The 72,089-nt window shown below is 44.1% G+C and overlaps 1 protein-coding gene across 1 annotated transcript; it reads right to left on the bottom strand.

Moving 5' to 3' along the window:
- Positions 1 to 42,271: 42,271 nt before the first annotated feature.
- Positions 42,272 to 43,179, bottom strand: LOC138366570 (uncharacterized). The gene is made up of 2 exons (XM_069327604.1): positions 43,028 to 43,179; positions 42,272 to 42,770 (listed from the first exon to the last, which is right to left on the bottom strand). The coding sequence occupies exons 1-2, from the start codon at positions 43,177 to 43,179 to the stop codon at positions 42,272 to 42,274; spliced, it is 651 nt and encodes a 216-aa protein (XP_069183705.1).
- Between the last annotated feature and the right edge of the window lie 28,910 nt (positions 43,180 to 72,089).

Here is a 72,089-nt window from a genome sequence, read left to right as displayed (position 1 = left end):
GCATATTTTTGGATTGCCAGAAAGCCTTTGACACAGTACCACACATGAGGTTAGTGCGAAAGCTGGAGATGCAGGCAAGAGTGAAGGGGAAGGTACTCCATTGGATAAGGGAGTACCTAAGTAACATAAGACAGCAAGTCACTGTGAGGGGTGATGTCTCAGATTGGCGAGACGTCACCAGTGGGGTCCCGCAGGGTTCAGTCCTTGGACCCATACTGTTTATTTCATATGTAACTGATCTTCCAGAGGGTGTAGAATTATTCCTCTCACTGTTTGCTGGTGATGCAAAAATTGGAGGATTAAGATGGAGGAAGACAGTATGAGGCTACAGAGGTATGAGACCTAGACAGACTGAATGAATAGTCCAACAAATGGCTACTAAAGTTCAACCCGAGTAAATGTAAGGTTAATGAAACTAGGCAGTGGAAACAGGAAGCCAGACACAAGATACAAAATGGGAGATGAAGTCCTTCATGAAATAGACAGAAAGAAGAATCTAGGAGTTGATATCTCACCAAACCCATCTCCTGAATCCCACATCAAAAGAATAACATCTGCGGCGTATGCGAGGCTGGCTAACATCAGAACTGCCTTCAGGAACCTGTGTAAGGCATCATTCAGAACCTTGTATACCTCATATGTAATAACAATCCTGGAGTATGCAAGCACAAGGATTCTATGACCAAGCAACACAAATTAGGCAGGAAAGAGAAGGGTGGACAGAATGCATTTTCTTGGCCTGTCAGAAAGCCTTTGACACAGTACCTCACAAAAGGCTGTTACAAAAGTTGGAGCAGCAGGCAGGAGTAAAAGGTAAGGTGCTCCAGTGGATAAGGGAGTATCTAAGCAATAGGAAACAGCGAGTAACGGTGATGAGGGGGGGGGGGACGTCAGAGTGTCGAAATGTCACCAGCGGGGTTCCACAGGGTTCTGTACTCGGACCCATCCTGTTTCTAGTATATGTAAATGACCTTCCAGAGAGTATAGACTCATTCCTCTCAATGTTTGCAGATGATGCAAAAATTATGAGACGAATTAAAACAGATGAAGATAGACAGAGACTACAGGACGATCTGGACAAACTGGAGGAATGATCTAGAAAATGGCTGCTAAAGTTCAACTCAGGAAAGTGTAAAGTAATGAAATTAGGCGAAGAGAGCGGAAGGCTGAACACAAGGTACCATCTGGGAGGTGAAATCCTGCAAGAGTCAAATATAGAGAAAGATCTGGGGGTCGATATCACACCGAACCTGTCCCCAGAGGCCCACATCAAAAGCATATCATCAGCGGCATATGCTAGACTGGCCAAGATAAGAACTGCCTTTAGAAATTTGTGTAAGGAATCGTTCAGGACCCTGTATACCACTATTGTAATACCAATCCTGGAGTATGCAACTCCAGCCTGGAGTCCATACCTAGTTAAACACAAAACGAAGTTAGAGAAGATTCAGAGGTATGCCACCAGACTGATCCCGAAACTGAGAGGAATGAGTTACGAGGAAAGGCTAAGGGAGCTGAACCTCACAACCCTGGAAAACAGAAGAGTAAGGGGAGACATGATAACCACCTTCAAAATTCTCAGGGGAATTGACAGGGTGGACAAAGACAAATTCTTTAGCACGGGTGGGACACGAACAAAGGGACACAGGTGGAACACGAACAAGGGGACACAGGTGGAAACTTAGTACCCAGATGAGCCACAGAGACGTTAGAAAGATTTTTTTCAGCGTCAGGGTAGTTAAAAAATGGAATGCATTAAGTAGTGTTGTGGTGGAGGCAGACTCCATACACAGTTTCAAATATAGATATGATAGAGCCCAATAGGCTCAGGAATCTGTACACCAGTTGATTGACAGTTGAGAGGCGGGGAGAAAGAGCCAGAGCTCAACCCCCGCAAACACAACTAGGTGAGTACAAAGCGAAGCTTGAAAAAGTTCAGAGATATGCCACTAGGCTAGTCCCAGAACTAAGAGGCATGAGTTACGAAGAAAGGCTGCTGGAAATGCACCTCACGACACTGGAAGACAGAAGAATAAGGGAAGCCATAATCACTACCTACAAAATTCTCAGAGGAATTTGACATTGTAGATAAAGATAAACTGTTTAACACGGGTGGTACGCAAACACAGGTGATAACTGAGTGCCCAAATGAGTCACAGGGAAGTTATAAAGAACTTTTTCAGTGTTAGAGCAGTTAACAGATGAAATGCATTAGGCAGTGATGTGGTAGAGACTGACTCTATACACAGTTTCAAATGTAGATATGATAGAGCCCAGTAGGCTCAGGAATCTGTACGTCAGTTGATTGACAGTTGAGAGGTGGGACCAATGAGTCAGAGCTCAACCCCCACAAGCACAATTAGGTGTGTATACACACACACACACACACATTGGACAGATTCACTACAAACTTCAAAGAAGTTTGCAAAGAACTCAATTACAAATTCCAGGAGGTCTACACAGTAGAGCAAGGAGAAGTCAAAGACATGAGAGAGGGAATATCTAACCAGACACCACTAGAGGAGTGTGTGATTACCAGTGGGGAGGTGAGGAAGTATATGGTAGATTTGGATGTGACACAGACCCGGGCCTTAGTGACAAGCATCATATGAACTCCCTGGGGTTGTGATACTAGACCCGGGCCTTAGTGACAAGCAACATATTAACTCTCTGACTTGTGATACTAGACCCGTGCCTTAGGTGATCATTAGTTTATTAGGCCTCTGACCCTCAGGTGACAAACAGCAAAGTTCTGCTTATGTACCAGCGTTACTTCACTACACAGTTATTATGAAAACTATGTTTTTTGGTGACCATGCAACCCTTTAACAAGACACTTCTTAATGTTTTTCCGTTTGTTTTGACTGACAGACGTGACCGCAACGGGGGATGAACGAGGACACATAATCAGGAAACTTGCCGCCATGCCGTCGTCAACTAACTCCTCCAGCAGCCTAGCCTCCAACTACTCCACTAACTTCTCCATGGTGTTTTACTGTATGGGTGTACGGGACTGTGACCTCTTCTTCCTTCAGGATGAAAACTTACAAAACTACTACCGTGTTTGTAAGTCTTATTTTGTTCATTATTTATTTTAAAATTGTATTTTTTTTAATAGCTGGTTTTGCAATCATATTTGGAGTTATTACTGAAGAAAAGAAATTTATGTTTTCACATGTTTTGGATATTGCATTGTCTTCAGATGTTAAATACTTTTTGTAGCAATGCTCTTCATAATTTACCAAGTGAATTTAATCACTCAAATGGATTTGACGTAAAGTACATTTAAAATGTTACTTAAAACTGTATTACTTTGTGAAACCTTTAGTCTTTTAAAGACAAATTTTGTTTTCACTTGTATATAAACTGACTGAAACACATACAAAGTTTCTGAATAAAGAGCTCATCAGACGAAAGAACTTATAACAAAATATGATCATTATCCATCAAGCTCTTTTTGAATTGATGGAGCAAGGTGTCAAGATGCACCTCATAATAGCTGCAAAATACAAAAATTAGTGAAATCGAAGCTCTTTACTCTAAGATTAACAATAGAAACAAGAGTGTATTGCCAGAGGATGTTTATTTCTAAGGCTTACGTGGAGAGAAACACAGATGAACGACCGAGCCTCGGAACGTATGGACGTGAAGAGGAACTACACACCTCTCCTATTCCTTGCGAAGGGGCACAACCAACCCTTGATACACACAGAGAGGAGCAACAAAACTCTTGGATATCCATTGTGAGAAGTAGTGCAGCTCTTGGAAATACACAGAGAGGAGAAAAAAAGCACTTGGACGTAAATGAGCAACATGTCCCGTTTGCATACTTAATGAAGAGCATGGCAGCTCTTCATATCCATGGACAGTAACAGCAACAGCTCATGGGACATTCATTGATAGGGGCTAAAAAGTTCATTTGCATTTATGGAAAGGAGATACATGCCTGGAGAGGAGAAACCAATAACAATCATATGTAATGAATGCAATGAAAGAGAATAAAAAAGCTGATAGACATACAAAATGTCTAATTCGTAACGCTTGTAGATATAATTTTCAGTATCCAATTTTCTTTATTTTGTATATTTATGCAATTATGCATATCTACCAGCTTTTTGCTCCTCTTTAAGCATATGAAAAATACAAACATACAAAATATAGGAAATAGGATACTGGAAATTATATCTAGAAGCGTTAGGAATTAGACATTATGTAAAAGTCTTCAGCTCTGTCTTCCCCTTTGTTATGCCTCATATAGATTATAATGTTCAGCTTTGCTCTCCATACTTTTGAACGGACATAAAGTATCTTCAACCCACATGAACACTAAACACAAAATTAAGACCTTTAATTTGAAACCTTCCTAATAAAATGTAATTTAAAGCATTATTTTATATTTTACAGTGAGATGAACAGTAAGAAGAGAGAGATGATTGAAGTATAAAAATGGATGAAATGTTTCAGCAATGAGATATAAATTAGGTTCAAAATATATAAACACTAAACAGAACACAGAAAAATACTGGTTAGGAAACTGGGAAATTGATTTATGGAACAAATTGATGGGTAACGTAAATAGACATTGAATCGTTTAATATTTTGAAAATATGGTTAGATATATCTATTTGATTTGATTGGATATGTTCTAATACGTGACGAGGAACGACACAAATTGAAGGATCAACAAAAGCTTCTTGACAAACATGTAGGTGCGAGACACAGCTCATGGACATATGTAGAGAGAAGCAACACTAGGCTTCAACATACATGAAGTTAAAACCATTGTAAAAAATTTCTTACGAAATTGACTAAATTAAGTTCCCATATATTTAAGAGTACAAATAGTTATTACGAATTACAGAGTTGCTTGTTTATGACTTAGAGCTAAACACTGTCTAAGGTCTAAGTCTGAGGTCTAAGTCTAAGGTTTAAGTCTAAGGTCAAGGTCTAAGGTCAAGGTCTAAGTCTAAGGTCTAAGTCTAAGGTCAAAGTCTAAGGTCAAGGTTTAAGTTCTAAGTCTAAGGTCAAGGTCTAAGGTGTAAGTTGATATGTAGGTTGAAGTAACCTTCGAGAAGATTCTAGTGCGCCACTTCCATGAAATATAGAAATGACTCGTAGGGATAAATGTGAATGATGAAAAATCAAGACTCCTGATGATGATTACGATGAACCTGTAATAGACAATTTTCCACTAAGAACATTAGTAAATTTTTCTTGGTGATACATAAAGAATTTAATCTACAGTTAAAGAAATATTATTTTTTCTTCAGTGATCTATCAGAGGAATTACAAAAGGGAAGGTACGTAAAAGGAACGAATGTCACACAAAGTGAATGTAACATAAGAGTACTTATAATTCTCTTGACGAAGAGCATAACTTTTTCAGTTAAGAAATAAGTAACAAACCACAGGAATATAAGTCAGGCAGCGGACAAACAAACTCTCCCTGGCCTGGTCAATAATATATAGTCATTTTTTTCCATTAACATCCAAGTCGTGGATCACCACAACCTCAGCCCCTCAGAGCTGGCAGCTGTGGCAGATACCATAGACTTCATCCATAAATTAAGCGTTTAAGGGCAACATCCCATTAAAATTGACAGATGTGAACAGTGTATGAATTTCTATAAGAAGCAATGACAAGGAAAAATGAAGGTACCAAGCAGAGCTGTGAGAGTATTTACAGAGTCTGCAGTAATGCTAGAAAGATGCCGGAATTGGTACAATATAGGATGATTATCTCAACTGTCAGCTGCCATAATTATTGAATCATAAGCTATATATAACTTTAAAAATAACATTCAAATTCAAATAATATAAAAGATTAATAATTATGTTATTCCACTTATTGTCTACCTCATAATATAATAAAACAATTTGTTCACAGGCATTGGTTGTTGGAACAATGTACAGAGTATGATATGTCACAGTCGTAATGGAGGTGGAGAAGTGGTAAGTATTATATCACTAATCATAACTGGTAATGGCAATGTCTTCTCACATGTATAACATAGGATTAAAACCCAAGCTTGTTTTTTTGCGAAATTTATGTAAGCAATTCATACACACACACACACACACACACACACACACACACACACACACACACACACACACACACACACCAGGAGGCAGCCCGTGACAGCTGACTAACACCCAGGTACCTCTTTACTGCTAGGTAACAGGAGCATCAGGGCGAAAGAAACTCAGCCCATTGTTTCTCGCCGGCGCCGGGAATCGAACCCGGGACAACAGGATCACGTGTTCAGCGTGCTGTCCAGTCACCCACCGGCCCCGTGTGTGTACTCACCTAATGTGTGTGTGTGTGTGTACTCACCTATTTGTACTCACCTATTTGTGCTTGCGGGGATTGAGCTTTTGCTCTTTGGTCCCGCCTCTCAACTGTCAATCAACTGGTGTACAAATTCCTGAGCCTACTGGGCTCTATCATATATACATTTAAAACTGTGTATGGAGTCAGCCTCCACCACATCACTGCCTAATGCATTCCATCCATTAACTACTCTGACACTGAAAAAGTTCCTTCTAACGTCCCTGTGGCTCATGTGGGTACTCAGTTTCCACCTGTGTCCCCTTGTTCGCGTACCACCAGTGTTGAATAGTTTATCCTTGTTTACCCTGTCGATCCCCCTGAGGATTTTGTAGGTTGTGATCATGTCGGCCGAGGAGCTGGTCGGCCGAGCGGACAGCACACTGGGCTTGTGATCCTGTGGTCCCGGGTTCGATCCCGGGCGCCAGCGAGAAACGATGGGCAGAGTTTCTTTCACCCTATGCCCCTCTTACCTAGCAGTAAATAGGTACTTGGGAGTTAGTCAGCTGACACGGACTGCTTCCTGGGGGTGGAGACCTGGTCAAGGACTGGGCCGCGGGGACACTAAAAAAGCCCCGAAATCAACTCAAGATAACCTCAAGATGTGTCCCCTTACTCTTTTGTTCTCCAGGGTCGTAAGGTGCATTTCCAGCAGCTTTTCCTCGTAACTCATGCCTCTTAGTTCTAGGACTAGTCTAGTGGCATACCTTTGGACTTTTTCCAGCTTCGTCTTGTGCTTGACAAGGTACGGGCTCCATGCTGGGGCCGTATACTCAAGGGTTGGTCTTACATATGTGGTGTACAAGATTCTGAATGATTCCTTACACAGGTTCCTGAACGCTGTTCTAATGTTAGCCAGCCTCGCCGCAGACATTATTCTTTTTATGTGGGCTTCAGGAGACAGGTTGTGTGATATCAACTCCTAGATCTTTCTCTCTCTTCGTTTCATTAAGTACTTCATCTCCTATTCTGTATCCTGTGTCTGGCCTCCTGTTTCCACTGCCTTGTTTCATTACTTTGCATTTTCTCGGGTTGAACTTCGACAGCCATTTGTTGGACCATTCACTCAGTCTGTCTAGGTCATCTTGTAGCCTCCTACTATCATCCTCTGTTTCAATCCTCCTCATAATTTTTGCATCATCAGCAAACATTGAGAGAAACGATTCTATACCCTCTGGGAGATCATTTACATATATCAGAAACAGTATAGGTCCAAGGACTGACCACTGCGGGACTCCACATGTAACGTCTCGCCAATCTGAGACCTCACCCCTCACACTGACTCGTTGTCTCCTGTTGCTTAGGTATTTCTTTATCCAATGGAGTACCTTCCCTTTCACACCGGCCTGCATCTCCAGCTTTTTCACTAGCCTCTTGTGTGGCACTGTATCAAAGGCTTTCTGACAATCCAAAAATATGCAGTCTGGCCACCCTTTCCTTTCTAGCCTGATTTTTGTTGCCTGGTCGTAGAATTCAAGTAACCCTGTGAGGCAGGACCTGCCATACCTGAACCCATGTTGATGCTGTGTTACAAAGTTCTTTCGCTCCAGATGTTCCGCTAGCTTTCTTCGCAAAATCTTCTCCATCAGCTTGCATGATATGCAGGTTAGGGACACTGGCCTGTAGTTTAGTGCCTCCTGTCTATCCCCTGTCTTGTTTATCGGGACTATGTTAGCTGCTTTCCAAATTTCTGGCAATTCCCCTGTTGCCAGTGATTTGTTGTACACTATGGAGAGTGGCAGACACAGTTCTTCTGTTCCTTCCTTTAGTATCCGAGGGTAGATTCCATCTGGGCCTGTAGCCTTTGTCACATCCAACTCTAGTAAACACTTCCTTACTTCCCCGCTGGTAATCTCAAACTCTTCCAGTGGTTCCTGGTTAGATATTCCCTCTCTTATCTCTGGGGTTTCTCCTTGCTCTAAGGTGAAGACCTCGTGGAATTATTCAGTTCCTCACACACTTCCTTGTGTGTGTGTGTGTGTGTGTGTGTGTGTGTGTGTGTGTGTGTGTGTGTGTGTGTGTGTGTGTGTGTGTGTGTGTGTGTGTGTGTGTACTCACCTAATTGTGCTTGCGGGGGTTGAGCTCTGGCTCTTTGGTCCTGCCTCTCAACCGTGAATCAAGAGGTGTACAGGTTCCTGAGCCTATTGGGCTCTATCATATCTACACTTGAAACTGTGTATGGAGTCAGCCTCCACCACATCACTTCCTAATGCATTCCATTTGTCAACCACTCTGACACTAAAAAAGTTCTTTCTAATATCTCTGTGGCTCATTTGGGCACTCAGTTTCCACCTGTGTCCCCTAGTGTGTGTGCCCCTTCTGTTAAATAACTTGTCTTTATCTACTCTGTCGATTCCCTTGAGAATCTTGAATGTGGTGATCATGTCCCCCCTAACTCTTCTCTCTTCCAACGAAGTGAGGTATAATTCCCGTAGTCTCTCCTCGTAGCTCATACATCTCAGCTCGGGTACTAATCTGGTGGCAAACCTTTGAACCTTTTCCAGTTTAGTCTTATGCTTGACTAGATATGGACTCCATGCTGGAGCCGCATACTCCAAGATTGGTCTGATATATGTGGTATATAATGTTCTGAAAGATTCCTAACACAAGTTTCTAAAGGCCGTTCTTCTGTTAGTAAGCAAGTAATTATCAAAAGAAGGCACCAAACCGGGAAGGCTATGTAGCACCATCAAATGCGCAAAATAATCAGAGGGCGCTAAACATCACCAAGGATGCCAATACGAGAACAAAACCGCATAAGGCGAACAATATCAAAAGTATCCGAGTCACCAAGAATTCTATCGAGGGACAGGTGACCGCGAGGGGCGGTCGGAAAGCAGGACACACGCTCGTCCTGGAAGTCAGGACATTCAAGAAGGACATGCACGACCGTAAGAGGGACAATGCAACTAGGACAATAAGGAGCAGGGCGGTGCTCCATCAAGTGACCATGGATTAAGCGAGTATGGCCAATACGCAACCTCGCCAGAGCTGTTTCCCACCGCCGGTTACGGTGGAAGGAGGACGGCCACGAGGAAACACAACATTTAAGAGTACGTAGTTTGTTACCAGTAACAGACAACCAAGAAGCCTGCCAACGGGTAAGGACGGAGGAATGGATAACCGGGTAAAAGTCGGAATATGGAATACCTTTACGAGAGATGGGACAAGAGCGGACAGCTTCCTTGGCGGCAGCATCCGCATGCTCATTTAAAGACACACCAATATGGCTGGGAACCCAACAAAACTCAACCGACTTAAATTTACTGAGAACAAGAAACAGCCAATGCTGGATCTCGACAACTACTGGATGAACCGGATTAAAGGACCCGAGAGCCATGAGGGCACTACGAGAGTCAACAACAACTACAAAGGAAGACTGACAACGAGAAAGCAGGAGACGAAGAGCATAGAGAATAGCATAAAGCTCCGCTGTAAAGATGCTAGTCTCCGGAGGTAAGCGACACATATAAGTGCGATCAGGAAAAACAACAGAGTAGCCAACACCGTCCGCAGACTTAGACCCATTGGTGAAGACAGAAACTGAGCGGGAGTGAGAAGAAAAGTGCTCAAGGAAAAGGCGTTTTAGAAAGGGAAGGGGTAAAAGCTTTAGTGATACGGGTCAAGGATGTACAAAACCGCGGAAGAGGGACTCTCCACGGGGGCAAAGAAGGAACAACACGAGGAGAAATATTACAAATACGAACGGAAAGAGTCCTGTAGGCGAGATAACCGGACAGAAAAAGGGAGGTGGTGAAGAGGAACAGGAACCGCAGGAGGGGTAAAAGTTAAAGCACGACAGAGGCGAGAGGAAAGATGTTGACCGCGCAAGATAGCAAAGACAATAGCGATCACGGCGGTCTTGGAGAGACAGGAAGCTAGTGTCAACAAACAAGCTAAGGACGGGAGTCGAACGAAAGGCACCAGAACTGAGGCGCAACCCAGTATGGTGCAAAGCATCAAGATGGCGAAGAGTAGAAGGAGAAGCAGACGAGTAAGCAGGACAACCATAATCGAGCTTAGACAGGACGAGAGAGGAATGTAAAGCAAGGAGAGTGCGCCTATCTGCCCCCCAAGAAGTATGGGACAAGACCCGAAGGAGGGTAAGGGCCTTAGAGCACTCAACACAGAGGTAAGAGATATGGGGAGACCAAGACAAACGAGTGTCAAGGAATAACCACAAAGCTTCGCGGAATCTTTGTACTCAAGGGGATGACCATAAAGTGACAAAGAGGGACGAAGAACGACCCGTTTCCGCGTAAAAGTCATGGCACAAGTCTTAGAAGTAGAAAACTTGAAGCCTTGATCGGTGGCCCAAGACGACACGGCATCAATTGCAAGTTGAAGCCGGCACTGAAGGAGATGCGAATCATCACCCAGACAGCAAAGGGTAAGATCATCGACATAGAGAGCGGAGAAGACACCTGAAGGAAGAGAGGAAAGAAGACCATTGAGGGCAACCAGTAAAAGAGTATTGCTCAGAACACTACCCTGGGGCACAGCTTCGTATTGCTGAAAACAGGCAGAGAGAGCGGTACCAAGGCGCATCCGAAAGGAACGACGAGAGAGGAAGGTGCGGAGAAAGAGAGGGAGACGACCACGAAGGCCAAAAGAATGAAGTTGAGATAGAATATGATATCGCCAAGTGGTGTCGTATGCCTTTTCCAGGTCAAAAAGGACGGCAACAACGGAGGTCTTCGCAGCAAAAGCAGTACGAATATAGACCTCCGAGTTCACCAGGACATCTGTCGTGCTGCGGCACTTGCGGAAACCAAATTGAGAAGGGGAGAGGAGGTGATGGTGTTCCAGGAACCACATCAGACGATTGCAGTCACAACTTGTGAGGGCAATAGGGCGAAAGTCCTTAGGGTAAATACCCAGAGACCCCGGTTTGCGAACAGGGAGGACAACGGCATCGAGCCAGTCCTCAGGGACTGACGACGACTCCCAGATCCGATTATACAGACTCAGTAAATACTGAGACGTGCACGGAGGGAGATGGCGAAGCATCTCATAATGAATACTATCGGAGCCCGCCGCCGTAGAACCGCAGAGGGCCAGGGCAGAACGAAGTTCAGAGAGAGAGAGAGAAGGGATCATTATAGGGAAGCTGAAGACGAGTGCGAAATCTAAAGGACGAGACTCAAGGACAGGTTTACGAAGAAGGAAAGATTGGGGAAGATGAAGACCAGAGCTAACAGAAGAAAAGTGGGAACCCTGTACGGAAGCGACCTGCAACAGGTCCGCCACAAGAGTATCATGGAGGTGAAGGACCAGTGAAACACCGGGAACGAACTTACCCGCTATCTTGCGGATACGCTTCCAGATCTGGGCCAGAGGAGTTTCGGACGTAATTGTTGAGACATAAGATGCCCAACATTCACGTTTAGCCGTACGGATGGCCCTACGGGCCACCGCACTCGCTTTCCGAAAGAAAAGAAAAGAATCGGTCGTCTGCCTACGGCGGTGCCTCTTCCAGGTTGCACGCTTACAGCGGACAGCCCGAGCACAGTCCGCATTCCACCAGGGAACGCACTTCCGTGGACCCCGAGAGGAAGAGCGAGGAATAGAGCGGAGGGCAGCGTTGAAGACAGTGTCATGAAAAAGGAGGAGAGCGCGAGAGAGAGGCAGAAGGGAGAGGTCAGAGAGAGCAGCACTGAGGGTAAATAGGGTCCAGTCCGCCTTAGCAAACTGCCACCTAGGGAAAGAGAGGGAAGGGCGAAAAGAGAAAAAGGAAACAAGGATGGGGAAATGATCACTTCCATGGAGGTCATCAAGAACCTGTCACGTGAAATCTAAGTATTGAGAAGAAGAGCAGAGAGAAAGATCAAGACAAGAAAGGGTGCGAGTCCGAGAGTCCAAATGAGTGGGCTCACCAGAATTCAGAAGAGACAGGGAAGAAGAGAGGAGAAACGGCTCAAGAAGGCGACCCCGGGTATTCGTCAGAACGTCGTCATTCTCTTTGGGGTGACAATTGAAGTCACCCAGCAGGAGCACAGGCTCCGGCAAGGAATCTAGGAGGCGTTTCAAATCAGGAAGAGAAAGCGGGACACTCGGGGGGAGATAAATGGAACAAACTGTGTACCATTTCCCCACAAAGATACGAGCAGCAGAACAATGGAGAGGCGAAGGAAAAAGTAAAGGAACAGAGGGAACATCAGCACGAATCAAGAGAGCAGAAGAATTAGAAGCCCCAGCAATGGCTGGGGGGGGGGGGGAGAGAAAGGAATAGCCACGAAAACGACCAGGACGAGCACCAAGCATCGGCTCCTGGAGACAGACACAAAGGGGCGAAAACCGCGAAATCAGAAGTTGGAGTTCGAGGAAATTGGCGTAATAACCTCGAACGTTCCATTGAAGAATGGACAACGACGAGAAGAGAAAGGACAAAAACAGAGAACAAGGAAGAAACAAAGGCGAAAGAGCAACAAAGCATGTTAAAGAATATCAGGGTCGCGATCAGGGTCAGCAAAGTCAGGGTTAGGGGGCATGGGTAAACTGAGCAAAGACGGAGGGAAGGAAACGGGAGAACAGATCAGAGGTGGGCGGGCGGGGTCCGGAGGAGGAGGAGGAAGAGGAGGAGACTCAGAGAGGAGCAGTCAAGGACAGCAGCAGGAAGAGGGGGAGTAGAAAGAGGGGAGCGCACCTCAGCAAGAGCAGCAACCGAAAGGGAAGCAGGGGCCAAAGAAACCTCCATAGCCCCCATACAGGGGGCGCAATCACTGAAATGGGAGGGGAAGGAGCAACAGAGCCAGAAGTAGGAGCTGAGGAAGAAAGCGAAGCCTTCTTACCCGCCGGGGAGGAGGAAGGAGAGGAGCCAGGCTTACGCTTCTGACTTAAAGAGACCGGTGTCCCAGCAACTACATACCGGGCAACGGATTCCAGTGTCTCAACAGGAGAAGCTGAACGAGAGCACACACGACGGCCGTTAGGAGAGCGATGGACATCCGCCTGCACCGACAGGCGGCGGGGAGAGCCGATAGATGGAGGAAGAGGGTGGGAAGGAGGATCGGAGGGAGACAAGGAAGAAGACACAGGAGACATGACAGACCGGGTAGAAAAAAGGGGAACCCCAGACAGAGGACCAGGAGGGGGACCCCTCGGGACAGAACGCAAAGGAACAGAGGAGGGGGCAGTGGGCGAATCAGGGTCCAAGGCCCGGAAACGGTTGTGAGTCTGAGGAAGGACGAGGAGAGGAAGAGCGCAACACGCGAGCATTAAGAGACGTTAGTATAAGGCGAGAGCCGGCGAACCTGGCGCCTCGCCTCAGGAAAAGATAAACGCTCCCGGTGCTTCAGGTTGAGGACGGCTGCCTCAAGCTTGTAATGGACACAGGCACGGGAGAAGGTAGGATGGGCCTCACCGCAGTTGAGGCAGCGAGCTTGGGGAGAAGTGCACTCCGACTTACAGTGACCTTCACCCCCACACAAAGGACAGAGAGAGACAGTCCTAGAACAGCGGAGGGCACCATGCCCAAACCTCCAGCACTTGGTACAAAGTCGAGGAGAAGGAATATACTCCTGGACAGAGCACCTAGCACCAGCAAGAATGACGGAGGATGGAAGGGTCCTACCATCAAAGGTGATCTTCACAACGCGAAGGGGTTGACGGCGATGACCACGAGGGGGACGAGTAAACGAGTCAACCTGGAGGACAGAATGGCCTTGGGCATCAAGGATATGCCGAATATCATCGTGGCAATCCTGCAGATTCCGAACACCAATTGCAACATGGGGTGGGAGGAGAATAGTGCCAACACTGGCATTCATCCGAACGTTCTTGGAGACCCGAACAGGGATCTCGCCAAGGCAAGATAAGGCAGCCAAGTGGGAAGCAGCATCCTGAGAAGGAGCAGCAACGACACGTGTACCGAGACGAGTGGGGTTTAAAGTAACAGACGCATCCACGGAATCTACAAGATGCCGATGGAGGGAGAAATCATCAGGAGGCGCAGAATCAAGGAGGAGGAGATCAAAGTATTTGGCCCATGAAGCAGGACCAAACAAGGCCTGATACGCGTCAGCACGGGAAGGAATCGAGCGAGTGCGGCCATGGCGCGAACGGCGTTGAGAACCCCCAGAGAGAGAGGGGTCAAAAGGCGCAGTAGTCACAACGAGAGACTTAGCCGCACCAGGGGACGAAGTGGTCACCACTGGGGGCTGGAGGCTCGACCCAACCACAGAGGAGGGAGGAGAGCTGGGGGAAGAAGTCAGGACGGTCAAAGGAGAAGCAAGGTCGGGGCCCAACGCAGCGGGAGCTACAGAGCCTGGTCTTCCAATACAGGCCGACTCGGAGGCTTGGTCGCCCACCCACGAGCCTGAGAGGGTACAACGGAAACATTCATCGACATAGAGACGAAGAGAAAGAAATTCATCCCCGAATGTGCCCCCATATCCACCATGGAGCCACAATTAGAGGCAGGACACCCAACAGGAAGCTATCGCCGATCATGCCTGGGCCCCCTAGGGGTGCGTCGTGAGTATACGCCCCACAAATGCCACCTTAAGAACCGTCAGTCCGTCGAGATCGGGTTCAGCGACGAAAGGGGGATTGACAATAAAAGGTTCCCCTCGCTCGAGACGTCGGGTACAACAGTTCTACGGGTGCAAGAGTATGCCTCCCCAAGCACCCGGGCGTCAAAATAGAAGAAGTCCAAAGAAATAATCCAAAACAAGCAAAAGGTCGGCAGGAAACGACAAGCAGATAGGAAAAGAGGGGGGAGAAAAACGAAACATAATGAAAAAGAAAAGCTATCCGGCATAATTAGAGAAGACAGCAGCAGGAGTGCAAGGCCATAAAAAGACAGAGGACTGTCCCACGGAGCATCACACTCCGGCAGCCAACCACGAAGCCCCCTCACGACGCCAACGGGCCGGATGGGGAGGGGGCCGTTCTTATGTTAGCCAACCTGGCATATGTCGCTGATGTTATCCTCTTGATATGAGCTTCAGGGGACAGGTCTGGCATGATATCAAACCCCAGATCTGACTCTCTCTCTGACTCTTGAAGTATCTCATCTCCCAAATGATACCTTGTATCTGGTCTCCTGCTTTCTACCCCTATCTTCATTACATTACATTTGCTTGGGTTAAACTCTAACAGCCATTTGTTCGACCATTCCTGCAGCTTGTCCAGGCCTTCTTGAAGCCTCAAGCTGTCCTCCTCTGTCTTAATCCTTTTCATAATTTTGGCGTCGTCAGCAAACATTGAGAGGAATGAGTCTATACCCTCTGGGAGACCATTTACGTATATCAGAAACAGGATAGGTCCAAGCACAGAGCCCTGTGGGATTCCACTGGTGACTTCACGCCATTCTGAGGTCTCACCCCTCACTGTAACTCTCTGCTTCCTATTGCTTAGGTACTCCCCTATCCACTGGAGCGCCCTACCAGTTACTCCTGCCTGTTTCTCCAGCTTTTGCATCAACCTTTTATGGTTATCGACGATATGCTAAAACACTCTCAGCTTGCTGTTTCAGTGTTATTACTGAATATCAGTGTTATTACTCGTGTATTCCACCTTTTTTGTCCCTAGGATATTTCTCAATTTACGGCAAATCTTCATTTTGGTACCCTGGTACTTTGATTTGTCTTCGGGCCAAAGCACCCTATCTTCTGCAATCCGACCACAGGATGATACAGAGGGCCATAGTTCCTCTAGCACGGTCTACGCTGTTGAGTTGGGACCTCAACAGCAGTTCTCGTTACCAGTTGACACTCGCACCCCTATACGTCGGTCAGAGATGATATTTACTCAGGTAGGGAATTAGCTTTCTTTTTTCAGAGCACAAGGAACGCTAATTCTGTAAGTATCATATAATTACGTAGGAAAACCCTTGCTTCTGTCCTATAGAGACTCGGCAAGGTATCCCTACATTCTTGGACTACCTTTTCACTTTTGAAACAATTAAAAGTTTCATTTGTTTTAGAAACTATCGGTTTCATTTATTTAGTAGGATTTTCTTGCCCTTATTCTCTAATATTGTGTACCGGGTACAAGATTTCCTGCGATTTTGATTGACTAATCATTTACCATATTAATATTAACGTTAATTGTTAACGATTAAATTTCCACAGGATAGTTACCAGTTGCCACGTAATCCTGTTACTGACACTTACAATATCACAGGTATATTCGTTATTTGCTATTTCAAAATGTTTCGTCTCTCAGCATTTCGTAGTGATCCAGCAAGTGAAGTAGGGAACTTAATTCGTGCCAGAAGGACCGAATTACAAACTCTTGCACACGAGTATCAACTAGATGTTCCCCATGGAGCCAACAAAACTGAAATTCACAACCTTATCTTGGACCACCTCTTAGATGAAGGAATTATAGACTCTGATACTCAAGAAAACTATTCTATTGCAGATAGTCATGCTCTGGCAGCCATGAAGTTAAAGCTCGAACTTGCGAAAATAGAGCGGGAACAACAAAAAGAAGCTCTACAATAACAGAAAGAAGAGGCGGCCCTGGTGAAAGAGGCTCTACAACGAAGGAAACGTGAGGCTGCCCTAAAGAAAGAAGAACAAGAACGTGAGGTTGCCCTACAGCGTGAGCGGGAGAGAGAGCAGCTTGAAGCAAGAAAACTTTACCTGGAGATGCAACGTGAGCACGATAAACAGCAAGCTGAGAGTGTTCTAGCATATCGTCGACAAGAACTCATCTTGGACACTACACACCACACTCAGCGCCAACAAGCTACCGCTAGTCTTCCCGTAAGTTTCAATGTCTCCCATGCAAGTAAGTTGATGCCACCATTCGTTGAGACAGAGATAGACGTGTTTTTTACCACTTTTGAGACCCTAAAAACTTAGCTGGCCTATAGATCAATGGTCTACCCTTCTCAGAGTGCATCTCACAGTTAGAGCTGCGGTTACTCTCAGTACCTTAGCGTCTGAGAATGACTACCAGACCCTGAAGCAAGCAGTTTTAGATGCCTACCTTCTCTCCACCGAAAGCTACAGACGAAAATTCCGTGATTATCTAAAAGCAAGTACCACCACCTTTTTAGAATTTGCTAATACAAAGAAAAGATATTTCATGAAATAGCTGGAAGCAGCACATGTCTCTACATTTTCAGAACTCGTCAACCTCATTCTAGTTGAGGAATTCTTTAGACGTGCTCCCCTTTCCATCCGTTTATATTTAGCAGACAAAGAAGAAACCGACTACATCAGATGTGCGAAGTTGGCCGACACCTACAGCCTCATACACCGGCTGACACCAGAACCACCTTCCAGTAAGAAGTCTTGGTATAGTTATGACAAACTGAGCACCGATCAAGCGAGCTCTCAATTGTATTGTAAGTATTGCAAGCTCTATCGACATACCATAGATAAATGTGGAAAAGCTCAATACAAAGGCTATAGTGAAACTGCTAAACCCAAACCGACTCCTCCTAAGTCCGGTAAGCCTGTGATGAATGTTGGTGTTCCTGTTAATGATCTTTCTCTCTTCAGCAAACACCTCTATCCTGGAACTGTCTCTGCCAACAGTACAGATTCGGAGGGACGTTTCGAATTGAAGTTCTTGAGGGACACAGCGGCTCTTCAGTCAAAAATATTGAAATCGGCTGTGCCTAACATCACCTACACCGGGGAAACCGTCCTTATCACTGACCTCACTGCTACCTCTCCGTATCCACTCACTAGAGTCCACCTGGATTGTCCTTTCGTGACCGGTGAAGTCCAAGTCGCCATCAGGGAAAAGCCTTTTTCCATGTCTGGAGTGCAACTTCTCCTGGGCAATGACTTGGCCAAAGATCTGCAACCTTCCAACCTGATCATCATGGACAAGCCCCAGGTATGTGCCTCTGTAGTGGACAACCCCATCTTAAAGTATGTTCCAGCAGAGGTCAAAGAAAGTGATAAAGTTTCTCCTCCAGTTTTGGTGACCACCCGTGCACAAGCTGCACGCCCGCAACCAGCTGACTCTACTGCAACCGCTGTCCCTTAAGACCATCAGAATCTACCACCGAATCTTACTATGTTGGAGTTCCGTAAGTTACAGAGGGAGGATCCTTCATTAACACCATTATTCTTCCAGGCTGAGACTCAACCTGACAGTATTCCTGGGTTCTTCCTAGAGAATCAGTTGCTCTACCGCAGGTACAGACCCAGTAAGCTGACGGAGGATGACGATTGGGCAAATGTCGAACAACTAGTGGTTCCCACCAGCCTACGGCCCGATATTCTACATCTGGCCCATGGAGCACTTTCTCACTATGGTTTTAACAAAACCTATCATGGAATCAGACAAGACTACTACTGGCCAGGTATGGTTAAAGACGTCAAAAGTTACGTGCAACAGTGTCATTTATGTCAGATGGCAGGAAAACCAAACATCCCGATTCCCAAGGCTCCTTTAATTCCAATCCAGGTGCCTGCGGAACCTTTCCACAGACTCATCATAGACTGTGTTGGTTCTTTACCCCGGACCAGTTCTGGCAACGCTTATATACTAACCCTCCTGTGTCCAACCACCAGATTCCCCATAGTAGTTCCAGTAAAGAACATTACAGCTGCTACGGTGGTAAAGCAACTATTGAAGAACTTTACCCAATACGGATTTCCACGGGAGGTTCAAAGTGACTGTGGTACCAACTTCACCAACGATCTCTTCAAGAAGACACTGGAAGAGTTCAACATCACTCAGGTATTGTCCAGCCCCTATCATCCTGCTTCACAGGGTTCTCTTGAACGTAGTCACCAAACGATTAAATCACTCCTAAAGAAATTTTGCAATGAAACCATGAAAGACTGGGATAAACAACTTGGCATGTGCATTTTCAGAAGTCTCCCAAATGAGTCTCTAGAAGTATCTCCTTATGAGATGCTCTACGGACGTAAGTGCCGTACTCCTCTCAAAGTTTTTAAAGACTCTCTATGTAATGCAACCTTCTGTGACCCTCAGAATGTGCCCCAGTTTCTTCAAAACTTAAAGCACATTCTAGAGAGAGTACGTAAATTTGTTAATGACAATCTATTGAAAGCTCAAGAGAGGATGAAGACTCATTTTGACCAACGCAGCAAAATCAGGAAATTTAAACCAGGAGACTTCGTGTTGGCATATTTTCCTATCCCAGGTTCTCCATTGCAAAACAAGTTTTCAGGACCCTACCGCATCAAGGGGTGCAGAAACAACCATAACTACGTTCTTGAGACTCCAGATAGGCAGTGGAGGACCCAGTTGTGCCACGTCAATCATCTGAAGGAGTATAAAGGTATTCCCCCCACGGTGCTAATATCACTCTCCACTTTCAAAGATCCATACCTCCACAGTGAGACCTTCCCTGCTTCTCCTCCGAAAAGCACTGACTCTGAGTCAGTGCTTTCCAACTCGGAAATCCTTAATGATCTTCCTAAAAAATTACAGGACTATAATAGTGCTCCTTTCCTATGTTCTGATCCCATTCTCGCCTCTCCAGATATCACGATATCACGAATTCATCATCAATGTCACCGCCAGTGGTACCGGCATCGGGGGCGTCCTGATGCAACAACGAGGCGAGGAGGTTCTTCCTGTCAGCTACTACAGCTACAAGTTGAAGCCTCACCAGAAGAACTACAGCACTATCGAAAAGGAACTCCTCTCCATCGTCCTGAATCTGCAACATTTTGAACCTTACCTACAGGGGAATCGGTCTATTACCATCTACTCGGACCACAATCCCCTGCGGTTCCTACAACAGGCCCAATTCAGCAATCAACGTCTTCTACGCTGGGCTCTGTACTTGCAGAATTTTAATCTGGAGATCTTCTACATCAAAGGTTTGGACAACATCATAGCCGACGCCCTCTCCAGAGTCTACGAGGTAGAGACAGCTACTCCTATCTCTAAACCAGCCACTGAAGTAACTTAACCCGTAAGAACAGGCTTCGGGGGAGAGCTGTTACGATAATCTCCTTCAAGAGAGATTTGACCTGCTCTTTCCTATCGTCATGTTACTTCAGTACATCTACAACATCTAGATACTACAAGCAAGTGCAGTACATATTAAGTCAAATACGTTTTGCCAGGTGCATACGTATCACACACTCGCTCTCCACCTCCCCTCTCCCTCGTCGCCGATCACCAAACTACCATTTCCAGCCAGTCCGCTTCTGATTGGTGAATCGACGTCTGCACCACTGCTTCTAAGCGCCATCTACCTTGCCGATGTCTGGGCCTGCACCAGCCATTAGAGTTAGAATATCCTTTCCTCTCAAGCTGGAACAACCATCTGATATACGCTCTGTCTATTAGTGGATGTTCTCAGCCAGCGCGTTATTGTCAGCACCTGTTAATTTCATTTTTGTCTTTATCCATTTTAGAGTAACGTCACCACTATTTTATGTCATTTTTTTCTTTATCATCTTCTTAATTTGTACTGTACATAGACAAGGAATTGTCTTATTCATAATTTGTTTTCAATTTAATTAAAATTTCATTGTTCATACTATTTGTTTTGCCTTACTTTGCCACAGGACACAACAGCTATGCAGTCATTTTTTTTTTTTTAAATGTGATAGGCATTGACACCAGCCATTGGGAGGACTGCCGAACACCTACACTTCTTTTTCCATCACAATATATATATATATATATATATATATATATATATATATATATATATATATATATATATATATATATATATATATATATATATATATGCAGTAGTGCAGTATGTGGAGGGATACAAAAAAGTATTCCTGCAGAGGGACAGTACGAAGGAGGAGAGAGCCAGGGCAGCAGAGGCAAGGAGAAAGCGCAGGGAGAGAGGAGTAAACCAGGAAATCACAGCCCCCAACACAACAGTCCCAGTGACAAGAGGGAAACCCACAACCAGCATACCAGCAACACCAGAGGGGAGGGCAACACCACCACCCCCCTCTGCATAGAAACCCTTCCCCTCACCCTACCTGCCCCCACCCAAATGCTCACCCAACCCTCCCTTCCCTCCCATCCCATTCTGACCCTGTCACCCCTCCCCCATTCCCACCATGTCCCCCCTCCCGCCTTTCTCCTCTCCCCCCTTTATCCCATACCCTCCCTATCCCTCCTCACCCCGTATCCTCCATGTCCCCCCTATCTCCTTAACCCACACCCTACCTGTCCCCCCTTCCCTTAAACCCCCACCCCCACCCCAAAATCCTCTGAGACCCTGCAAACTACCTCACGGATCTTCTCACCTAGGGAACAGCTTTCCACACCAGCAGAATGCTCGCCAAGAAGGGGACAATAAAATGAACAGAAGAAAGTGAGCTTCAAGGCAATGTACACTAACATAGATGGGATTACAAATAAAACAAATGAACTCGGAGAATGGGCACTAGAAGAAAACCCAGACATAATAGCACTCATAGAAACAAAGCTAACGAAAACCATAACAAATGCAGTGTTTCCACAGGACTACTATGTAGTGAGGAAAGAGAGAGAAGGGAGAGGAGGAGGTGGTGTAGCTTAGCTGATAAGAAAAGGTTGGAGTTTTGCAGAGATGGAAATTCAGAACGGTGAAGGTTTCAGTGACTACATATCAGGCACCATAGCAACTGGAGGACAGAAAATTATAGTAGTAGTCATATATAACCCCTTACCGAACGACAGAAGGACCCAGACAGGAATATGATAGAAACAACTTGGCCACCATCAATATAATGGAGAGAGCAGCTTCTGTGGCTAGCAGGACCGGATCCAGACTACTAATCATGATAGACTTCAACCATGGGAAGATAGATTGGGGGAACAGAGACCCACATGGAGTACTAGACACATGGAGAGCTAAGCTGCTGGATGTGGCAACAGGAAACTTTCTAAGTCAACACCTTCAAGGGACCGACAAGAATGAGAGGAGAGGATGAACCAGCCTTGCTAGATCCGATATTTACCCTAAATGAGTCGGATATAAGGGAAGTTAAGTTGGAAGCCCACCTGGAAATGAGTGATCATAGTGTATTGAACTTTGAGTACCTGGTTGAGCTAGGAATTATCACCCCCCAAAAAAGAACTGGGAAACAAAGGGCTGGCGTACCGAAAAGGAAACTATGAGGAGATGAATAAATTCCTAAGGGATATACATTGGGACACAGAACTCAGAACCAAGTCCGTACAAGACATGATGGACTATGTCACCCAAAAGTGTCAGGAGGCTGTAAGTAGGTTTGTCCCAGCCTGACAAGAAAAAACAGAAGAAAAAGAAGAATCCGTGGTTTAATAGGGAATGGATGAGAGCAAAGGAGCTGAACAAAAGGGCATGGAGGAACTTCCGTAATAACAGAACACCAGAAAGTAGAGAGAGTGACCAGAGAACTAGGAACGAGTATGTTAGTGTGAGAAGAGCAGCAGAGAAAAGGTATAAAAATGATATAGCTAATAAAGACAAGACCGAACCAAAGCTACTGCATAGTCACATCAGGAGGAAGACAACAGTGAAGGAACAGGTAATGAAACTTAGGACAGGCGAGTACAGGTATATAGAGTATGACAGAGAGGTGTGTGAAGAACTCAACAAAAGGTTTCAGGAGGTCTTTACAATAGAACAGGGGAGAAGTCACGATGCTAGGAGTGGTAGCAGCAAACCAGGCAACCTTGGAAAGGTTCGAAATTACAAAAGATGAGATCAAAAAGCACCTATTGGAGCTGGATGTGAGAAATGCTGTTCGGCCGGATGGAATCTCACCATGGGTATTAAAAGAGTGTGCAGGAGAGTAGTAAGGATGACCCCGTAGAGACGATATTTTGTCACTGAGAAAAATCGTGTTTATGGCACAGGGTTTTCAGGTAAATTTAGAAATATCGTGTTTATGGGGTCAGGTGTTCCAGGTGAATTTGGCTAGTCACTGATTTGGAATTAAGGAATTCTTATGAGAAAGTAATTTCTAAGATTTTAGAAGTTTGTTAAAAGTTCTTATGATGAAAATAATGTGATACCAGTTTGTTAAGAGTTCTTATGGGAGAAATTCAAATTTTTTCAGAGATCATACCAATAATAAACAAATATTTAGGCCATATACATTTAAGTAGGATTCTTACATAGAAACTAGCATATGTCTATATAACTGAATCATTACCTTGCCATCCCCCTCTGCCTTCCCTCCCCAACCTCCTGCATCTCCTGCTCATACCTCACATTCCCTCCCACGTCACCTGTGTTTACTTTACACCGCCAGCCAGACGCCCTGGGTCAAGTCACCTCCGTAATCTTATCTTATCTTCTCCGTAATATCTGGACCGTCCCTCTCCTTTTCATTAAACTAGTCAGTTTTACACAAATAAATTGTGTTAGTAAGCAAGTTCTAGCTCCTGTCCCCGCCTTAGTTTATCCCCGTATGTTCTTTACTAACAGGCCAATCCCTCTAAAATTTTAGGTATTCATATTTCAAACGTAGTTCAATACAGTAATTTAGTTACCGAGCTGCAGCTCTTGTCCTCCACCTTAGTTCCCTCGCACATCTTCGTTATTAACCCACTATTTTCATGAAATTTTAAACCCACCATACTTTTAACTGAGTAAGTAAAGATACCACATTTACCGAGCTCTAGCTCTTGTCCTCCGCCTTAGCTCTCTCTCATATCTTCGTTATTACCTAATCAATTTTCCTGAAATTTCAACCCCCCGTGTATTTCAGATGTAGTAAATAAGATAAAATTCAGTTACTGAGCTCCGGCTCTTGTCCTCCACCTTAGTTCCCTCGCACATCTTCGTTATTAACCCATTATTTTCATGAAATTTAAACCCACCATACTTTTAACTGAGTAAGTAAAGATAATACATTTACCAAACTCTAGCTCTTGTCCCCCACCTTAGTTCATTTGTACAAGATCTTTAGTAACAGACCAATTTCACCGAAATTAAAGCAGACATACTTCAAACGTAGTAATTCAAATCCACCAGTTAACGAGCTCCAGCTCTCGTCCCCCAGCTTAGTTCATTTGTACAAGTTCTTTAGTAACAGACCAATTCTCCCGAAATTTAAAGCAGACATACTTCAAAGTTAGTAAATCAAATCAAAACAGTTAATGAGCTCCAGCTCTCATCCTCCACCTTAGTTCTCTCTCGTATCTTTGTAAATTACCCATCAATTTTCCGGAAACTTTTACCATAGCTGCTTCAGGCATAGTAAATAAAAGCCAGTTCAGTTACCGAGTTTTCAACTCTTGTTCTTCACTTAGTTCATTTGTACAAGTTCTTTATTATCCAACTAAATCACCTGAGATTTAAGATCACCTTATTTCTAACGTAGTAAAATTAATCAGGGCATTAGCCACATTTTTCCATCTCATCCAAGTCTCAAATTTAAATGTAGCTGTTAATTTGCTTCTTTCCCCGTTCATAGCATATTCTCCGTAAGTTCAGATCAGTACTTAGTCTTACATATTCTCTAGTTCTTTCCATTTTATATAAGACTTAAACAACTATTACTGTGTCCCCTATCATATTTTAACATGACTCATATGTAAATATACCCAACTCCTTCCTTCCATTACAAGTCCCAGCATGTTCGCCTTGCATCTCACTACGCTTTCTACTTTACATGTTCTTGCATGTCTTTCGCACATCTCAGTACCAACGCTTACAATCTCTCTCAATCCTTTACACGTTCACACATGTTCTCAGCCTAACGTTTACAATTTTCCTCCATTCCTCCACTACATGTTCTTACCCGTTCATTACAGTCCCTTACATGTTCTCTGTACAACTTTTATACTCAGTATTCATGTTCACTGAATTCATTAACTTTTCTTGTATGTTTCTGTGTTCTTTGCCATGTTTCCCATATGTTCACTGGGTTCATTCCCTTACATGTTATTTAACGTTCCTTAACTAAAAAATTTTCGCCAATCAACTAAAACATAGTCACTTTCGTCATTTCTCAACTAAACTTATTATCCAATCAACTAAAATGGTCAGGATTAGCCTCGTTCAACACCGTTCTTAACAAAAATGACCTTTCTCTTAGCTAAAAATTGTCAGAGGAAACTTTCCAATACTGTTCATAACTAACTTTATCCATCGTGATTCAACTAAAAAATAATAACTTTCATCATTTCTTAACTAAACTTATTCCCTAGTCAACAGAAAATAACCGTGTTCATCATGTTTCATTGTCATTTCTTATCTAATATTATCCGCCAATCAACAGTAAAAGCCATGTTCATCAAGTTTTGTCTTTTTGTTTTAACTAAAAGTGTTCATCAGTCAACTAAAAATAGTTACTTTCATCATTTTTCCCTGTCATTTCTTAACTGAAATATCACTTCTCTCAACTGAAAATAGTCAAATGTAGCCTCTTTCCAACAAAGTAACAAACTAAAGTAACCTTTCACTTCGCTAAAAGATAGTCGCATTCATCATTGTTCCTAACTAAAATTATGTGTCGTTAAGTAAGAAATATAGTCAAAGACACTCTTCGAGACATCAAGGACTAACTCAAAGACATCAAAGTTGCACTCAAAGACATCCTTTGAGAAATCAAAGACAGACTTTAAGACTTCAAAGACACCTCTCGAGACATCAAAGCCACTCTCAAACACACCAAAGGTATTCTTCGAGATATCAAAGTTATTCTTCGAAAAATCAAAGTTGCTCTGTAAGATATCTTCGTCCATCAAAGTTATTCTCATAGATATCTAAAGTTATTCTCAGAGACATCAAAAGTTATTCTAAGACATCAAAAGTTATTCTCAGATCTACCCAAAAGTTATTCTCAGAGTCATCAAAGGTATTCTCAGAGTCATCAAAGTTATTCCAAGAGACATTAAAAATTAATCTCAGTCATCAAACTTGTTCTCGAAGTCATCAAAGTTAATCTTAAAGTTATCAACGGTATTCTCAGAGTCATCTTCGTTCATCAAAGAAACTTTCCAAAACATCTTTGTTCATCAAAGTTATTCTCTAAGTCATAAAAGTTATTCCCAGTGACATTAAAAATTAATCTCAGTCATCAAAAAGTTAATCTCGGTTATCAAATGTTATTCTCTAAGTAACCTTTCATTCATCAGAGAAGCTTTCTAAGACATCTTCGTTCATCAAAGCTGTTCTCTAAGACGTCAAAGTCATTCTCAGACTCATCAAAAGGTACTCTCATATCCTCAAAGTTGTTCTCAGAGATATCTAAAGTTATTCTCAGAGTCATTGAAGCCATTTTCAGTGTCATCAAAGGTAATCTCTAACTCACCTTCGTTCATCAATGTTGTTCTCTAAGTCACCTTCGTTCATCAAAGAAACTCTCCTTCTTCCATCAAGTTATTCTTTAAGACATCAATGTTGTTCTCTAAGACATCTTCAGTCATAAAAATTTCTCTCCAAATGTAACAAGTTCAGCTTTTCATATGAAACTTACACTTCTGATAAAATATATTTTCTTAGACACTTTACCTTTAAACTGTTCTCTGGACAACATTGCCTAAACCTACCTAACCTATCCTCCCCAACTAATGTTACTTACCTAACATACCTATCCTAACTTAACGTAATTACCTAACTTAGCCTAACCTAACTTAACCTAACCTAACTTACCTAGCCTATCCTAACTTACCTTACCTTACCTAACCTATCCTAACTTGCATAACCTAACCTAACTTGCATAACCTAACCTAACTTAACCTAATCTAACTTAACCTACCCTAACTTACCTAGCCTATCCTAACTTACCTTACCTTACCTAATCTATCCTAACTTGCATAACCTAACCTAACTTTACTAACCTAACTTAACTAACCTAACCTATCTTACCTATCCTAATTTAACTTACCTAACCTAACTTAACTAACCTAACCTAACATACCTATCCTATTTTAACTAACCTAACTTACCTAACCTATCTTACCTAACCTAACTTGCATAACCTAACTTATCCTAACCTAACTTACCTAACCTAATCTAACGTACCTATCCTAACTTCCATAACCTAACATAACCTATCCTACCAAAACCTATCCTAACTTAACTTGCGTAACCTAACCTAACCTAACTTAACCTAACCTAGCTTACCTACCCTAACTTGCATAACCTAACCTAACTTTACTAACCTAACTTAACTAACCTAACCTATCTTACCTAACCTAACCTATCTTACCTATCCTAACTTAACTAACCTAACATAAGATAGGATAGGTAAGTTAGGTTAGGATAAGTTAGGTTAGGTTAGGTTATGCAAGTTAGGTTAGGTAAGTTATGTTAAGTTAGTTAAGATAGGATAGGTAAGTTAGGTTAGGTTAACTAACTTAACCTAACTTACCTATCCTAACTTGCATAACCTAACCTAACCTAACTTATCCTAACCTAACTTACCTAACCTAACTTACCTATCCTAACTTCCATAACCTATCTTGAGGTTATCTTGAGATGATTTCGAGGCTTTTTTTAGTGTCCCCGCGGCCCGGTCCTCGACCAGGCCTCCACCCCCAGGAAGCAGCCCGTGAAAGCTGACTAACACCCAGGTACCTATTTTACTGCTAGGTAACAGGGGCATAGGGTGAAAGAAACTCTGCCCATTGTTTCTCGCCGGCGCCCGGGATCGAACCCGGGACCACAGGATCCCGGGCCCAGTGTGCTGTCCACTCGGCCGACCGGCTCCCTAACCTAACGACCTAACATAACCTATCCTAACTTAACTTGCATAACCTAACCTAACTTAACCTAACCTAGCTTACCTACCCTAACTTGCATAACCTAACCTAACCTAACTTATCCTAACCTAACCTAACATAACTTGCATAACCTAACCTATCCTACCTAACCTTACCTAACTTACCTATCCTAACTTAACTAACCTAACCTAAAATAACTTGCATAATCAAACCTAACCTAACTTAACCTAACCTTTCTTACCCAACCTAACTTGCATAACCTAACCTTCTCGAGGTTATCTTGAGTTGATTTCGGGGCTTTAGTGTCCCCGCGGCCCGGTCCTTGACCAGGCCTCCACCCCCAGGAAGCAGCCCGTGACAGCTGACTAACACCCAGGTACCTATTTACTGCTAGGTAACAGGGGCATTCAGGGTGAAAGAAACTTTGCCCATTTGTTTCTGCCTCGTGCGGGAATCGAACCTGCGCCACAGAATTACGAGTCCTGCGCGCTATCCACCAGGCTACGAGGCCCCAACTTACCTTACCTAACATAAATAACTTAACTTAACCTAACCTAACTTAACAATCCTAACTTAACTTACCTAACCTAACTTGCATAACCTAACCTAACTTACCTAACCTAACTTAACCCATCCTAACTTAGGATAGGTTAGTTAAGTTAGGATAGGTAAGGTAAGTTAGGTTAGGTTAGTTAACTTACCTTACCTATCCTAACTTAACTAACCTATCCTTACCTAACCTAACTTAACTTGCTTAACCTAACTTAACGTAACCTAACTTTAAGTAAATTACCTAACTTAACCTTACATACCCAAACTGATGTATCCTAACTTATCTAGTCCAACCAGACATGACCTAACTTATATAATTATTCCTGCTTGTCTTTTGTGTTTCGTCAATGTCCCATATTCATTTGTTCCTTTCAAAAGTTAATTTCTCAAATGGTCATTTATGCATTTCAAATGTTATTTCTTAAAGATTGGGTATTTAGGCATTTCAAAGGATTTTTGTTATATATGGGCATTACTCGTTTCAAGGGTTAATTTCTCAAATGGTCATTTATGCATTTCAAGGGTTATTTGTTAAAGTTCATCAAGTTGCTCATAAGTTGTATTTATTATGTTTGTTATAATTGTTCTTATTCTTCCACCCTTTATTCTAACCTCTTGAGATCTTAGTGTATTTATTATTTTGGTTATCATTTGTTCTTATTCCCCAACCTCTTAACCTAACCTCTTGTAATCTTAGTGTATTTATTAGGTTTTATCATATGTACTTATTCCCCAACCCTTTAACCTATCCTTTCAGATGTAGTTTATTGTGTTTTATGTATGTATGTGTTGAATATATTATCCTTTTCCTAACCTTTCAGATGTAGTTTTGTTTCTCCTTTTTGTATATTTTACCCAAATCCACCATCCCACTTTACCTTCCTTCCTTCTTTTACTTTGTTTCTCCTACTCCTCCTATCCCCCTTTACTCTTTATCTCCCTCCTCCTATCCCCCATTTCTCTCTATCTTTCTCCTTCTATCCTCCTTTTTCTCTTTATCGTCCTCCTTCTCTTTCCCTTCGCTCACTCTCTCTCATTCTCTTATTTTTCTTTTCTCAAATTCAAGTCTTAATGCTCCCATGCGCTCACTCTCCCTCATTCTCCGTCTTCCTCTTCTCTTCTCTCCTACTCCTTGTTCTCACTCCCTTGCTCTCTTGTTTTCTCAATTTCAAGTCTTAGTAGATCTGTCTCTTTACTACTGTACTTATAAGTTCATTCTTTATCTTAGTAATAATATAAGTACAGTAGTAAAGAGACAGATCTACTAAGTTATGTTAGGTAAAGTTATGCAAGTTATGTTAGGTAAATTAGGTAAGGTTAGGTAGGATAGATTAGGTTATGCAAGTTATGTTAGGTTAGTCAGGTTAGGATAAGTTAGGTTAGGTTAAGTTATGCAAGTTAGGGTAGGTAAGCTAGGTTAGGTTAAGTTAGGTTAGGTTATGCAAGTTAAGTTAGGATAGGTTATGGAAGTTAGGATAGGTAAGTTAGGTTAGGTTAGTTAAGACAGGATAGGTAAGCTAGGTTAGGTTATGTTAGGTTAGTTAAGTTAGGTTAGTTAAATTAGGATAGGTAAGATAGGTTAAGTTAGGTTAGGTTAGTTAAGTTACGTTAGTAAAATTAGGTTAGGTTATGCAAGTTAAGTTAGGATAGGTTAGGCAAGGTAAGTTAGGATTAGGCAAGTTAGGTTAGGTTAAGTTAGGTTAGGCTAAGTTAGGTAATTTACGTTAAGTTAGGATAGGTATGTTAGGTAAGTAACATTAGTTGGGGAGGATAGGTTAGGTAGGTTTAGGCAATGTTGTCCAGAGAACAGTTTAAAGGTAAAGTGTCTAAGAAAATATATTTTATCAGAAGTGTAAGTTTCATATGAAAAGCTGAACTTGTTACATTTGGAGAGAAATTTTTATGACTGAAGATGTCTTAGAGAACAACATTGATGTCTTAAAGAATAACTTGATGGAAGAAGGAGAGTTTCTTTGATGAACGAAGGTGACTTAGAGAACAACATTGATGAACGAAGGTGAGTTAGAGATTACCTTTGAGACACTGAAAATGGCTTCAATGACTCTGAGAATAACTTTAGATATCTCTGAGAACAACTTTGAGGATATGAGAGTACCTTTTGATGAGTCTGAAAATGACTTTGACGTCTTAGAGAACAGCTTTGATGAACGAAGATGTCTTAGAAAGCTTCTCTGATGAATGAAAGGTTACTTAGAGAATAACATTTGATAACCGAGATTAACTTTTTGATGACAGATTAATTTTTAATGTCACAGGGAATAACTTTTATGACTTAGAGAATAACTTTGATGAACAAAGATGTTTTGGAAAGTTTCTCTGATGAACGAAGATGACTGAGAATACCGTTGATAACTTTAAGATTAACTTATGATGACTTCGAGAACAAGTTTGATGACTGAGATTAATTTTTAATGTCTCTTGGAATAACTTTGATGACTCTGAGAATAGCTTTTGGGTAGCTCTGAGAATAACTTTTGATGTCTAAGAATATCTTTTGATGTCTCTGAGAATAACTTTAGATATCTCTGAGAAAAACTTTGATGGACGAAGATATCTTACAGAGCAACTTTGATGTTTCGAAGAATAACTTTGATATCTCGAAGAATACCTTTGGTGTGTTTGAGAGTGGCTCTGATGTCTTGAGAGGTGTCTTTGAAGTCTTCAAGGATGTCCTTAATGTCTCGAAGAGTGTCTTTGACTATATTTCTTACTTAACGACACATAATTTTAGTTAGGAACAATGATGAATGCGACTTTTTTTTTAGCGAAGTGAAAGGTTACTTTAGTTAAGAACAGTGTTGGAAAGAGGCTACACTTGACTATTTTCAGTTGAGAGAAGTGATATTTCAGTTAAGAAATGACAGGGAAAAATGATGAAAGTAACTATTTTTAGTTGACTGATGAATACTTTTAGTTAAAACAAAAAGACAAAACATGATGAACATGGCTTTTTCTGTTGATTGGCGGATAATTTTAGATAAGAAATGACAATGAAACATGTTGAACACGGTTATTTTCTGTTGACTAGGGAATAAGTTTAGTTAAGAAATGATGAAAGTTATTATTTTTTAGTTGATTCACGATGGATAAAGTTAGTTATGAACAGTATTGGAAAGTTTCCTGTGACAATTTTTAGTTAGAGAAAGGTCATTTTTGTTAAGAACGGTGTTGAACGAGGCTAATCCTGACTATTTTTAGGTGATTGGATAATAAGTTTAGTTGAGAAAGGACGAAAGTGACTATGTTTTAGTTGATTGGCGAAAGATTTTTAGTTAAGGAACGTTAAATAACATGTAAGGGAATGAACCCAGTGAACATATGGGGAACATGGCAAAGAACACAGAAACATACAAGAAAAGTTAATGAATTCAGTGAACATGAATACTGAGTATAAAAGTTGTACAGAGAACATGTAAGGGACTGTAATGAACGGGTAAGAACATGTAGTGGAGGAATGGAGGAAAATTGTAAACGTTAGGCTGAGAACATGTGTGAACGTGTAAAGGATTGAGAGAGATTGTAAGCGTTGGTACTGAGATGTGCGAAAGACATGCAAGAACATGTAAAGTAGAAAGCGTAGTGAGATGCAAGGCGAACATGCTGGGACTTGTAATGGAAGGAAGGAGTTGGGTATATTTACATATGAGTCATGTTAAAATATAATAGGGGACACAGTAATAGTTGTTTAAGTCTTATATAAAATGGAAAGAACTAGAGAATATGTAAGACTAAGTACTGATCTGAACTTACAGAGAATATGCTATGAACGGGGAAAGAAGCAAATTAACAGCTACATTTAAATTTATGAGACTTGGATGAGATGGAAAAATGTGGGAGGGGGTGAAAGATAATTATGTAGGTTGGGGTTAGACGATTACTCTGGTAAAGAGCTAGGCTGGAGATGGACTTGATCGAATATATTTATTTTTGATGATCTAAGGCTGAGGAAATGGAGCTTGGCTAATGCCCCGATTAATTTTACTACGTTAGAAATAAGGTGATCTTAAATCTCAGGTGATTTAGTTGGATAATAAAGAACTTGTACAAATGAACTAAGTGAAGAACAAGAGTTGAAAACTCGGTAACTGAACTGGCTTTTATTTACTATGTCTGAAACAGCTATGGTAAAAGTTTCCGGAAAATTGATGGGTAATTTACAAAGATACGAGAGAGAACTAAGGTGGGGGATGAGAGCTGGAGCTCATTAACTGTTTTGATTTGATTTACTAACTTTGAAGTATGTCTGCTTTAGATTTCGGGAGAATTGGTCTGTTACTAAAGAACTTGTACAAATGAACTAAGCTGGGGGACGAGAGCTGGAGCTCGTTAACTGGTGGATTTGAATTACTACGTTTGAAGTATGTCTGCTTTAATTTCGGTGAAATTGGTCTGTTACTAAAGATCTTGTACAAATGAACTAAGGTGGGGGACAAGAGCTAGAGATTGGTAAATGTATTATCTTTACTTACTTAGTTAAAAGTATGGTGGGTTTAAATTTCATGAAAATAATGGGTTAATAACGAAGATGTGCGAGGGCACTAAGGTGGAGGACAAGAGCCGGAGCTCAGTAACTGACTTGATCTTATTTACTACATCTGAAATACATGGGGGATTGAAATTTCAGGAAAATTGATTATATAATAACGAAGATATGAGAGAGAGCTAAGGCAGAGGACAACAGCTAGAGGTCAGTAAATAGTGGTATCTTTACTTACTCAGTTAGAAGTATGGCGGGTTTAAATTTCATGAAAATAGTGGGTTAATAACGAAGATGTGCGAGGGAACTAAGGTGGAGGACAAGAGCTGGAGCTCGGTAACTAAATTACTGTATTGAACTACGTTTGAAATATGAATATCTAAAATTATAGAGGAATTGGACTGTTAGTAAAGAACATACGGGGATAAACTAAGGCGGGGACAGGAGCTAGAACTTGCTTACTAACACGATTTATTTGTGTAAAACTGACTAGTTTAATGAAAAGGAGAGGGACGGTCCAGATATTACGGAGAAGATAAGATAAGATTACGGAGGTGACTTGACCCAGGGCGTCTGGCTGGCGGTGTAAAGTAAACACAGGTGACGTGGGAGGGAATGTGAGGTATGAGCAGGAGATGCAGGAGGTTGGGGAGGGAAGGCAGAGGGGGATGGCAAGGTAATGATTCAGTTATATAGACATATACTAGTTTCTATGTAAGAATCCTACTTAAATGTATATGGCCTAAATATTTGTTTATTATTGGTATGATCTCTGAAAAAATTTGAATTTCTCCCATAAGAACTCTTAACAAACTGGTATCACATTATTTTCATCATAAGAACTTTTAACAAACTTCTAAAATCTCAGAAATTACTTTCTCATAAGAATTCCTTAATTCCAAATCAGTGACTAGCCAAATTCACCTGGAACACCTGACCCCATAAACACGATATTTCTAAATTTACCTGAAAACCCTGTGCCATAAACACGATATTTCCCAGCGACAAAATATCGTCTCTACGGGGTCATCCTTACTAATCAGGAGCACTTTGATTGCCACTCTCCATAGTGTATAATAGGTCACTGGAAATGGGAGACCTACCAAAAATATGGAAGACTGCTAATGTAGTCCCAATATACAAAAAGGGTGACAGACAAGAGGCACTGAACTACAGGCCAGTGTCCTTAACTTGTATACCAAGCAAGGTGATGGAGAACATTGTGAGAAAAAACCTAGTAACACATCTGGAGAAAAGCGACTTCATGACAATCCATCAACATGGGTTCAGGGAGGGTAAATCTTGCCTTAGAGGCTTGATAGAATTCTACGATCAGGTGACAAAGATTAACCAAGAAAGAGAAGGATTGGTAGACTGCATTTTTTTGGACTGTCGGAAAGTCTTGACACACTACCCCATAAAAGATTGATGCATAAGCTGGAGAAACAGGCAGGAGTAACTGGAAGGGCGCTCCAGTGGATAAGGGAGTACCTAAGCAATAGGAAGCAGAGAGTTACAGTGAGGGGTGAGACCTCAGATTGGCGTGAAGTCACCAGTGGAGTCCCACAGGGCTCTGTACACGGACCTATCCTGTTACTGATATACATAAATGATCTCCCAGAGGGTATAGACTCATTCCTCTCAATGTTTGCTGACGACGCCAAAATTATGAGACGGATTAAGACAGAGGAGGACGAGGCTTCAAGAAGACCTGGACAAGCTGCAGGAATGGTGGAGCAAATGGTTGTTAGAGTTTAACCCAAGCAAATGTAATGTAATGAAGATAGGGGTAGGAAGCAGGAGACCAGATACTAGGTATCATTTGGGAGATGAATTACTTCAAGAGTCAGAGAGAGAGAAAGACCTGGGGGTTGATATCACGCCAGACCTGTCCCCTGAAGCTCATATCAAGAGGATAACATCAGCAGCATATGCCAGGTTGGCTAACATAAGAACGGCCTTTAGAAACTTGTGTAAGGAATCTTTCAGAACATTATATACCATATATGTCAGACCAATCCTGGAGTATGCGGCTCCAGCATGGAGCCCATATCTAGTCAAGCATTAGACTAAACTGGAAAAGGTTCAAAGGTTTACACCAGACTTCTACCCTAGCTGAGAGGTATTAGCTATGAGGAGAGATTACAGGAATTAAACCTCACTTCGTTGGAAGACAGAAGAGTTAGGGGGGGACATGATCACCATATTCAAGATTCTCAAGGGAATCGACAGGGTAGATAAAGACAGGCTGTTTAACACAAGGGGCACATGCACTAGGAGACATAGGTGGAAACTGAGTGCCCAAATGAGCCACAGAGATATTAGAAAGAACTTTTTTAGTGTTAGAGTGGTTGACAAATGGAATGCATAAGGAAGTGATGTGGTGGAAGCTGACTCCACACACACAGTTTCAAGTGTAGATATGATAGATCCCAGTAGGCTCAGGAACCTGTACACCTGTTGATTGACGGTTGAGAGGCGGGACCAAAAAGCCAGAGCTCAACCCCCACAAGCACAACTAGGTGAGCACACACACACACACACACACGTACACAAGTGTGCACAAACGCATTCACAAATATAAACACAGTCAAACAAGTACAAACACACACATGATTCTCTTACATACATACTGTTATGTAAGAGTATGTAACATACATAATTCTCTTATATATTCTTACATAATTATATTTATTTTAAAATTCATGCAATAAACATCATAAGAACGCTATTTGTATGTTTGCGAAAAGGTATACGGTTTCGTTGAGTGAAATTTATGTATATGGAACGTTAAAAACATTAATTGATATAAATAGTTACAGTTTGACACTTTCCCGTCCAATTGAAAAGATTATGAAAAGGTTTTATGATTGCTGGATAGGGATTTGGGTAAGAAGGCGACCGGGCGCTGATGAATAGAGTGGTTAGGAACAGATGGGACGTGAGGGGGGCAGGAAGGGGGGTGTTGATTGAGGCTAAAAGGGGTGAGTTAAATTCAATACAGTTAACCCTTTAACTGCGCAACACATTATGTGATGTGTTCAGTGACTTGCAGTAACTTGCGCTCCACATCATATGATGTATTGGAGTACAACGCAAGATTTAAACGACCCGTGGATACACGGGGTTCATCACACCTTCATCAGGGCTTTTGTAAACAGACGCCATTTTTTTTAAATCGTGGGCCAAATTCCCGGGTGTGAAGGGCCTCAGTACTGAGTGAGCTACCAAGCCTGATGCACCCAGCATGAGCTCACAGCACTGCTGTTCAGCTTGTGACCACAGCATCGCCTAAAAATGCCATAATATACATTGGCATGCTATTATTTAGCGATGCTATTATTACAGAAGACCCCTGACTGTGATAAAAATGACCAGGATTCTGATAATAGCTGGATTGCTGTGATAATTAGCGCTGTAGTGGGAGGAGTAATCTTGGTGGGGAGGAAGGTAGCGTTGTCTGCTGACTGTGTGTGACCACCTTTTACTGTTTGGACTCACTATACCAGCTTAGTTGTTCGCTATGGTAAACAAAACATGCAGATACTTATATATAACGTCTGTATATAAAAGCAAAAACAGAATGGTGGGAGGAGAATGGTGGCGAGTCAGGTGAGGTGAGGGACGGAGGGAGTGCCAGCCAGTGGCGGGCTGCCACTGCCACTCAGCATACCAACTTAGTGGTTCGTTATGGTGAACACGAATGTACTATATACTTATATATAACGTGTATATACAGTGTAATAACAAAAGAAGTGTGGGGGAGAAGCCATTTTGGTGATGGGTGTGGCAACATCTGCATGATTTGTTATGTTAGTAGGGGTGGCCACTATGCTCTTTGGGCATTATACCGGCGTAGTTGAACAGTTATGGTGAACAAAACATGTAGATACTTATATATAACGTCTGTATATAGTGAATAAAAGCAAAAACAGTATGGTGGGAGGAGAATGTGGGCGAGTGAGGGAGTGAGTGGCAGCGAGTGGCTGGCTGGTGTGTGGCAGTCACTCCTCAATGCTTTTTGACTCATAATAGCAACTTAGTGGTTCGTTATGGTGAACAAAACATGCAGATACTTATACATAACCTGTGTGGAACGCACGCTGAGTCGGTGCCTGTTTTTTGCCAGACTTCCCCACCCTATAGCGGGCAATATATGCCACTTACGATTTTTTTAATATTTTTATATAGAGGCCCAGCAAACATTTTCTCTTTTTCAAAACGTGATAAAAACTAGATTTTATTATTTTGTCACGTTTTATACACGAGTTTCGAGAATGTGTAAAGAGTATAAAAAGTGAGGTCATAATGTTTTAATAAAATGTTTTTTAAATTTTATGATATAATGTTTTAAGGCAAAAATTTTTAAAACGTTAATTTTAATTATAAATTATTGAAATTATTAGGTATAATTATCATTATTGCATTTAGAAAGATAGAGACAGACAGGGAGAGAGATGCAGAGACAGACAAAAAGACAGAGGAGAGAAAGAAGGGGAGAGACAGAAGGAGATAGTAAATAAGGAAAGAGAGAGAGAGAGAGAGATGGTGGGATAGAGCGGTGGAGGGTGGTGGTGGGAGAGAGGGGGAGAGGAGAGGGGTTGAGGGTGGTGATGGGATAGAGAGGGTGGGGTTGAGGATGTTGAAGGATAGAGGGGAAGGGGTTGTGGGTGGTGGTGGGATAAAGGGGGGTGGGGTTGCTAGCGGTTGTGGGATAGAGGGAGTGGGGTTTAGGGTGGTGGTGGGATAAAGGATGTGGTGTTGAGGGTGGTGGTGGGATAGAGGTGGATGGAGTTGAGGGTGGTGGTGGAATAGAGGGGGTGGGGTCCTAGGTGTTGTGGGATGGAGGGGGATGTAGTTAAGGGTGGTGGTGGGACAAGGGGTGGGGGTTGAGGGTGGTGGTGGATAGAGGAGGTGGAGTTGAGATAGGGGGTGGGATTGAGGGTGGAAATGGGATAGAGAGGGGGGGATGAGGGTGGTGGTGGGATAGAGGGAGGGGGGTTGAAGGTAGTAGTGGTAGGATAGAGGGTGTGGGGTTGAGGGTCGTGGAGGGATAGAGGGGGTGAGGTTGAGGGTAGTTGTGGGATAGTTGGGGGTGGAGTTGAGGATATTGGTAGGATAGAGAGGATGGGATTGCGGGTGGTGTTGGGATTGAGGGGGTGGGGGTGACGGTGGTGGTGGAATAGAAGGGGTTGGGTTGAGTATGGTGGTGGGAAAGAGGTGGAGGGGTTGAGTTTGGTGGTGGGATAGAAAAGGAGGGGGTTGAAGATGGTGGTGGGATAGAGGAGGAGGAGTTGAGTTTGGTGGTGAGATAGAAGGGGAGGGGTTGAGGGTTGTAGAGGCGGAGGGGTTTAGGGTGATGGTGAGATAAAGGGGGGTGGAGTTGAGGGTGGTGGTCGGATAGAGGGGAAGAGGTTGAGGGTGGGGGTGGGATAGAGGGGGAGAAGTTGAGAGTGGTGGTGGGATAGAGGTGGTGGGGTTGAGGGTGGTGGTGGGATAGAGGGGGTGGGGTTGAAGGTGGTGGTAGGATAGAGGGGGTGGGGTTGATGGCGGTGGTGGGAAAGAGGTGGATGGGTTGATGGGGTGGTTGGATAAAAGGGGTGGGGTTGAGGGTAGTGGAGGGTGTTGGAAAATCCTAGCAGTTTTTATTCTTTTTCTTTTTATAAATATTAAATATTTACTTCAATTAAAAAATTAAATAACTTTAATATTATATTATTTTTCTTCTGAGTTAGTTCTTAGTCGACTGTATATTTTAATTCAGCTGCTAGAACTTATCACACACAGTTGGGGGGGGGGGCAGTTTGTAGCTTAAACCACTATGAAGTGGATCCTTCATAAACCACAAATTGTTTACCTAGTCTTTAATATATAAATTATAAATCATACCACATATGGTGGTCTAATCTATTGTTCTTATAGCTAATTTAATTATGTATACTACTCTATCAACAGTATTAAACTCAAAAGGGCCTTATCTGATTCAGTAGTTGTGACCTGCTAATGCTGTGTAACTGTAGCATCAGATTAGGGTGTGGCCCTGTGCCTCAGAGTACCACGTAATAGTGGCTATCTGGAGGCCTGCAAGGTTGGTGTACAACAGGGTATAACACTTATATTGAGGGCCAACTGTCTGCTTCAGTAACTTCCTTCACAATTATCTGTTTGGGATGTTTAACATTAGTAAAAGCACATTAACATATTAAGGTACAGGTATGACTTGTAATAAGAGAGATGTATAATGTAGAGTGGTGTGTGTGTATAATTTAAAGTGGGATCCCTAACACGTACGGAACTGTGTTCTGTACGTGTTAGGGATTTTAATCCCATAGTATTACCACCTAACCTATTTGTTATAAAATGGCCAAAATATACACAAAATACTTGGTAAGATGGACACTGGTGTTCCTGTGGTTGTAAAGGTCCTGTTGTGGTTGTTGTTTGCTTGTTGACACGTAATCTGGGTGTTTATCGAGTTATAACAGCTCGTATGAAAGGAGCCACCTCAACAGCGTGTTGTTTTGTTATGTTTCTGTCTATGGTGAACTTGCCGACGCCTCTAGGGGAGCTTCCTAAAATATTTGGTGGTTCTATTTATGTTTAAGGAATAGAGAGTTAAGCTTTATTCTTGTTGTATTTAATAATATTCAGTCCTAGTGAACAATTTTTTTATTAAGTATAAATACTAGACTGAGGTTTAAAAGGAGATGAGATATATAAATATACGTCTTGTTGTATGACGTCACAGAATAACCCACTCTCTTTTTCTTTATGGGGGTAACTTATGTTATTATGTGTGTCGGATTTCCAACATAATTCCGGAGGGGAAGGAACACGGGTCGTAGTCCAGGTAAGAACTGCGAACACTATTCCTCTCCTTCAGAATTATAGTGTTGCTTTAATTTGAGTTTGCATCGTTGTGCAGCAGTCTGCTCGAGCTGAATATCTCTTACTGGTACTTCGGGTACTGGAAGTCGTTGAACGTCATCTTTTCCTGCCAGTTCTAAAAGAACTAATTTCTCTAATGTTTTGAGAGTAGTGTTGCCTCGGCATTTTACTTTCACTATTCTCAAGATGCCCTGGCTGTTTGGATAAACAGAGACTATTTGGCCTATAGGCCACTCTGAGCATGGCCCATCGCTGTCCACCAGAACTATGTCACCAGGGTTCAAGTTAATTCTGTTGTAGGGGTTGTTTGCCCCGTAATGATACTCCCTCAGAGCAGTAAGGTATTCTCGAGTCCATACGTCATTCCACTGACTTATCACCCCCCGATAGATGTTTGAAACGTTGAACCAAATCACTCTCTTGGACATATGAAGGATCCTCTGGTTCCTCGTCCGTAAGGGACACTAGGGTTCTGAGAGGTCTCCCATTCATCAGATGAGCTGGACTTAATGGTTCACGCTGCAAAACATCATCAGAGAGGTAGGGAAGTGGTTCGGTTATTAACTCGTGCTTCTATTTCTATGATTACTGTTTGAAGCTCCTGAAGGTCAATCTTTTGGCGGTGTAGGGTTTTCCTTAGAGAATGTTTCACTGTGCCAATCATGTGTTCATATAAGCCTCCGTGCCATGGTGCTCTGGAAGGTATGAATTTCCAGTGGCGCTGCCTTTGATTTAGGGCCGTGAACACCTTTGGGTGGTTCCAGATTTTCCTCAGACATGCTTCTCCTGCCACTAAGTTGGACCCATTGTCTGGGATCATTAACTTAGGACAGGATCTACGTGAAGCAAACCTGCGGAAAGCCTGTAAGAATGCCTCGGCACTCATATCGGGAGTCACTTAATTTTAGATGGACAACCTTTGTTGTGGCACAAGTGAAAAGACAGATATATGCCTCCACTGTTTTTTTTGTCCTTGGTGCCTGTTAGTGTTAGTGCTCCTGTGAAATCTATTCCTGTATTCTCAAAGGGACGAATATGTACAACTCGTTCGTTTGGGAGTGGAGGAGGTCCCGGATATGGACACACTGTGGCATCATATCTCCGGCAAATAACACAGGATTTAATTATAGATTTTACAGTCTGCCTACCTTAGGGTAGCCAGTACTGTTGTCTTAAGTCTGTGAGAGTATCTAATACCCCACCATGCAGAGTGTTGTATTTGTGAATGTGTAACACAATTAGTTTGCTTACTATGTAGTGACGAGGAAGCAATATTGGAATTTTTGCTTTCAGATCTATGTCCGTATGCTGTAAGCGGCTTCCGCATCTGATTTTGTTATAATTGTTGGTGTCTACCCAGAGACCCAGATCATTTTGTAGCTTCTTAGGAATATTGTCAAATTCTGTGCCGAATGTGTCTGTCTGAGCTCTTTTGACCCAGTAACTTAGGGCACTAGGGAATTTATGCTTGTTTCCTATTTTCTTTAGAAAATCAAACCCCACTTGGGTGACACCTATTAGTTTGTTCAGTTCAGAGTACCGATTAGGATCAATTACCATAATCCGAGGTAGTTCTGGTAACTCAGTGGGAACAGTGACATTGGTCACAATGACTTGTGACTTTTGTTTAGGCCACTGGTCGCTGATTAGCCACTGAAGTCCATTGAACTATATCTCTGTCTTTGTTAATTGCCATAAAGTCAGGCCTTGGGAGAGATAGTCAGCTGGATTCTCTTTGGTGGGTACATATCTCAGTTTGTACCCAACCGACAACTCTCAAATTTCCTTAACGCGGTTACTCACGTAAGAATTTTTACTATTATTATTTTTCACCCACTGTAGCACTGCCTCATTATCTGACCATACGATTGTTTCTTCAAAGTGGATTGTTGCTTAAGGCCTTGACCAGATAATGAGCCAATCTTGTTCCTAGCAGTAAGGCTGTTAATTCCAGTTGTGGCAATGATCGTTTCTTTAACGGTGCCACTCTGGCCTTTGATTTGAGCAAATTGGCTTGCCCATTTGAGACCAGGTAAGCTACTGTGCCATAAACCTTTCCTGAGGCATCACAGAATACATGTAGATTAATTGGTTCCTTTTCATTTACTGTGTTCCGAGGGAACTTGACAGACTCTAGGATACTTAAATCTTTCACTAGTCCTTGCCATTTTTCTTGTAAGGCAGGTGTTAGATCACCCCAGCCTATCTTTTGTTGCCAACATTCCTGCATTATCAACTTCCCATTAATTAAGATTGGACTTAATAGTCCCAATGGGTCGAAGGGTTTGCTGACTTGTGAGAGTAATTTTCTCATTGCAAGGTTGGTGGTATGTGACTCCACCGAATTAATTGTCAACTGATCTGCTGTCGTATCCCATTCGATGCCTAGTACTTTTGTCTTCTCGAGTACCTGGGGTTAGTCGGAAAAATCAGTTTCGATCAGTTGATTTAATTTGGCATTGTTGGAGACCCACGACTGGAGAGGCATATTTGCTCCCATTAATTCTCGAATTGGCCTCGTGGTATATGTTCAGCAGTTTACTTTCACTGCTGGTTGTTCCTTGGAAATTGTCCACATACAAGTTATTGTTAATTTCTGTTTTATTTAGGCTATTGGACTTCTTCAAGTGCATGTCTAAGGCAGCTTGAAGCAGAAACAGAGAAGACGTGGCACCAAACAAAACAGATCCAAACCTGTAAGTGATTAATTCACTGTTTGGATCGTTAAGATCCTTGATGCATAGGAACTTGGTGTAGTTACGGTCTTCTTCTTGGAGACCTACCCTAAGGAAAGCCTTCCGGATGTCAGCCGTGAATGCGTAAGTCCCGATGCGGAACTTTAACAGCACATCGTATAGCCTTTGTGTCAGGCTAGGGCCAGTTTGAAGGCAGTCATATAAGGAAACACTATTCTGCTTTGTCTTAGCACTGCAATTAAATACTATCCATAGTGGGGCAGTAGCTGAATTTTTAGGTACAGGGTGCTGTTGCAGGTAGTGCCCTTCCTTGGTTTATCATTTGTGACAACTTCGATAAATTTGTCATCGAGTTGTTTCTTGATTATTTCATGATACAATTTCAAGTTCTCAGAATGTCTTTGTAAGTGTAACACCTGTGATCTTAATTGGTTTTGTGCTGTGAAATGGTCGATGGGTAGTTGAGGGTGATTCAGCTTCCATGGTAACCTGACCCAGTATTGATTATCTCTGTAGACAACAGAGTCCAGGTATTGTTTGTAAATCCAGTCGTCATCTAGACTAGGCTGTTCAGGGACAATGCTGAGATTTGCCAGGTCCCATAGTTTATGTACAGGGGGATCAAGCTTATCCTCGGACATGTCTCTTGAATTGTAGTGGAGACTGTTCTCTTAGTCATGCAACCATAACTGGGTTGGCATGTTGGTGGTCTACAGGTGTGGGTGGCTTCAGCCATAATACTGGGCCTGTTAGCAAGTAGCCACCTGCAGATGGTAACAGGTTTTTAAACCTGTTTTTCTGTCTCTGTTTTCCCCTGTTTTTCAGCCTTTCCTTTGATAAACTTATAGTAGACATCTGTTCCCATAAGGATTCCAATATTGGAGAGGTTGTCTGATGTGATTTTGTCAGCCAATTTAATTCTCTTTTCTTCCAAAAATTTGGCTGTTGTCTCTAGACCATACACATACAGGTTTGATGGGAATCTATCTACTACAAGAGCTTGTATCGTTCAGACATAACCGCCAAAACGTACTTTAGGTTGTACTACCTTGAAGACTTGGGCTCCCGAGTTAGTCGGGAATCCTGCTATGTCTATTCGTGTCTCTCGTACAGGCTTCAGTTTCAAGGCATCTACCAACTCCTTTGAGATAAAAGTCATTTGGGATCCTTGGTCAAATAATCCACGTATGGTGACCTTGGACTTTCCATTTTTAATGAACAATTGAGCAGTGGGAAGAGCTCATTTATGATCAGACCTTGTTGACAAGACACTTATGTCAGGTAGTATAATACAAAGCTGTACTGAAGTGGATGTTCCTTCCTCCACTTGTGGTTTGGAAGACTTTTTACTTGAGTCCCCACAAAGTGCTGTATAGTGTTGACCCTTATGACACCTATTACAGGTGCATATTTGAGTTGCACAGGTGTCAGGATTATGTGACCTTATACACCAGGTGCATTTACGTAACTCCATGAGTCGTTTTATACATGTAGCACGAACAGGGTAAGCTTTGCAGTTGAACATGGTATATTGTTCTTCACAGAACACACAAGGCTTCCAGACGTTAACAGAATCTTGGGAAGTCACCGTTTTGGGTGACACATTAACTGTAGGTTTGGAGGGACCAACTGCATATGTGCCCACACACTGCCTTGTTTCCACTTAAGGAAACAAGGATGGGGAAATGATCACTTCCACGGAGGTCATCAAGAACCTGCCACGTGAAATCTAAGTAAAGAGAAGAAGAGCAGAGAGAAAGATCAAGACAAGAAAGGGTGCGAGTCCAAGAGTCCAAATGAGTGGGCTCACCAGAATTCAGATGAGACAGGGAAGAAGAGAGGAGAAACGGCTCAAGAAGGCGAATCCGGGTATTCGTCAGAACGTCACCCCAAAGTGAATGACGACAATTGAAGTCACCCAGCAGGAGCACAGGCTCCGGCAAGGAGTCTAGGAGGCGTTTCAAATCAGGAAGAGAAAGCGGGACACTCGGGGGGAGATAAATGGAACAAACTGTGTACCATTTCCCCACAAAGATACGAGCAGTAGAACAATGGAGAGGCGAAGGAAAAAGTAAAGGAACAAAGGGAACATCAGCACGAATCAAGAGTGCAGAAGAATTAGAAGCCCCAGCAATGGCTGGGGGGGGGGGGAGAGAAAGGAATAGCCACGAAAACGACCAGGACGAGCACCAAGCATCGGCTCCTGGAGACAGACTCAAAGGGGCGAAAACCACGAAATCAGAAGTTGGAGTTTGAGGAAATTGGCGTAATAACCTCGAACGTTCCATTGAAGAATGGATAACGACGAGAAGAGAAAGGACAAAAACAGAGAACAAGGAAGAAACAAAGGCGAAAGAGCAACAGAGCACGTTAAAGAATATCAGGGTCGGAATCAGGGTCAGCAAAGTCAGGGTTAGGAGGGATGTGTAAAACTGAGCAAAGACGGAGGGAAGGAAACGGGAGAACAGATCAAGAGGTGGGCGGGCGGGGTCCGGAGGAGGAGGAGGAAGAGGAGGAGACAACGAAGAGGAGCAGTCAAGGACAGCAGCAGGAAGAGGGGGGGTAGAAAGAGGGGAGCGAACCTCAGCAAGGGGAGCAACCGAGAGGGAAGCAGGGGCTAAAGAAACCTCCATAGCAGGAACAGGGGGCGCAACCACCGAAAATGGGAGGGGAAGGAGCGAGAGAGGCAGAAGTAGGGGCCGAGGAAGAAAGCGAAACCTTCTTACCCGCCGGGGAGGAGGAAGGAGAGGAGCCAGGCTTACGCTTCTGACTTAAAGGAGACAGGTGTCCCAGCAACCACGTACTGGGCAACGGATTCTAGCGTCTCAGCAGGAGAAGCCGAACGAGAGCACACATGACGGCCGTTTGGAGAGCGATGGACATCAGCCCGCACCGACAGGCGGCGAGGAGAGTCAAGAGACGGAGGGGAAGGATGAGAAGGAGGAACGGAGGGAGACGAGGAAGAAGACACAGGAGACACGACAGACCGGGTTGAAAGAAGGGGAACCCCAGACAGAGGACCAGGAGATGGATCCTTCAGGAGAGAACCCAAAGAAACAGAGGAGGGGGCAGTGGGCGTATCAGGGTCCAAGGCCCGGACACGGTTGTGAGTCTGAGGAAGGCGGGAAGGACGAGGAGAGGAAGAGCGCAACACGCGAGCATAAGAGATATTAGCATAAGGCGGGAGCCAGCGAACCTGGCGTCTCGCCTCAGGAAAAGATAAACGCTCCAGGTGCTTCAAGTTGAGGACGGCTGCCTCAAGCTTGTAATGGACACACGCACGGGAGAAGGTAGGATGGGCCTCACCGCAGTTGAGGCAACGAGCCTGGGGAAAAGTGCACTCCGACTTAGAGTGACCTTCGCCACCACACAAAGGACAGAGACAGTCAGTCCCAGAGCAGCGGAGGGCACCATGCCCAAACCTCCAGCACTTGTTACAGAGCCGAGGAGAAGGAATGTACTCCTGGACAGAGCACCTGGCACCAGCAAGAATGACAGAGGGTGGAAGGGTCCTACCATCAAAGGTAATCTTCACAACCCGGAGGGGTTGACGGCGACTTACCACGAGGGGGACGAGTAAACGTGTCCACCTGGAGAATAGAATGGCCATGGGCAGCAAGGATATGTCGAATATCGTCGTGGCAGTCGCGCAAGTCCCGAACACCGGTGGCAACATGGGGCAGGAGCAGAATAGACCCAACACTGGCATTCAACTGAGCGTTCTTCGAGACTCGAACAGGGGTCTCGCCAAGGCAGGATAAGGCAGCCAAGCGGGAAGCAGCATCCTGAGAAGGAGCAGCAACGACACGTGTACCGAGACGAGTGGGGTTGAAAGTAATGGAGGCATCCACGGAATCAACGAGATGTCGATGGAGGGAGAAATCGTCAGGAGGCGCAGAATCAAGAGGGAGGAGATCAAAATATTTGGCCCACAAAGCGGGACCAAACAAGGCTTGATAGATAGCAGAACTGGAAGGAATCGAGCGAGGGCGGCCGTGACGAGGACGGCGGTGAGAACCCCCAGAGAGAGAGGGGTTAAAAGGCGCAGTAGTTACAACTAGAGAAGGAGCCGCGCCAGGGGACGAGGTAGTCACCACTGGGGGCTTGGGGCTCGACCCAACCACAGAGGAGGGAGGGGAGCCAGGGGAAGGAGTCAGAGAGGCCAAAGGAGGAGCAAGGTCGGGGCCCAATGCAGCGGAAGCTACAGAGCCCGGTCTTCCAACACGGACTTTCTCGGGGGCTTGGTCGCCCACCCCACGAGCCTGAGAAGGTAAAGCAGAAACAGCCGAAACAGGGATCATCATCATTACAAAAAAGAAAATTCATTCACGAATGTGCCCCTACACCCACCATGGAGCCACAATTAGAGGCAGGACACCCAACAAGAAGCTATCGCCGATCTTGCCGGGGCCTCCTAGGGGTGCGTCGTGAGTATACGCCCCACAGACGCCACCTTAAGAAACCGACAGTCCGTCGAGATCGGGTTCAGTGACGAAAGGGGGATTGACAATAAAAGGTTCCCCTCGCTCTCGACGTTGGGTACTACAGTTCTACGGGTGCAAGAGTATGCCTCCTCAAGCACCCGGGCATCAAAATAGAAGAAGTACAAGGGAAGAACCAGAACAAGCAAAAGGTCGGCAGGAAACGGCAAGCAGATAGAAGAAGAGGGGGGAGAAAAACAAAACAGAAGGAAAAGGAAAAGGTGCCCAGCAGAATTGGAGAGGACGGCAGCAGGAGCACAAGGCTAGAGAAGGACAGAGGACTGTCCCAAGTAGCATCACACTCCGGCAGCCGCCCGCTAAGCCCCCACACGGCAATAACGAGCTGAGCGGAGAGGGGGTCATAAACCACAAATTGTTTACCTAGTCTTTAATATATAAATTATAAATCAAACCACATATGGTGGTCTAATCTACTGTTCTTATAGCTAATTTAATTATGTATACTACTCTATCAACAGTATTAAACACGAAAGGGCCTTATCTGATACTGTAGTTGTGACCTGCTAATGCTGTGTAATTGTAGCATCAGATTAGGGTGTGGCCCTGTGCCTCAGAGTACCACGTAATGGTGGCTATCTGGAGGCCTGCAAGGTTGGTGTACAACAGGTATAACACTTATATTGAGGGCCAACTGTCTGCTTCAGTAACTTCCTTCACAATTACCTATTTGGGATGTTTAACATTAGTAAAAGCACATAACATATTAAGGTTCAGGTGTCCCGACTCCTCTAGGGGAGCCGTCCTAAAATATTTGGTGGTTCTATTTATGCTTAAGGAATAGAGTTAAGCTATATTCCTGTTGTATTCAATTATATTCAGTCCTAGTGAACATTTTTGTATTAAGTTTAAATACTAGACTGAGGTTTAAAAGGAGATGAGATATATAAATATACAACTTGTTGTATGACGTCACAAAATAACCCACTCTCTTTTATGTATGGGGGGTAACTTATGTTATTATGCGTGTCGGATTTCAGACAGACGGAAAGAGGGGGAGGGGTTGAGGGTGGAGCTGGGGTAGAGGGGAGGGGGTTGAGGGTTTTGATGGGATAGAGAGGGGAGAGATTGAGGGAGGTGGTAGAATAGAGGGGGTTGGGTTGAGTGTGATGGTAAGAAAGATGGGGAGGGGTTGAAAGTAGTGGTGGGATAAAAAAGGAGGGCTTGTGGATGGTGGTGGGAAAGAGGAAGAGAGGTTGTGTGTGGTACAGGGATAATGGGGAAGGGGTTGAGGGTTATGGTGGGATAGAGGAGGGTGGTGGTAGGATAGAGGGGGGGGATAGGTTGTGGGTGGCGTGGAATAGAGGGGGTGGAGTTGAGGGTGGTGGTGGGATAGAAGGGGAGGGTTATGGTGGGATAGAGGGAGGAGGGGTTGAGGGAGGTGGTGGGTTAGAGGGGGGGAGGCTTTGAAGGCGCTGGTGGGAAAGAGGGGGGGGTGGGGTTGAGGGTGGTGGATTAGAGTGGGTGGGGTTGTGGATGGAGGTGGGTTATAGGGAGTGGGGTTGAAGGTGGTGGTGGGTTAGAGGAGGTGGGGTTAAGGGTGGTGGTGGGATAGAGGAGGGTAGGGTTGAGGGTCGTGGTGGGATAGAGGGGGAGGGGTTGCGGGTGGTGGTGGGATAGAGGGGGTGGTGTTGAGGTTTATGCTGGGATAGAAGAGGGTAGGGTTGAGGGTCATGGTGGGATAGAGGGGGAGGGGTTGAGGGTGTTGGTGAAATAGAGGGGATGAGGTTGAAGGAGGTGGTGGTGGGATAAAGGGATAGGGGTTGAGGGTGGTGGTGGTGGATTATAAGGGAGGGGTTCGTGGATGGTCGTGGGATAAAGGGGGTGGGGTTGACGGTGGTGGGGGGATAGAGGGGTGGGGTTGAGAGCGATGGTGGGGGTTGAGGGTGTTGGTGGCATAGAGGGGGGGGGTTGAGGGTGTTAATGGGATAGAGAGGGGGGGTTGAGGGTGGTTGTGGAATATAGGAGGAGGGGTGGAAGTTGGTGGTGGGATAGAGGGGAAGGGGTTGAGGGAGGTGGTTCGATAGGGGGGAGAGGTTGAGGGTGGGGATGGGATAGAAGGGAGGGTTGAGGGGTGTTGGTAGAATAGAGGGGGTGGGGTTGAGAGTGGTGAAGGAATAGAGGGGGAGGGGTAGAGGGTACTGGTGGGATAGAAGGTTTGGGGTTGTTGGTGGTGGTGAGAAAGAGGGGGAGAGGTTGAAGGGGTGGTTGTATAGAAGGGGGTGAGGTTGAGGGTGGTGGTGGGAAAAAGTGGGAGTGGTTGTGGGTGGTGGTGGGAAAAAGGTGGGTGGGGTTGAAGGTGGTTGTGGGATAGAAATGGGTGGGGTTGAGGGTGGTAGTGGGATAGAAAGGGTTGAGATGAGATTGGTGGGATAGAGAGGGTGCGGTTGAGGGTGGTGGTGGGATAAAGGATGTGGGGTTGAGGGTGGTGGAGGGGTATAGGGGAGGGGTTTAAGGATGTCGAAGGATGGAGGTGGTGAGGGTTGCGGGTAATTGTGGGATAGAGGGGGTGGGGTTGAGGGTGGTGGTGGTGGGATAGAGGGGGTAGGGTTGAGGGTCGTGGTGCATAGAGGTGCAGGGGTTGAGGGTGATGGTGGGAAAGGCGGGGTGGGGTTGAGGGTGGTGGTGGGACAGGAGGGGGCGTTGAGGGTGGAGGTGGGATAGAGTTGGAGGGGTTGAGGGCTCTGGTGGCATAAACGAGTGGGGATAACGGTGGAGGGGGGATTGAGGGGAAGGGGTTGAGGGTGGTGCTGAGATAGAGGTGTTGTTGAGGGTGGAGATGGGATAGAGAGGGTGGGGTTGAGAGTGGTGGTGGTGGGATTGGGGGGGGTGGCGTTGAGGGTGGTGGTTTGATAAAGGGAGTGGTGTTGACGGTGGTTGTGGTATAGAAGGTGTAAGAGTCCAGGTGGTTGTGGGATAGAGAGGGTGGGATTGAGGGGGAAGGTGGGATAGAGGGGGTGGATTTGAGGGTGGTGCTGGAAGTGAGCGGGTAGGGTTGAGAGTGGTGGTTGGATAGAGGGGGAGGGGTGTTGGGATAGAAGAGGAGGGGTTGAGGGTGGTGGTGGAATAGAGGGGGTGAGGTTGAAGGTGGTAGTGGTGGGACAAAGGGGGATGGGATGAGGGTGGTGGTGGGATAGAGAGGGGAGGGGTTTAGGGTGGTGGTGGGATAGAGGAGGAGAGGTTGAGGGTGGTGATGGGATAGAGGGGAAGGGGATGAGGGTGGTGGTATAAATAGAGGGAGAGGATTAAGGGTGGTGGTGGAATAGAAGGAAGGGGCTGAGGGAGGTTGTGGGATAGAAGGGGAGGGGTTGATGGTGATGGTGGGATAGAAAGGGGACGGGTTGAGGGTGGTGGTGGAATAGAGGGGGGAGGAGTTTAGGGTGGTGGTGGGATAGAGGGGGAAGGTTTGATGGTGGTAGTGGGACAGAGGGGATGGGGTTGAGGGTGGTGGTGGAAAAGAGGAAGGGTGGGGTCGAGGGTAGTGGTGGGATAGTGGGGAAGGGTTGAGGGTGGTAGTGGGATAGAGACGGAGGGGTTGAGGGTGGTGGTGGGATAGAGGAGGTGGGATTGCCGGTGGTTGGGGGATTGAGGGGGTTGGGTTAAGGGTAGTGATGGGATAGAGGGGAGGGGTTGAGGGTGATGGTAGGATTGAGAAGGAGGGGTTGAGGGTGGTGGTGGGATAGAGTGGGAGAGGTTGAGAATGGTGTTGGGAAAGAGGGGGTGGAGGTTGAGGGTGGTTGTGGGATAGAGGGGGGAGGGGTTGAGAGTGGTGGTGGGATAGAGGGTGAAGGGTTGAGGGTGGTTGTCGAATATAGGCGATGGGGTTGAGGGTAGTGGTGGGATAGAGGGGGAAGGGTTGAAGATAGTGGTGGTGTAGAGAGGAAGGGGTTGAGGGTGGTGGTGGGAATAGAGGGAGGAGATTGAGGGTGGTGGTGGGATAGAGGGGGGAGGGGCTGACGGTGGTTGTGGGATAGAGCGGGAGGGGTTGAGGGTGATGGTGGAATAGAGGGGAGGAGGAGTTGATGGTGATGGTGGGATAGAGGGAGGAGGGGTGGAGGGTGGTGGTGGGAATAGAGGGTGGGGATTGCGGGTGGTGGTGGGATAGAAGGAGGAGGGGTTATGGGTGGTGGTGGGATAGAGGGGAAGGGGTTGATAATGGTGTTGGAATAGATGGGAGTGAGTTGAGGGTGCTGGTCGGAAAGAGAATGAGGGTTTGAGGTTGGTGGTGGGATAGATGTGGCGAGGTTGATAGTGATGGTGGGATAGAGGGAGTTGGGTTGAGGATACTGGTGGGAAAGAGGGGGATGGGTTGAGGATAGTGGTGGGATAGAGAGGAAAGGGTTGACGGGGGGTGGTGGTGGGAATAGAGGGAGGAGATTGAGGGTGGTGGTAGGTAACAGGGGGAGGGGTTGATGGTGGGATAGAGAGGGGGAGGGGATGAAGGTGATGGTGGGATAGAAGGGGGGAGGGGATGAGGGTGATGGTGGGATAGAGGGGGAGAGGTTTAGGGTGGTGGTGGGATAGAGGGGGAGGGGTTGACGGTGGTGGTGGGATAGAGGGGGAGGGGTTTAGGGTGGTGGTGGGATAGAGGGGGAGGGGTTGACGGTGGTGGTGGGATAGAGGGGGAGGGGTTTAGGGTGGTGGTGGGATAGAGGGTGGAGGGGTTGACGGTGGTGGTGGGATAGAGGGGGAGGGGTTTAGGGTGGTGGTGGGATAGAGGGTGGAGGGGTTGACGGTGGTGGTGGGATAGAGGGGGAGGGGTTTAAGGTGGTGGTTGGATAGAGGGTGAATGGTTGAGGGTAGTTGTGGGATAGAGGGGAAGGGGTTTGAGGGTGGTGGTGGGATAGAGGGTGCAGGGGTTGACGGTGGTTGTGGGATAAAGGGGAAGGGGTTGAGAGTGGTTGTGGGATATAGGGGGGAGGGGTTGATTGCGAGATAGAGGGGGGGGGAGGGTTTGAGGGTGGTTGTGTGATAGAGGAAAGGGGTAGTTTGTGGTGGTGAGAATTGAGGGAGGGGATTGAGGGTGGTGGTTGGATAGATGGGGCGGGGTTGATGGTGGTGGTGGGAAAGAGGGGGGATGGGCTGATGGTGATGTTGGGATAGAGGGGGGAGGGGTTGATGGTGATGGTGGGATAGAGGGGGGAGGGGTTTAGGGTGGTGGTGGGATAGAGGGTGAGGGGTTTAGGGTGGTGGTGGGAAAGAGGGGGAGGGGTTTAGGGTCGTGGTGGGATAGAGGGTGAAGGGTTGAGGGTGGTTGTGGGAGATAGGGGATGGGGTTGAGGGTGGTTGTGTGATAAATGTGGATGGGTTGAGGATAGTGGTGGGATAGAGAGGAAAGGGTTGAGGGAGGTGGTGGTGGGAATAGAGGGAGGAGATTGAGTGTGGTGGTGGGAAAGAGGGGACGGGTTGATCGTGATGGTGGGATAGAGGGGGAGGGGTTTATGGTGGTGGTGGGACAGAAGGGGAGGGTTTGAGGGTGGTGGTGGGATAGAGGGGAAGGGATTGAGGGTGGTGGTGGGAATAGAGAGAGGGGTATTGAGGGTGGTGGTGGGATAGAGGGGTTATGGATTGAGGGTGGTGGTGGGATAGAGGGGTTAGGGATTGAGGGTGGTGGTGGGATAGAGGGGGAGGGGTTGAGGTTGGCGGTGGGATAGAGGGGAAGTGGTTGATGGTGATGGTGGGATAGAGGGGGGAGGGGTTGAGGGTGGTTGTAGGATAGAGGGGGAGAGTTTGAGGGTGGTTGTGGGATAGAGGGGGGAGGGGTTGATGGTGAGATAGAGGGGGAGGGTTTGAGGGTGGCTGTGGGATAGAGGGAAGGATTTGATTGTGGTGGTGAGAATAGAGGGAGGGGATTGAGGGTGGTAGTGGGATAGAGTGGGGATGGGTTTGAGGGTGGTGGTGGGATAGAGGGGGATGGGTTGTGGGTGGTGGTGGAATAGAGGGGAAGGGGTTGAGGGTGGTGGTGGAAAAGAGGAGGTGGGGTTGAGGGAGGTGGTGAGATAGAGGGTGAGGGGTTGATTGTGATGGTGGGATAGAGGGGGAAGGGGTTGAGGGTAGTGGTGGGATAGAGGATAAGGGGTTGAGGGTGGTGGTGGGAAGACGGGAAGGCGTTGAGTGTGGTGATGGGATATAAGGAGGTGGGGTTGAGGGTGGTTTTGGGATAGAAGGGTAGGGGTTGAGAGTGGCGGTTGAAAAGAGGAGAATGGGTTGAGGGTAGTGGTGGGATTAAGGGGGAGGGGTTGAGGGTGGTGGTGGGGTAGAGGGAAAGGGGTTGATGGTGGTGGTGGTGGGATTGATGGGGGTGAGTTGAGGGTGCTGGTCGGAAAGAGAGGGAGGGGTTGAGAGTGGTGGTGCGAAAGAGGCATAGTTCTCATTACGCTCTTTTTCTTCATTTCTGCGCTGAAAAGCAGTATCCTTAAGTACAGTGTATGCTTCAGCACCCCTGATATTTGACAGGATTAGATGACCCATCAGTGTAGATTTGATCTAGTTCTTTTTCCGGCTTCTTTATAAATTTCCTAGAGATACTTGTGCCTCATTTCTTGTGGTATTATGTTGTATTTTTCGTTGCCATTTCATTGATGATAATCCTGCATGAGTTATTCTCCCACGGAGGTTACCTCTCTACAGGCAGGAGCTCACGGGCTTGCTCAAGCAGGTGAAGTTCTTCGAGGAGGCAGATTGATCTATGATGCCATTTTTCGCTTCTCCTGTTTCCTCCTGTTAGCAGCACAGAACTCGGATTTTTCTTGGAAATATCATTGTAATAGTGATCTCGGGCTATCCTAATTGCAAGTTTAGTATTCAGTTCCTTAATTCTGCTTTTAACGCTGGGAGGAGGGACAACTCCTCCCAAAATATTTCATTAAACACACACAAATATGCCATTCACACCCAAAATATTCCACTTATATTGGAAGGTACTCCAATGAATGAGGGAGTACTAATCGACAGAAGATAGTGAGTCACTGTGAGAGGTGAAGTTTCAGAGTGGCGAGGCGTCATCAGTGGAGTCACACAGGGATCAGTTCTTGGACCTATACTGTTTCTGATATTTGTAAATGATCTCCCAGAAGGAATAGACTCTTTCCTCTCAATGTTAGCTGTTCATGCAAAATGTGTGAGGAGGATTAAGACAGAGGATGACAGTATGAGGCTACAAGATGACCTAGACAAGCTGAAGGATTGGTCCAACAAATGGCTACTAAAGCTCAAGCAAAATAAATGTAAAGTAATGAAACTAGTCGGTGTAAATCGAAGACCAGACACGAGATACCGAAAGGGTGATGAAGTCTTTCACGAAACGGACGGAGAGAAAGATCTAGGAGTTGATATCCCGCTAAACCTGTCTCCTCAAGCCCACATCAAAAGAATAACATCAGCGGCGTATGCGATGCTGGCTACCATTAGAACCGCCTTCAGAAACCTGAGTAAAGAATTTTTCAGAACCTTGTATACCACGTATGTAAGGCCAATCCTGGAGTATGCGGCCCCAGCATGGAGCTCGTACCTTATCAAACACTAGACAAAACTGAAAAAAGTTCAGAGGTATGCCACTAGGCTAGTCCCAGAACTAAGAGGCATGAGTTACGAGGAAAGGCTACGTGAAATGCACCTCAAGTCGCTGGAAGACAGAAGAGCTCGGGGAGATATGATCACCACATACAAAATTCTCAGGGGAATTGACCGGGTGGACAAGGATGGATTATTTAACACAGGTGGTACACGCACAAGTGGGACACAGGTGGAAGCTGAGTGCTCAAATGAGTCACAGATATATTAGAAAGAACCTTTTCAGTGTCAGAGTAAAGTAAATAGAATGTACTAGGAAGTTATGTGGTGGAGGCTGACTCCATATACAGTTTAAATGTAGATATGATAGAGCTCGAGAAGCTCAGAAATCTGTACACCAGTTGATTGACGGTTGAGAGGCGGGGCCAAAGAGCCAAAGCTCAATCCCTGCAAGCACAACTAGGCGAGTACTTACCCACACGTAAGTAAGTAATTATCAAAAGAAGGCACCAAAGAGGGAAGGCTATGTAGCACCATCAAATACGCAAAATAATCAGAGGGCGCTAAATATCACCAAGGATGCCAATACGAGAACAAAAACGAATAAGGCGAACGATATCAAAAGTATCCGAGTCACCAAGAATTCTATCGAGGGACAGGCGACCGCGAGGGGCGGTCGGAAAGCAAGACACACGCTCGTCCTGGAAGTCGAGACATTCAAGAAAGACATGCACGACCGTAAGAGGGACAATGCAACTAGGACAATAAGGAGCAGGGCGGCGCTCCATCAAGTGACCATGGGTTAAGCGAGTATGGCCAATACGCAACCTCGCCAGAGCTGTTTCCCACCGCCGGTTACGGTGGAAGGAGGACGGCCACGAGGAAACACAACATTTAAGAGTACGTAGCTTGTTACCAGTAACAGACAACCAAGAAGCCTCCCAACGGGTAAGGACTGAGGAATGGATAACCGGGTAAAAGTCGGAATACGGAATGCCTTTACGAGAGATGGGACAAGAGCGGACAGCTTCCTTGGCGGCAGCATCCGCACGCTGATTTAAAGACACACCAATATGGCTGGGAACCCAACAAAACTCAACCGACTTAAATTTACTGTGAACAAGAAACAGCCAATGGTGGATCTCGACAACTACTGGATGAACCGGATTAAAGGACCCGAGAGCCATGAGGGCACTACGAGAGTCAACAACAACTACAAAGGAAGACTGACAACGAGAAAGCAGGAGACGAAGAGCATAGAGAATAGCATAAAGTTCCGCTGTAAAGATGCTAGTCTCCGGATGTAAGCGACACATATAAGTGCGATCAGGAAAAACAACAGAGTAGCCAACACCGTCAGCTGACTTAGACCCATCGGTGAAGACAGAAACGGAGCGGGAGCGAGAAGAAAAGTGCTCGAGGAAAAGGCGTTTTAGAACCGAAGGAGGGGTAAAAGCTTTAGTGATACGGGTCAAGGATGTACAAAACCGCGGAAGAGGGACCCTCCACGGGGACAAAGAAGGAACAACACGAGGAGAAACATCAGAAATACGAACGGAAAGAGAATCCTGTAGGCGAGATAACCGGACAGAAAGAGGGAGGTGGTGAAGAGGAACAGGAACCGCAGGAGGGGTAAAAGTTAAAGCACGACAGAGGCGAGAGGAAGGATGTTGCAAGGACCGCGCAAGATAGCGAAGACAGTACCGATCACGGCGGTCCCGGAGAGACAGGAAGCCAGTGTCAACATACAAGCTAAGGATGGGAGTCGAACGAAAGGCACCAGAACTGAGGCGCAACCCAGTATGGTGCAAAGCATCAAGACGGCGAAGAGTAGAAGGAGAAGCAGACGAGTAAGCAGGGCAACCATAATCGAGCTTAGACAGGACGAGAGAGGAATGTAAAGCAAGGAGAGTGCGCCTATCTGCCCCCCAAGAAGTATGGGACAAGACCCGAAGGAGGGTAAGGGCCTTAGAGCACTCAACACGGAGGTAAGAGATATGGGGAGACCAAGACAAACGAGTGTCAAGGAATAACCCCAAAAGCTTCGTGGAATCCTTGTATTCAAGGGGATGACCATAAAGTGACAAAGAGGGACGAAGAACAACCCGTTTCCGCGTAAAAGTCATGGCACAAGTCTTAGAAGTAGAGAACTTGAAGCCATGATCTGTGGCCCAAGACGACACGGCATCAATTGCAAGTTGAAGCCGGCATTGAAGGAGAGGCGAATCATCACCCTGACAACAAAGAGTAAGATCATCGACATAGAGAGCGGAGAAGACACCAGAAGGAAGAGAGGAAAGAAGACCATTGAGGGCAACCAGAAAAAGAGTAGTGCTCAGAACACTACCCTGGGGCACACCTTCGTATTGCTGAAAAGAGGGAAAGAGAGCGGTATCAAGGCGCACCCGAAAGGAACGACGAGAGAGGAAGCTGCGGAGAAAGAGAGGGAGATGACCACGAAGGCCAAAAGAATGAAGTTGAGATAGGATATGATAATGCCAAGTGGTGTCGTAAGCCTTTTCCAGGTCAAAAAGGACGGCAACAACGGAGGTCTTCGCAGCAAAAGCAGTACGAATATAGACCTCCAAGTTCACCAGGACATCTTTCGTGCTGCTGGCACTTGCGGAAACCAAATTGAGAAGGGGAGAGGAGGTGATGGTGTTCCAGGAACCACATCAGACGAACGTTAACCATACGTTCAAAGAGTTTGCAGACACAACTAGTGAGAGCAATAGGGCGAAAGTCCTTAGGGAAAGCACCCAGAGACCCCGGTTTGCGAACAGGGAGGACAACGGCATCGAGCCAGTCCTCAGGGATTGAAGACGACTCCCAGATCCGATTATACAGACTCAGTAAATACTGAGACGTGCTCGGAGGGAGATGGCGAAGCATCTCATAATGAATACCATCGGTGCCCGCCACCGTAGAACCGCAGAGGGCCAGGGCAGAACGAAGTCCAGAGAGAGAGAAGGGATCATTATAGGGAAGCTGAAGACGAGTGCAGAAATCTAAAGGACGAGACTCAAGGACAGGTTTACGAAGAAGGAAACATTGGGGACGATGAGGACCAGAGCTAACAGAAGAAAAGTGGGAACCCAGTTCGGAAGCGACCTGCAACGGGTCCGCCACAAGAGTATCATTGAGGTGAAGGACCGGTGAAACATCGGGAACGAACTTACCCGCTATCTTGCGGATACGCTTCCAGATCTGGGCCCGAGGGGTTTCGGACGTAATTGTTGAGACATAAGATGCCCAACATTCACGTTTAGCCGTACGGATGGCCCTACGGGCCACCGCACTCGCTTTCCGAAAGAAAAGAAAAGAATCGGTCGTCTGCCTACGGCGGTGCCTCTTCCAGGCTGCACGCTTACAGCGGACAGCCCGAGCACAGTCCGCATTCCACCAGGGAACGCACTCCCGTGGACCCCGAGAGGAAGAGCGAGGAATAGAGCGGAGAGCAGCGTTGAAGACAGTGTCATGAAAAAGGAGGAGAGCGCGAGAGAGAGGCAGAAGGGAGAGGTCACAGAGAGCAGCACTGAGGGCAAGTAGGGTCCAGTCCGCCTTAGCAAACTGCCACCTAGGGAAAGAGAGGGAAGGGCGAAAAGAGAAAAAGGAAACAAGGATGGGGAAATGATCACTTCCATGGAGGTCATCAAGAACCTGCCATGTGAAATCTAAGTAAAGAGAAGAAGAGCAGAGAGAAAGCTCAAGACAAGAAAGGGTGCGAGTCTGAGAGTCCCAATGAGTGGGCTCACCAGAATTCAGAAGAGACAGGGAAGAAGAGAGGAGAAACGGCTCAAGGAGGCGACCCCGGGTATTCGTCAGAACGTCACCCCAAAGAGAATGACGACAATTGAAGTCACCCAGCAGGAGCACAGGCTCTCGCAAGGAGTCTAGGTGGTGTTTCAAATCAGGAAGAGAGAGCGGGACACTCGGGGGGAGATAAATGGAACAAACTGTGTACCATTTCCCCACAAAGATACGAGCAGCAGAACAATGGAGAGGCGAAGGAAAAAGTAAAGGAACAAAGGGAACATCAGCACGAATCAAGAGAGCAGAAGAATTAGAAGCCCCAGCAATGGCTGGGGGGGGGGGAGAGAAAGGAATAGCCACGAAAACGACCAGGACGAGCACCAAGCATTGGCTCCTGGAGACAGACACAAAGGGGCGAAAACCGCGAAATCAGAAGTTGGAGTTCGAGGAAATTGGCGTAATAACCTCGAACGTTCCATTGAAGAATGGACAACGACGAGAAGAGAAAGGACAAAAACAGAGAACAAGGAAGAAACAAAGGCGAAAGAGCAACAGAGCACGTTAAAGAATATCAGGGTCGGGATCAGGGTCAGCAAAGTCAGGGTTAGGGTGCATGGGTAAACTGAGCAAAGACGGAGGGAAGGAAACGGGAGAACAGATCAGAGGTGGGCTGTCGGGGTCCGGAAGAGGAGGAGGAGGAAGAGGAGGAGACAACGAAGAGGAGCAGTCAAGGACAGCAGCAGGAAGAGGGGGAGTAGAAAGAGGGGAGCGCACCCCAGCAAGAGCAGCAACCGAAAGGGAAGCAGGGGCCAAAGAAACCTACATAGCAGGAACAGGGGGCGCAATCACTGAAACGGGAGGGGAAGGAGCAACAGAGCCAGAAGTAGGAGCTGAGGAAGAAAGCGAATCCTTCTTACCCGCCGGGGAAGAGGAAGGAGAGGAGCCAAGCTTACGCTTCTGACTTAAAGAGACTGGTGTCCCAGCAACTACGTACCGGGCAACGAATTCCAGTGTCTCAACAGAAAAGCTGAACGAGAGCACACACGACGGCCGTCAGGAGAGCGATGGACATCCGCCCGCACCGACAGGCGGTGGGGAGAGCCGATAGATGGAGGAAGAGGATGGGAAGGAGGATCGGAGGGGGACAAGGAAGAAGACACAGGAGACATTACAGACCGGGTTGAAAGAAGGGGAACCCCAGACAGAGGACCAGGAGGGGGACCCCTCGGGACAGAACACAAAGGGACAGAGGAGGGGGCAGTGGGCGTATCAGGGTCCAAGGCCCGGAAACGGTTGAGAGTCTGAGGAAGGGGGGAAGGACGAGGAGAGGAAGAGCGCAACACGCGAGCATAAGAGATGTTAGTACAAAGCGGGAGCCGGCGAACCTGGCGCCTCACCTCAGGAAAAGATAAACGCTCCCGGTGCTTCAGGTTAAGGACGGCTGCCTCAAGCTTGTAATGGACACAGGCACGAGAGAAGGTAGAATGGGCCTCACCGCAGTTGAGGCAGCGAGCTTGGGGAGAAGTGCACTCCGACTTAGAGTGACCTTCACTCCCACACAAAGGACAGAGAGAGACAGTCCCAGAGCAGCGGAGGGCACCATGCCCAAATCTCCAGCACTTGTTACAAAGTCGAGGAGAAGGAATATTCTCCTGGACAGAGCACCTAGCACCAGCAAGAATGACAGAGGATGGAAGGGTCCTACCATCAAAGGTGATCTTCACAACGTGAAGGGGTTGACGGCGATGACCACGAGGGGGACGAGTAAACGAGTCAACCTGGAGGACAGAATGGCCTTGGGCATCAAGGATATGCCGAATATCATCGTGGCAATCCTGCAGATTCCGAACACCGGTTGCAACATGGGGTGGGAGGAGAATAGTGCCAACACTGGCATTCATCTGAACGTTCTTGGAGACCCGAACAGGGATCTCGCCAAGGCAAGATAAGGCAGCCAAGCGGGAAGCCGCATCCTGATAAGGAGCAGCAACGACACGTGTACCGAGACGAGTGGGGTTGAAAGTAACAGACGCATCCACGGAATCTACAAGATGCCGATGGAGGGAGAAATCGTCAGGAGGCGCAGAATCAAGAGGGAGGAGATCAAAGTATTTGGCCCATGAAGCAGGACCAAACAAGGCCTGATACGCATCAGCACGGGAAGGAATCGAGCGAGTGCGGTTGGGGCGCGAACGGCGTTGAGAACCCCTAGAGAGAGAGGGGTCAAAAGGCGCAGTAGTCACAACGAAAGACTTAGCCACACCAGGGGACGAAGTGGTCACCACCGGGGGCTGGAGGCTCGACCCAACCACAGAGGAGGGAGGGGAGCTGGGGGAAGAAGTCAGGATGGTCAGAGGAGGAGCAAGGTCGGGGCCCAACGCAGCGGGAGCTACAGAGCCTGGTCTTCCAATACAGGCCGACTCGGGGGCTTGGTCGCCCACCCCACGAGCCTGAGAGGGTAAAACGGAAACATTCAACGACATAGAGACGAAAAGTGATAAATTCATCAACGAATGTGCCCCCATACCCACCATGGAGCCACAATTAGAGGCAGGACACCCAACAGGAAGCTATCGCCGATCATGCCGGGGCCCCCTAGGGGTGCGTCGTGAGTATACGCCCCACAAACGCCACCTTAAGAACCGTCAGTCCGTCGAGATCGGGTTCAGCAACGAAAGGGGGATTGACAATAAAAGGTTCCCCTTGCTCGAGACGTTGGGTACTACAGTTCTACGGGTGCAAGAGTATGCCTCCTCAAGCACCCGGGCGTCAAAATAGAAGAAGTCCAAAGAAATAATCCAAAACAAGCAAAAGGTCGGCAGGAAACGACAAGCAGATAGGAAAAGAGGGGGAGAAAAACGAAACATAAGGAAAAGGAAAATCAATCCGGCACAATTGGAGAAGACAGCAGCAGGAGTGCAAGGCCAGAAAAGGACAGAGGACCGCCCAACGGAGCATCACACTCTGGCAGCCGTCCACCAAGCCCCCTCACGACGCCAACGGGCCGGATGGGGAGGGGGTACTTACCCACAAATTCAACATGTATACAAAGTGTAGTATTTGCACAAATATTGCATATACACTTTCACGAATCAAAAGACACTTTCATAAAAATTACACAATTTCATAAACTTCACTTCCACAAAATGTTTGTCACAAAACAAAATTAACATTCACACTTGTTCATGCAGATATATTTTTCAGATAACATATACAGAACTTACACAAATACACAATTTGTACAAAATACAGCAGCATAAGTTCCTTTCCAGCAATTAAAACTTAACTTGTATAAATAATATTATTAGCACAAATACACTATTTACACAAATACACTATTTACTCAACTTCCACTAATATAATAATACGCAACCTGCATAAATACATTCACAGACAACTAGCTCAAATACACAATTAGCCTAAATACAATTACAAAACCTGCCCAATTAATACATGACTTGCACAAATACAATCAATATGTAACTAGCACAAAACTTAATTCATTCAGAATACAATTACAAAAATATGCACAGTTAACACACAATTTGCATAATTAATACACCTCTTTCACAATTAATACACAACTTGCACAATAATTTCACAAAATGCAATCAATGCATAACTGACATAAATACTCAATTCGCACATATACAATTGCAAAACATGCGCACTTAATAAACATCTTTCACAATTAATACACATATTGCCCAATTATTACACAACTTGCACAATTACAATCGATAAATAACTAGGGCAAATACACAATTTGCAGAATTAATACATAACTTGTACAATTAATATACAACTTACACTATTTCAAACACACAAAACTTGCAGAAATACAATCAATAATACAATTCTACATTTTTCTGGAAATTTGTACAACATCATATACAATACGCTAGGAAATGTAGATGTTTATCTCCCAAAATGTTTGGTAATATGTTTATTGTTTGTGATATGTTTATATGTATGTATTAACACGATGTACTGAACGGGGTGAGAATAGCTTGAGCTACCTCATCCCTTTGTGTGTATTTTACCTCAATAAACTTATTTCAATTTCAATACAATAAGTTTAACCAAAAATGGACCCCCCTCCCTAAATCACATACAATTTCGCAGATATGTATCCTATATCAGCAATGACTGTGCTGTATTCAAAGCTAATAGTCCTTATAAACACACATTTCAACAAATATTTTTACAAAATAATTAAAGCTTTACTGTTCTCTCACCCCGTATTTCTCAATTTATATCCATAGTTAGAATATATTAAATACATACCACCTTGTTACATCCTCTCCAATTGTGCCGTCCACATTTATTTAGGTAAACAATTCCAGTTTTGTTGCATTTAACTTTATTTATGACAGGTTAGGATAGGTTGGATTAGGTTTGGACAGGTTGGGTTAGGGGTAATACAGGTTCGGTTAGGTTAGGTCAGGTGGGCTTGGGTAAAGTCAGTAAATCTATGTTCATTTAAGCAAATTTACTCTATTCTACAAAAATACATCTTAATTGAACCTAAATTTAACTAAATCTAGCAAAAAATACACTTGTACTACTCACGTTTACAACATTCAACCTAACAAAAAGCTAAACTAACTAAATATCAGCATCCACATCCTCACATACATCCCTATGAGGCATCTTTCCATCCATTACAATAGCTTGCTGTAACTCAAACCCCAAATAGGGTAATTTGCTCTATTTTCTGAACAAGCAAGTTCGTTACTGCTAAGATAAGATAATCGACTAAATTATTCAGATTTATCCCAATTTGAGTCAATTCCTTTAAATCTACCCAAAATATAACAAAACAAAGCTGATTTTTTACTAAATGTAACCAGTCATAGCACAACCACAAGCTAAATATAACTGTTAGGTCTGTTAACACCAGTTTTTGCATAACATTCCCCATTATTAACACAATTTCACTCTACTTGTGAGTAGTGTAAAGTACGCCTAGAGCGACGCGCGCCACCTGACCAGGTGGCACTGTTGAGTGCCAGCTGGGCAGGAGTGGCGCGTCGCTCTAGTCGCAGCGCGTCGCTCTAGTCGCAGCGCGTCGCTCTAGTCGCACAGGGTTTTGGGGGGAATTTTCCCGGAAGTTTGGCGCGTTTCGGACGCGTGTGAGCGTCTGGTGTTATGGTATGTGGTCAGGAAAGAGGGGAGGTCATGTTGATGGGTGCCAGGTGGTGCGCGTCGTCGTAGTCGCAGCGCGTCGCTCTAGTCACAAAGGGTTTGGGGGGAATTTTCCCGGATGTTATGACGTGTGGCATCCGGCCAGGCGTCACTTGAGAGAGTGTCATGTTGGGGTTGGAAGCTAAGTGGTTGGTATGCAGTCATGTAGGGAGGAAGAGGAGGAGTGTAAGTTATGTTGTGAAGGGAGGGGGGAGCCCCAATACCTGAGAGGATATCAATGACGTCCATTAGTTCCCCCCCCCTACATGGGCAGGAAGTGTTGAGGGGAGTGTGAGAGACCAGGGTCTTAAGATTGGAGGGGGAGAAGGAGGGGAAAGGGAAGGTAACAGATGGCAGTGGGTTTGTGTGTGAAAGTAGTCATTATTTTTTCTTAATGAATGACAGTTTTATGTACCCTCCCTGCTTCCAGAGCGCTAAGGATATGTGGGCTATACCTACCACGTAGCTATGAGGAGTGACACCACATGTCCACATGGGTTACCTCTTCAAAGGCTGAGGTCTAACTGTTGCGAATGTCATCAACAACCTCTAACAGTCAGTCAGTCATGCCCCCCCCTCCATCAACATAGCATGACATACCCACATACCATCACCACCACCACACTGCTGGGAGTGACAGCAATATGGCATACCATACTCTCTCATGACACAGCTCTCACCGGCACATAGCATTGAGTGTGACAATGTTCTTTCTCAAAGGTGAGCCATGAGCGCAACATACAAATTCCAAAATGCAGTCCTGGGAGTTTGACACACATTGATTAACAAGCTATCTGATTATTTATACAGCTTCTCTCTCTCTACATTATATGCGGGTTACATAGTGTGTGTGTCTCTCTCTCTCTCACCCTCTCTAAAGTCCACCACATGGCACTTCACTTAGTAAACTCAGTCAAAGTCTGTAGGTTAGCGTTTACTAAAAGAGAGAAACATTTCACATCGTCACGGAGACGCGATCTCTACCTACAAATTGTTCTTGTTAACTGTGATCATTGAAATGTATGCACGATTACTCAATCTCCATCACCTATTCTTCCTACAGCCATTACTGTTGTGCGAGCTATCTTGTCAAGGTCTCACCTTCGCGGCGGATTGAGGCGTAGTGAGATTGACAAGGTAAAGGGCCGGCCTTACCCTCTCCCCATCCACCCCCACCATACCCATACCCATACCACACCCCTCCATGGCCGAACCATCACTGCTCCCTTCCCAGACCGGATGTTCTGTTCTAAGCCTTAGTATCATCATTCTTTGCTCAAATAGCATTTTTTTTTTAAGAATATCCAGTCATAAGCTGGTCTTCAATCTTATTATAACAAATCATAATTTGTTGTTCTCTCTCTCTCTCTCTCTCTCCAGATCATTTAATAGTTGGGGGAAAGTAACATCATTTTCCTTTCTCCTGCTGCTGCTGTTCACGTATCTTTCTCCATTTCACTTAGACTGTCAGCGCATCAGAGGATGACCACTAATGTCAATTTTCGAGCCCCCCCCTTCACTCTCACCCTTATAACCTTGTAAGGTAACACGACCAATATGCTAACTTCGTTCTTTGCCCAATATCATTAATGTAACGTGGACAATATACCAACTTCGTTCTTTGCCAAAATAACATTTTAAGAGTAACGAGCAACATTCTGTCGATGTCTGAATAATGAAATGTAAAACCATGTTTAGCCATTACATCCAAACGCAATAAAATATTTTTGTTCCACACATACAAATTCCAAGCAAAGTAAGCATATATACGATAATATGGAAAACACAATCTTGCAAGCAAAGTATGCATATATACGATAATATGGAAAAACACAATCTTGTTACTATTATTAAATTGACTTGTTCATTATCCCGAGTTCAACACACTCTCTCTCTCTCTCTTAAGACCTACATTATCCAATGTAAACAGTCCGGATGAGCTGGGTTAAGTCTGTTTTTCAGTTCTTATAACAAGTCTCTTTTTCAGTTCTTATAACATTTGAAAATGTAAGCGTGGTTACTCATTCCGTCTCGGCGCATCTCGTTAGGGACTGACCTTGAGTCTTTCCATAGCGCGAGTTTTCACTCATCATCAACCATTAGCAATCGTTCGATCCAACAGAAAAAAAACAGAGACTAGTGTTTGCATAATAGGTGAAAAAAATAGTTGATTTCAATTCTTAGCTTGTTCTTCACATGTTCAGTGTTCATTCTTGTATTCCCTATGTTCCTTATCATGTCTTCATATTCTCTATAAGTTCATATTCCCTGCATGTTCACTCTATTCATCAACTTTTTCTTACATGTTTTCTGTGTTCACCGTATGTTCACTGTGTTCATTCCCCTACTTAACCTCAATTTTTTTTATGTTCTTTGTTTCTTTAAACCAATTTGTTTCTTCCATTCACTAACTAGTTCTTTGTCAAATAATATTATACTGCAATACAGTTCCCTCAACAATTTTAGTCACCCAGTTTTTATTTGCAAAACTATGTCAAAGTAATTCTCGAAGTCAACTTAATAGTTCTACCAACCCCGTTCTTAAACAAATCTACACTTTATTCAGTTCCAAATTTACAAAGACAAACCTTTCTTGTAACTTCTTAACTAAAAATCTTTCGCCAATCAACTAAAACATAGTCACTTTCCTCATTTCTCAACTAGACTTATTATCCAATCAACCAAAAATAGTCAAAGGAATCTTTCCAACGCTGTTCATAACTAAACTTATTCCCTAGTCATCAGAAAAATAACCATGTTCTTCATGTTTCATTGTCATTTCATAACTAAAATTATCCATCAATCAACAGAAAAAGTCATATTCATCATCATTGTTCCTAACTAAAATTATGTTTTGTCAAGTAAGAAAAAATAACCAAAGATATCTTTCATCGCTGTTCTTAACTGACATTATACTTTGGGGAGCACAAAATAGTCTCCCTCGTCATGTTTTGTCTTTTTCCTTAACTACAAGTATTCATCAGTCAAATAAAAAATAGTTACTTCATCATGTTTCCCTGTCATTTCTTAACTGAAATATCACTTCTCTCATCTGAAATAGTCATGTGTAGCCTCTTTCCAACACTGTTCTTAACTAAAGTTGCCTTTCACTTTGCTAAAATAGTCATATTCATCATTGTTCCTAACTAAAATTATATGTCGTTAAGTAAGAAATATAGTCAAAGACACTCTTCGAGACATCAAGGACTTACTCAAAGACATCAAAGTCGCACTCAAAGACATCCTTTGAGACATCAAAGACATCCTTTAAGACTTCAAGGGGAACTCTTCGAGATATCAAAAGACACTCTCAAACACTCAAAAATTTACTCGCATCCTTAAAGTTATTCTCAGAGTCATCAAAAATTTAATCTCAGTCATCAAAATGTTATTCTCTAAGTAACCTTTCGTTCATCAGAGAAACTTTCTAAGACATCTTCGTTCATTAAAGTTATTCTCGGAGCTATCAAAATTAATCTCTAAAACAACAAAAGTTAATCTCGGTCATCAAAGTTGATCTGCAAGATATCTTCGAGACATCAAAGTTACTCTTCATTACATCAAAGAATCATTCAAATACTACTCATGTTCTCAGAAGTCATTCTCAAAGTCATCACCGATTTTCTCAGAGTCACCAAAGTTATTCTCTGAGTTAACAAAATACTACTCATGTTCTCAAAAGACATTCTCAAAGTCATCAAAGTTATTCAAAGAGCTAACAAAAGTTATTCTCGGAGTCACCTTCGTTCTTCAGAGAAACTTTCCAAAACATCTTTGTTCATCAAAGTTATTCTCGGAGTCATCAAAAGGTATTCTCTAACTCACTTTTGGTCATTAAAGTTAATTTCTATGTTATAAAAGTTTGTCTCAGAGACGTCTAAAGTTAATCTTAGAGTTATCAAATGTAATCTCTAACTCACTTTTGTTCATCAAGTTGATCTCAGAGTTAACAAAGGTAATCTCTAACTCACTCTCGTTCATCAAAGTTGTTTCAAAGACATCAAAGTTAATCTCAGAGTTATCCAAAGATATTCTCATGTCCACAAAAGTTATTCCAAGAGACGTCAAAGTTAATCTCAGACATCTTCGTTCATAAAAGGTATTCTCAGAGACATCTAAAGTTATTCTAAGAGATGTAGTTTATTGTGTTTTTGATGTATTTGTTGAATATATTATCCTTCTCATAACCTTTCAGATGTAGTTTTGTTTCTCCTTTTTGTATATTTTTACCCAAACCCACCATCCCACTTAACCTTCTTTCCTTCTTTTACTTTGTTTTCACATATAAGTTCATTCTTTATCTTACTAATAATAAAATTACAATAGTAAAGAATCAGATCTACTAAGACTTGAAATTGAGAAAAACAAGAGAGCAAGTGAGTGAGAGCATGAAACGACGAGAAAAGAGTAAGAGAGAGGGGGGAGGAAGAGCATGGGGGCACTAGACTTGAATTTGAGAAAGAAGAGAGCATTTGAGCAAATGAGTGAGAGAGAGGGGGAGGAAGAGAGAGAATAAGGGAGAGAGATAGAAAAGGAGGGTTAGAAGGAGTAGGAGAAACAAAGTAAAAGAAGGAAAGAAGGTTAAGTGGGATGGTGGGTTTGGGTAAAAATATACAAAAAGGAGAAACAAAACTACATCTGAAAGGTTATGAAAAGGATAATATATTCAACAAATACATCAAAAACACAATAAACTACATCTGAAAGGTTAGGTTAAAGGGTTGGGGAATAAGAACATATGATAGAACCTACTAAATACACTAAGATTACAAGAGGTAAGGTTAAGGGGTTGGGGAATAAGAATAAATAATAACAAACATAATAAATACAACTAATGAGCAACTTGATGAACTTTAACAAATAACCCTTGATCTGCAAAAATGACCATTTGAGAAATTTGCCCTTGAAACGAGTAAATTCCCATATATAACAAAAATCCTTTGAAATGGTTAAACACCCAATCTTAAACAAATAACACTTGAAATGCAAAAATGTCCATTTGAGAAATTAACCCTTGAAATGAGTAATGAATATGAGACAATGATTGACGAAACACAAAAGACAAGCAGGAATAATTATGTAAGTTAGATCATGTCTGGTTGGACTAGATAAGTTAGGATACATCAGTTTGGGAATGTAAGATTAAGTTAGGTAAAGCAAGTTAGGTTACGTTAGGATAGGTAAGATAAGTTATGTAAGTTAGGTTGTGCAGGTTAAGTTAAGTAAGATAGGTAATGTAAGGTAAGTCATGTTAGGATAGGTAAAGTTAGGTTATGCAGGTTAAGTTAGGTACGATAGGTAAAGGTAAGGTAAGTTAAGTTAGGATAGGTAAAGTTAGGTTTAGGAACGTTACGTTAACCAAGTAACATTGGGTGGAGAGGATAGGTTACGTAGGATTTGGGCAGTGTAGTTCTGAGAACAGTTTTAGGGTAAAGTGACTAAGAAAATATATTTTAACAGAAGTGCAGGTTTGGTATGAAAAGCTGAACTAGTTACATTTTGGAGAGAAATTTTATGACTGAAGATGTCTTAAAGAATAACATGATGGAAGGAGAGTTTCTTTGATGAACGAAGGTGTCTTAGAGAACAACTTTTTGATGAACGAAGGGGAATTAGAGATCTCTTTGATGATTCTGAGAATAACTTTGATCAACGAAGATGGATTGGAAAGTTTCTCTAGTAAACGAAGGTGACTTAGAGATTAACTTTTATGATTTAGAGAACAACATTGATGTCTTAGAGAACAACTTTGATGAACAAAGATGTCTTAGAAAGCTTCTCTGATGAACGAAAAGATACTTAGAGAATAACTTTGATGACTGAATTTAACTTTTTGATGGCTCTGAGGACAGTTTTGTTGAACGAGGATGTCTCAGAAGGCTTCTTTGAATAACGAAGGTGAGTCTGAGAATAACTTTTTGATGACTCTGAGAATTACTTTGTTGTCTTAGAGAATAACTTTGAGGGCTTAGAGAATGTCTTTGATGAACGGAAGGTTACTTAGAGAATAACATATCCTGACTGAGAATAACTTTTGATAGCTCTTAGAATAACTTTGATGTCTTTGGGAATAACTTTAGATGTCTCTGAGAATAACTTTTATGAACGAAGATGTCTGAGATTAACTTTGACATCTCTTGGAATAACTTTTGTGGACATGAGAATATCTTTGGATAACTCTGAGGTTAACTTTGATGTCTTTGAAACAACTTTGATGAACGAGAGTGAGTTAGAGATTACCTTTGTTAACTCTGAGATCAACTTGATGAACAAAAGTGAGTTAGAGATTACATTTGATAACTCTAAGATTAACTTTAGACGTCTCTGAGACAAACTTTTATAACATAGAAATTAACTTTAATGACCAAAAGTGAGTTAGAGAATACCTTTTGATGACTCCGAGAATAACTTTGATGAACAAAGATGTTTTGGAAAGTTTCTCTGAAGAACGAAGGTGACTCCGAGAATAACTTTTGTTAGCTCTTTGAATAACTTTGAGACTTTGAGAATGTCTTTTGAGAACATGAGTAGTATTTTGTTAACTCAGAGAATAACTTTGGTGACTCTGAGAAAATCGGTGATGACTTTGAGAATGACTTCTGAGAACATGAGTAGTATTTGAATGAGTCTTTGATGTAATGAAGAGTAACTTTGATGTCTCGAAGATATCTTGCAGATCAACTTTGATGACCGAGATTAACTTTTGTTGTTTTAGAGATTAATTTTGATAGCTCCGAGAATAACTTTAATGAACGAAGATGTCTTAGAAAGTTTCTCTGATGAACGAAAGGTTACTTAGAGAATAACATTTTGATGACTGAGATTAAATTTTTGATGACTCTGAGAATAACTTTAAGGATGCGAGTAAATTTTTGAGTGTTTGAGAGTGTCTTTTGATATCTCGAAGAGTTCCCCTTGAAGTCTTAAAGGATGTCTTTGATGTCTCAAAGGATGTCTTTGAGTGCGACTTTGATGTCTTTGAGTAAGTCCTTGATGTCTCGAAGAGTGTCTTTGACTATATTTCTTACTTAACGACATATAATTTTAGTTAGGAACAATGATGAATATGACTATTTTAGCAAAGTGAAAGGCTACTTTAGTTAAGAACAGTGTTGGAAAGAGGCTACACATGACTATTTCAGATGAGAGAAGTGATATTTCAGTTAAGAAATGACAGGGAAACATGATGAAGTAACTTTTTTATTTGACTGATGAATACTTGTAGTTAAGGAAAAAGACAAAACATGACGAGGGAGACTATTTTGTGCTCCCCAAAGTATAATGTCAGTTAAGAACAGCGATGAAAGATATCTTTGGTTATTTTTTCTTACTTGACAAAACATAATTTTAGTTAGGAACAATGATGATGAATATGAACATACGGTGAACACAGAAAACATGTAAGAAAAAGTTGATGAATAGAGTGAACATGCAGGGAATATGAACTTATAGAGAATATGAAGACATGATAAGGAACATAGGGAATACAAGAATGAACACTGGACATGTGAAGAACAAGCTAAGAATTGAAATCAACTATTTTTTTCACCTATTATGCTAACACTAGTCTCTGTTTTTTTTCTGTTGGATCGAACGATTGCTAATGGTTGATGACGAGTGAAAACTCGCGCTATGGAAAGACTCAAGGTCAGTCCCTAACGAGATGCGCCGAGACGGAATGAGTAACCACGCTTACATTTTCAAATGTTATAAGAACTGAAAAAGAGACTTGTTATAAGAACTGAAAAACAGACTTAACCCAGCTCATCCGGACTGTTTACATTGGATAATGTAGGTCTTAAGAGAGAGAGAGAGAGTGTGTTGAACTCGGGATAATGAACAAGTCAATTTAATAATAGTAACAAGATTGTGTTTTTCCATATTATCGTATATATGCATACTTTGCTTGCAAGATTGTGTTTTCCATATTATCGTATATATGCTTACTTTGCTTGGAATTTGTATGTGTGGAACAAAAATATTTTATTGTGTTTGGATGTAATGGCTAAACATGGTTTTACATTTCATTATTCAGACATCGACAGAATGTTGCTCATTACTCTTAAAATGTTATTTTGGCAAAGAACGAAGTTGGTATATTGTCCACGTTACATTAATGATATTGGGCAAAGAACGAAGTTAGCATATTGGTCGTGTTACCTTACAAGGTTATAAGGGTGAGAGTGAAGGGGGGGGCTCGAAAATTGACATTAGTGGTCATCCTCTGATGCGCTGACAGTCTAATTGAAATGGAGAAAGATACGTGAACAGCGGCAGCAGGAGAAAGGAAAATGATGTTACTTTCTCCCAACTATTAAATGATCTGGAGAGAGAGCGAGGGAGAAAGAGAAAGAGAGAGAGAGAGAGAGAGAGAGAGAGAGAGAGAGAGAGAGAGAGAGAGAGAGAGAGAGAGAGAGAGAGAGAGAGAGAGAGAACAACAAATTATGATTTGTTATAATAATAAGATTGAAGACCACCTTATGACTGGATATTCTTAAAAAAAAATGCTATTTGAGCAAAGAATGATGATACTAAGGCTTAGAACAGAACATCCGGTCTGGGAAGGGAGCAGTGATGGTTCGGCCATGGAGGGGGGTGGT

This window comes from Procambarus clarkii, chromosome 19, assembly GCF_040958095.1.
Source record: "Procambarus clarkii isolate CNS0578487 chromosome 19, FALCON_Pclarkii_2.0, whole genome shotgun sequence".
NCBI classification, from domain to species: domain Eukaryota; kingdom Metazoa; phylum Arthropoda; class Malacostraca; order Decapoda; family Cambaridae; genus Procambarus; species Procambarus clarkii.
Note: the sequence above shows the minus strand (reverse complement) of the source record. Positions and strands in the feature narration are given on the sequence as shown.

Bases quoted from the DNA above. Each gene is read 5' to 3' on its own strand.
- LOC138366570 (XM_069327604.1), bottom strand. From the start codon at position 43,179: ATGTCCGAGGATAAGCTTGATCCCCCTGTACATAAACTATGGGACCTG. The intron at 42,771-43,027 runs GTTACCATGGAA...ATTTAATTGCAG, and splicing joins GATAATCAATACTGGGTCAG to TGCTAAGACAAAGCAGAATA.